The sequence below is a fragment of the Xyrauchen texanus genome, chromosome 19 (genome assembly GCF_025860055.1).
Source record: "Xyrauchen texanus isolate HMW12.3.18 chromosome 19, RBS_HiC_50CHRs, whole genome shotgun sequence".
Lineage (NCBI taxonomy): Eukaryota > Metazoa > Chordata > Actinopteri > Cypriniformes > Catostomidae > Xyrauchen > Xyrauchen texanus.
Genome location: NC_068294.1, coordinates 655,907 through 727,995, shown reverse-complemented (window position 1 = coordinate 727,995; position 72,089 = coordinate 655,907). Strand labels below are relative to the sequence as shown.

General features: G+C 42.8%; 1 protein-coding gene across 2 annotated transcripts; it reads left to right on the top strand.

Moving 5' to 3' along the window:
* Positions 1-27,011: 27,011 nt before the first annotated feature.
* msnb (moesin b) lies at positions 27,012-60,470 on the top strand. 2 transcript variants are annotated; one of them, XM_052150021.1, is made up of 13 exons: positions 27,012-27,023; positions 31,086-31,169; positions 31,294-31,389; positions 31,482-31,756; positions 31,847-31,930; positions 32,395-32,541; positions 32,655-32,751; positions 32,973-33,136; positions 44,044-44,174; positions 44,260-44,420; positions 46,874-46,966; positions 48,001-48,231; positions 60,150-60,470. In XM_052150021.1, exons 1-13 carry the CDS (start codon positions 27,012-27,014, stop codon positions 60,312-60,314), a joined length of 1,740 nt encoding a protein of 579 aa, XP_052005981.1. In that variant the 3' UTR covers positions 60,315-60,470. The 2 variants fall into 2 exon arrangements, with proteins under 2 accessions (XP_052005981.1, XP_052005982.1); XM_052150022.1 differs by lacking the exons at positions 27,012-27,023; positions 31,294-31,389; positions 31,482-31,756 and having other exon boundaries at positions 31,111-31,169.
* The last annotated feature ends 11,619 nt before the right edge of the window (positions 60,471-72,089 follow it).

Genomic DNA, 72,089 nt, shown 5'->3' with positions numbered 1-72,089 from the left:
TAAATATTATATATAATATGATATAAAAATAATATGAATGTTTAGATTATATTTTATCTAGTGTTTATAATTTTTGGTTTGTGTGCCCTTATGATCCTGAGGGCTGTGTTGTCTGGAGCCATGTGCTCCTGGTAGGGCCTCTCAAGGCAAAGTGGTCTCAGGTGAGGGGCCAGACTAAGAATGGTTCACAAAGGCTCTATGGAAAAACGGAAAGAGGAGGAGTTACCCTGCCTGGAGGAAGCCCGGAGCCCCTGTCTGGAGCCAGGCCCAGATGGAGGGCTCGTCGGCGAGCGCCTGGTGACCGGGCTTGTCACGGAGCCCGGCCGGGCACAGCCCAAAGAAGCTCACTCACAAGCCCCCGGCTGAGCGCCACTATGTTGGAGTTTACCCCGGTGGACGAGAGGGTCGCCTCCCTACCCCTACGGGTTGGGGTGAAAACTCTGACTGTTGTCTGTGCATATGCACCGAACAAGCAGTTCAGAGTATTCTGCCTTCTTGGAGACCCTGAATGGAGTCCTGAATAGGGCCCCAGTAGGGGACTCCATAGTGATGCTGGGTGACTTCAACGCACACGTGGGAAATGACAGGGACACCTGGAAAGGCGTGATTGGGAGGAACGGCCTCCCCGATCTGAACTCAAGTGGATGTTTCTTATTAGACTTATGTGCTAGTCATGGATTATCTATAACAAACACCATGTTCGACATAAGGATGCTCATAAGTGTACGTGGTACCAGAGCACCCTAGGCCGAAGGTCGATTTTGTAATCGTGTCGTCGGATCTTAGGCCATATGTTTTGGACACTCGGGTGAAGAGAGGGGCAGAGCTGTCAACTGATCACCATGTGGTGGTGAGTTGGGTCAGGGGGTGGGGAAAGACTCTGGACAGACCTGGGAAGCCCAAGCGAGTAGTGCGGGTGAACTGGGAACGTTTGGAGGAGGTCCCTGTCCACGAGATCTTCAACTCACACCTCCGGCGGAGCTTTTCAGGCATCCCTGCGGAGGTTGGGGACATTGAACCGGAGTGGGCAATGTTCAAAGCTTCCATCGCCGAAGCCGCGGTGGAGAGCTGCGGCCTCAAGGTTTTAGGTGCCGCAAGGGGTAGTAACCCTGGAACACCGTGGTGGACACTGGTGGTCAGGGAAGCCGTCCGACTGAAGAAAGAGGCCTTCCGGGATTTGTTGTCCCGGAGGTCTCCGGAGGCAGTTGCAAGGTACCGACAGGCCTGAAGGGCTGCTGCCTCGGTCGTGAGGGAGGCAAAGCAGTGGGTGTGGGAAAAGTTCGGAGAAGCCATGGAGAAGGACGTTTGGTCCACACCAAAGTGCTTCTGGAAAACCGTCCGCCACCTTAGGAGGGGGAAACGGGGAACCATCCAAGCTGTATACAGCAAAGATGGGACGCTGTTGACCTCAATCGAGGAGGTTATTGGGCAGTGGAAGGAACACTTTGAAGAACTCCTAAATCCCAACATGCCCTCTATGCTAGAGGCAGAGCCGGAGGCGGATGGGGGATCAAATTCTATTTCCCTGGGGGAGGTCACTGAGGTAGTCAAACAACTCCGCAGTGGCAAAGCCCCAGGGATTGATGAGATCCGACCAGAAATACTGAAAGCTTTGGATGTGGAGGGGGTGTCATGGATGACACGCCTCTTCAACATTGCGTGGAAATCTGGGACAGTGCCTAAGGAGTGGCAGAACGGGGTGGTGGTTCCCCTCTTCAAAAAGGGGAGTGTGTGCCAACTACAGGGGTATCACACTTCTCAGCCTCCCTGGTAAAGTTTACTCCAAGGTGCTGGAGAGGAGGGTTCAGCCGATTGTCGAACCTCGGATAGAAGAGGAACAATGCGGTTTTTGTCCTGGCCGTGGAACGATGGACCAGATCTTTACTCTCGCAAGGATCCTGGAGGGGGCTGGGAGTATGCCCATCCGGTCTACATGTGTTTTGTGGATCTGGAGAAGGCGTATGACCGGGTCTCCCGGGAGAGACTGTGGGAGGTGCTGCGGGAGTATGGGGTGGGGGGGTCCCTTGTTAGGGCGATCCGATCCCTGTACGTCCAAAGCGAGAACTGTGTCCGGGTCCTCGGCACGAAGGTCGAGATATCACGAAAATATCCTGTTTGTGATATTCATTCATATTCACAGGATATCGAGGCGTAGTCGGGGTGGGGAAGGTGTGCGGTTCGGCGGGCTGGGGATCTCATCGCTGCTTTTTGCAGATGATGTTGTCTTCATGTCATCATCGGTCCGTAACCTTCAGCTCTCACTGGATCGCTTGGCAGTCGAGTGTGAAGCAGCTGGGATGAGGATTAGCACCTCTAAATCTAAAGCCATGGTTCTCAGCAGGAAACCGATGGAGTGCGTACACCAGGTAGGGAAGGAGGTATTGCCCCAAGTGAAGGAGTTCAAGTACCTCGGGGTCTTGTTCATGAGTGAGGGGACAATGGAGCGGGAGGTTGGCCAGAGAATCGGGGCAGTGGGGGCGGTATTGCACTCGCTCTATCGCACCGTTGTCACGAAAAGAGAGCTAAGCCGAAACGCAAAGCTCTCGATCTACCGGTCAATTTTTGTTCCTACCCTCACCTATGGTCCCAGTAATGCATTACAATAATCTAGTCTTGAGGTCATGAACGCATTAATTTGTTTTTCTGCATCAGCAAAAGAGAGCATGTGCCTTAATTTAGCAATATTTCTTAGGTGGAAGAATGCTGTTCTACAAATATTGGTAATTTGATTTTCAAAGGACAGATTGGTATCAAATATAACACCAAAGTTCTTCGCTGTTGAAGATGATGTAACAGTACATCCATCGAGAGTCAAATTATATTGTAGTGGCTTATTTTTAGAGTTTTTTGGTCCAATAATTAGTACCTCTGTTTTGTCAGAATTGAGTAGAAGGAAATTTCTGGCCATCCAATCTTTTATTTCATTGATACACTCTGCTAATTTTGAGATTGTGAACTCTCATCAGGTTTTGAAGAAATATAAAGTTGTGTATCGTCGGCACAGCAGTGGAAACTTATTCCACAATTCCTGATAATATCTCCCAGGGGAAGCATATACAAGGAGAAAAGCAGAGGCCCTAAATCTGATCCCTGTGGCAATCCATATTTTACTTTTGTTTGGTTTGACAATTGCTCATTTACATAGACAAAGTGGTAGCAGTCTGCTAAATATGACCTAAACCATGCTAATGCAACTCCACATATGCCAACATAATTCTCTAGCCTATTCAAGAGAATGTTGTGATCTATCGTGTCGAATGCAGGACTAAGATCTAAAAGCACTAGAAGAGAAATGCAGCCAAGATCAGATGATAAGAGCAAGTCATTTGTAACTCTGATAAGTGCAGTCTCTGTACTGAGGCCTAAATCCTGACTGACATTCTTCGTATATACTATTTCTCTGTATAAATGAACATATTTGGGAGGATACTACCTTTTCTAGTATTTTTGACATAAAAGGGTGATTTGAAATCAGTCTATAATTAGCCAGTTCTCCAGGATCAAGTTGTGGCTTCTTAATAAGCTTGATAACTGCCATTTGAAAGTTTCTAGGGACATGTCCTAAGCATAGCGAGGAGTTAATATTATTAAGAAGAGGTTCTGAAATTACAGGAGATACCGATTTTAAGAGCTTAGTTGGTATAGGATCTAACAAACATGTTGTGGCTTTTGATGTTTCAATAAGTTTTTTAGCTCTTCATGACCTATGACAGAGAAGGATTGATGTTGCACGTGAGGAAAATTATTAGACTCTGTTTTCTTATGTGCTATGATAGATAATTGCATAATTCCAATTTTATTTCTGATTATTTCAATTTCATCTGTAAAGAAATTCATGAAGTCATTACTCTTGTGCTGCAACATAATATCTGGTTCTGTTGAGGCTTTATAACCTAACCGATCTAGCCAAAGTACTGAATAAACATCTAGGATTGTTGTGGTTATTATCTATGAGTTTACTAAAATATGCTGACCTGGCAGCTTTAAGTGCCTGTCTGTAGCTACAAACACTATCCTTCCATGCACCTCAAAATACTTCTAATTTTGTATTTTTCCACATGTGCTCCATTTTCCGAGCTACTCTCAAGGATCCCTTGATGAAGGTCCCTCCAGCCGAGATGAAGAAGGGTTTCTACAGCCCTTACTTCATCGTACCAAAAACAGGCGTTGGGTTGCAGCCAATCTCGGACTTGCGAGTTCTCAACCAGGCTTTGCACAAACTCTCGTTCAAAATGCTCACGCAGAGACAGATTCTAACCTGTGTTCTGCATCAAGATCGGTTTGCGCCGGTAGACCTGAAGGACGTGTACTTCCATGTCTCCATCTTGTGCTGTCATGACAGGTTTCACCCATCAGAGAGTGGAGGCTCCACCCCCAGGTGGTCCAGCTGATTTGGGGCCGATTCTGCATGCCAGAGGTAGATCTCTTTGCCTCCCAGGACAACACTTACTGCTCACTCTATTACTCCCTGACAGAAGCCCCTCTCAGGACAGATGCGTTGGCACACAGCTGGCCCCAGGGGCTGTGCAAGTACACGTTTCCCCCAGTGAGCCTTCTTGCACTGGTGCTGTGCAAGATCAGGGAGGACGAGGAACAAGTCACCTTAGGGGCTCCTTACTGGCCCACTTGGACTTGGTTCTCGGATCTCACGCTCCTCGGGACAGCACCTCCCTGGCAAATTCCCCTGAGGAAGGATCTTCTTTCTCAAGGACAGGCACCCTCAGGCATCCGCGCCCAGACCTCTGGAACCTCCACGGAAGATCTGAGTGACCTACCACTTGCAGTCGTAGACACGATCAACCAAGCCAGAGCTCCCTCCCCCAGCCAACTTTACACCCTGAGGTGGCGCTTGTTCGCAAATTGGTGTTCTTCCCGATCTGAAGACCCACAGAGTCTCATTCTCAGTGCTCTCATTCCTGCAAAAGAGGCTGGAGGGGAGGCTGTTGTAGGATTACATATAAGGATAGAGGCAGACTGCAAGAGTGTCTGCATTCTCACCATAATATGTAAGGTCTATGAACTAAGTAAAACTGTCCTTATTCTACATTATTATGTAATGAAATATGTAATGGAATTAGTCGCGTTTGACAACCATTATAAATTAGATAAATGACAAATAACTAGGTAATATATCGATTTCAAATAATAAGTCTAGTTTTATCCACTCACACTTTCTATTGTAAGGAAGTAGCTTGAATCAGGGAATTATGATTAATTCACTTGTTGGAGTAATATTATTCTCATGGCTTAATGAATGTTACCACAGTTCAAAGGGATTTCCATTATTATCTAGCAAGGATAGATTAAGATTAATTGTTTTAGAGTTGTGCAAATTTGAAGGTACTTGTAACCTTACAAAAGAGAAGTCTATAAACTTACACTGTCCCCCTCCACCTATTGCGGCCCACCACGACGCAGTGGATGGCAAGTCCTTGGGTAAGCATGACTTGATTATCAGGTTCCTTAGAGGCACCCGGAGACTGAATCCTCCCCGGCCAAGCCTGTTCCCCTCCATCAAGAGGGTAGGGGACCTGCAAGCGTTTTCTGTCAGCGACACTTGCCTGGAGTTCGGTCCAGCAAATACTTACGTCATCCTGAGAACGTGACCGGGATACGTGCCCAAGGTTCTTACGACCCCCTTCAGGGATCAGGTTGTGAACCTGTGAGTGCAGCCCCGGGAGGAGGCAGACTCAGCCTTTTTGTTGCTGTGTCCGGTACATGCTTTGCGGATCTATTTGGACTGCATGCAGAGCTTTAGATGTTCTGAGCAGCACTTTGTCTGCTTTGGCGGATGGCGGAAATGGAATGGCGTCTCCAAACAGAGGTTAGCTCACTGGGCTGTTGACACCATCTCTCTGGCCTACCAGACACAGGCCGTGCCCGCCCACTTGCGGGTTCGAGCACACTCAATGAGATGTGTGGCATCCTCGTTTGCACTTGCCAACTGCACCTCCCTAGCAGACATCTGCAGAGCAGCGGGCTGGGCAACACTCAGAACTCAGTAATACGGAACAGCCGACCTGGTGTTCCGCTTGCACCTAGCGCCCTTCACCAAGTTGATCCAGTGCGCTTTCTCTCCCAGGTTAGCCACTAAGCTTTGCTTCCTCCCTAGCATTCTGGCCTGCAAATTCAGCGTAGCAATTTGCAACCAGACCCAATATGAGCCACAGGTCTTCTGTAATGGGGTAAGGCTCCACAGGCTTAATTCCCTCTTCAGACAACTCCCTGTAATCTATTTTCTGTGGTACTGTTCCTCTGTCAGCGGACATGCGTCTCCCTTGGGCAGTGCCACTGCCCCCGGTCACTGTGTATGTAGAGCTCCTCCCTCATCAGGTAGGACTAACCAGTGCACCACTCCCACGTTTGGCTTGACAACCCACGTGGTGTATTAGCCACATATCACCTCCCCCTTGTCTGGGCAGGATGTGGCCTCCGCAGGGTCTTTTCCCCCTGAAAGAATAGGATCGGGGAAGACCACCTTCCCCGACCAATTTCATAGCGTTAAGATGTTGTAAAGCCACTTTACAATCTATGCGAGAGACATCGAGAGAGAAAAGGATGCAGCTGACTGGCTTGCTCCCATGCTGGACATGTAGCACCTGTTCCCCCCTCAGGGGTGCTGGGAACCTAAGGTCTGTATATAACACTTTTTCTGGGGGTGCTGGGGAGGGTTATGTGTGGCCGATGCAGTTGCTTCTAGCACACAGCAGCCTGCTTGCACCTGTGTCAGCAGTTCATGTAGCATGGTCAAGTGCATGGCGCTTTTGAACGGGACCCCTGTTGTCACTACATTCAACACAACATCGAATAAGTCACTGAATTTTTCCTCATAGTTTTAATGTCATAAAGAACAAATGCAGTTTAACCATGGCATTTAATGTAAACAGAATACCTTTAACATAGTCTCAATATAAAACTTATTGCACATAAACTCATTTCTCCAGTAAGCTCATTGCACTTTAAGCTCATTACAGATTGGTACTAAAATAGCTTAAAATTTCATTGTACAAAAAATAAATTAAACAAAAAGATCTCATACAGAATGTTTATGTATGCATTCCATGTTTATTAAAACTTGCTTTTTTCAACTAGAAAAATATGTTTATGTTTAGGGTTAGGGTCAGTTTTAAAATGTTTATTAAAATAAGTATAAAGAGTTCAGACATTTTCTCTTATTTACCTCTTTATTTGTTTAGATATACTATGGTATATGTACATAGTTATATTGTTTAAATTATAAAGTGTAATTTAAGCTGTGAAAATGTATGCAACACGTCAATGAAAATTGACTGGAATATATAGCCTCTGCCGATGTAATCATTGGACGCACATGGCGCAGTGACTATAAATAGATGCGTCACCGGTGCATCATCAGATATTTAGTCTGAAGAGCAGTCCCGGAGCATCTCAGTGTGGCAGAAAAGTGCAGCATCTCGTTCCATTTTTTTCAGGGAACAAGGGTTACATATGTAACCCGAGATGTTCCCTTTACAAAAAGCTTCACTATGATGTTGCACTGAAGAGTGCTTTGGGAACAAGAATACCCACGCCGCCGCACTGTGGCTGTCCGGAACCCTACGGTTGTGTAGTGTGCTCATAAGAGCGTGAGAGGCCTCAGACATGAGCTTGAGATGTCGACTCAAGGACATAAGAGCCCGGAGTGGCAAGAACATCCAAACTATAAAAATCTAATGAATGTGTGCGGAGAGGACCAACCCGCCACATCACAAACTTGCTGCAGATGGAGACCTCTAGCCAAGGCTTTAGAGGAGCCGAGCCCTCTGGTAGAGTGAGCCCTGACACTTGACAGCGCGCCATGAAGGTCAGAGCAGTAGCATCCCTCACCAAGGCAACATAGTCTGCTTGGAGGTGGCCGCTCTTGTGGCTCCCATGGCAAGGAGCTATTGCCCTGACTTATGCCACTGGCTAGGGCGGTGGACATAAGTCTGAGGGGCACAGACTGGGCACAGTCTGGGAAGCCTTTGCTGCGTTGCAAATGGCGGGGAGCAGAAGGCTTAGAGAGTGACCTGATGTAGGGTCGCGAAAGGCACCTTAGGCAGGTAGTCAGGATGAGGGGGCAAAATTGCTTTGGTCATTCCTGGGGCAAACTCTAAACAGGCTGGCAAAACAGACAGAGCCTGTAGGTCTCCAATTCTCTCTAGAGATAATCACCATAAGAAAAACCATCTTGAGAGTCAGAAGTCTGTCAGACGCTGACTCTAGAGGTTCAAAGGAGGTCTCAACCAGACCCTCAAGGACTTTTGCCAAGTCCTATGACGAGGTCATGGTCCAAGCAGGAGGCCACAGTCGCATGGCTCCTTGAATGAAGCGAGCAAGTAGAGCCTCTGAAGGGCACTCCATCCATCAAGGCATGGCAAGCCGAAGTGGCGGCCACATAGACCCTGAGAGTGACGGGGTATAATCCTGCTGGCTGTTCTTCCTGCAGAATGTCCAGAACTGAAGCGATCTGGCAGTTAACTGGTTCTGCAATATGAACTTTTAATAAAGGGAAACGCATACAGGCGCATTCTGGGCCATTTATGCGCCACCGTGTTCAGCCCCAGAGGGGGGAACTGGGTGACTCGGGGAGAAGTAGAGGAGACATTGTGCTGTTCATAGAGGCGAAGAGGTCCTCTTCTGCCCTGTAAAATCTACCCAGATTGAGAGGCAAGCCATCGAGGGGAGAATTTAGCTCCGAGAACCATACCCTGTTCGGCCAGCGCGGCGCTATCAGTAGGATGCAAGAGCCTTCTGGCGAACCTTGGCGAAGACTCCTGGGAGCATAAAAACCGGGGAAAGAAACGCATACAGACGCATTCCGGGTCATGTATGTGCCTTTACGTCCAGACCCAAGGGGAGACATTGCGCTGTTCATAGAGGGAAAGAGGTCCTCTTCTGCCCGGGAAAAATCTCACCCACTACCTCAGGATGATGTTTCCACTCCCCCATCGGTATTTTCTGTCTGGACAGTAAATCTGCTCGCATATACGGGCATCCAGGGATATAAATCACCCTGAGTGACAGGAGCTGCCCTGAGCCCCAAGAAATTCAGCTGACATGAACGTGGATCTCCCTGATGGTTTATGTAAGAGACTACCGCTGTATTGCCCACCCGCACCAAGACATGGTAGCCTCCAGAGGAAGTATTTCAGGGCCAGAAATACAGCCATCATACAGCCAAGAAACCCCCCTGGCTTTGAGCCACAACAAAAACGGTCTCATAAGCAGAAGGTCCAGAGAGATCACCATGGACACAGATGACCTGAGACCTAGTATTCGTTGATACTGACAAGCAGTGCAACCTTGACCTAGCCTGACTTAACTCAGGGTGTTCTGTATGGAAATGATTCGAGCGGGAGACAAATGAGCCCGCATCGTGATCAAATTCCATGTAACTCCCAGATAGGTAATTCCCTGGGTGGGAGAGAGAACGCTCTTTTGATGTTGAGTCTCAGACCCAGAGAAACCAGATGAGCTAAGATGATATCCCTGTGCTGAACTGCCAGTTCTTGGAACTGCACAAGGATCAGCCGGTTGTTTATTTAATTCAGAATGCGGATACCCCAGAGTCACAAAGAAGCCAGTGCTGTATACATGCATTTCGTGAATGTGCGGGGTAAATAGGGCTATGCCGAATGGAAGAACCCGATACTGGAAGGCTTTGCCCCCGAAAGCAAACCTCAGGAACTTCCTGTGCTGTGGCAGAATTTCTATAAGAAAATATGCATCCATGAGATCCATCGTGACCAGCCAAAATGTGATGTTGGGCTTGTGACGTGACCGTCTTGATAGCATCTTGAACTTGAACGCCCTGACTGAGCGGTTCAGGCCTCGAGGATCTAAGATCGGATGCAACCCCCCACCCTTTTTGGGGACCAGGAAGTATTTGCTTTAATTGCCTGACTCTTTCTCTGGAAGGGGAAGGGGAACACGTTCTATTGCCCCTTAGATTAAGAGACTTTGAATCCTTTCCACAGTAGACATGCCTGCTCCGGTTTCACGGAAGTGGCGACCACGCAGTTGAAGCGTGGAGGATGGCGAGAGAATTTAATTCTGTAGCCTCTTTCTACTGTTCTTAGAGCCCACATAGAAATACCGGGCAGAAGTTTCCACGCTGTCAGGTTTTCTGAAATGGATACTAATTTTGACACTTCCTGTTGAGGGGATGTCGGGTGTTCTGCATCCTGGAATAAGGCAGGAAACAGCGGTACACCCAACTTTTAGTTGGAAGCCTTCCTCATGGCTTTTTGCCTCCCTGGAACCTGGAGATAACCGTAGTCATGGCATCTCCAAAAAGTCCAGAAGGTGAAATTGGGGCATCAAGGAGAAAAGTTTTTTCTTTGTCCTTGATGCCCGATAGGTTGAGCCACAGGTGTCTTTCCGTGCTGACCAAAGCGGACATAGACCAGCCAATAGCACCATAGCAGTCATGACAGTGACGAGACATATACCAGTATGTGGGTCCTGATGCTGCGATACCGCCTGCCTGATGGTAACAGTGAGAACAGACCATGACTCGGGTGGCTGGAGTCTCTGATGATCCTCTGAGCTTTTTTCACACACCGCCTGGCATATATGTCCTGGAGGGAGGGAAGCTCACCTCCGATGATGTTTCTGGCAGTTCGCACCACCCTTCGCAGGGCTTTGCAGTTGTGGGCGGTGCTATTGCCGTACCAAGCGGTGATGCAGCCAGTCAGGATGCTCTCTACAGTACTAGTGTAGAACCGTGTGAGGATGTGGTGGTTCATCCATCTGCACCCGCGGCTTTACGGATGTTCACCCGTCGGAAGGATCGGGTTACATCCACAACAGAGACGGAGAGTGAACCAACCTCCACGAGTGCTCTCTCCGCGAGGGCGGTGTTATTGTCCTCGAAACGAGCATAAAATGTATTAAGTTCGTCAAGGAGAGATGCAGCGGTGTTCACGGCGGAGTCTTTATTCCGTTTGTAGTCTATAATGGTGTTAATTCCCTGCCACATACTTCTAGAGTCGGTGGTGTTGAACTGACCTTCAAGTTTGTGCCTGTACTGGCGTTTGGCTACACTGATAGTGTTACAGAGGGCATAACTGGCTTGTTTACGCTCCTCTGTGTTAGAAGAATTAAAAGCGGAGGTCCGTGCATTGAGTGCCGCGCGAACATCGCCGTTAACCCATGGTTTCTGGTTGGGGTATATCCATATTGTTTTGGTCGGAACAATGTCCTCTACGTACTTCCTGATGAAACACATTACGCTGTCAGCGTAAACCTCGATGTCGTCATCAGAGGCAAAACCGGAACATCTCCCTGTCCGTGTGATCAAAACAGTCTTGTAGCGCAGAGTCTGATTGGTCCGACCAGCACTGGATCGTTCTGAGGGTGGGTGCCTCCCGTTTCAGTTTCTGCCTGTAAGCGGGCAGAAGCAGAACGGAAGAGTGGTCCGATTTGCCAAATGGGGGGCGGGGGAGGGATTTGTAGCCATCCCGGAAAGGAAAGTAACAATGATTTCAAACCCGGTCCCCTCGTGTGTTGAAGTTTATGTGTTGGTGGTAATTTGGAGCGATTGTTTTAAAATTGGCTTTGTTAAAGTCCCCGGTAACAATGAACGCGACCTCAGGGTGCACGGTTTCCTGCTCACTTATGCTCCCATACATTTCCTTGAGTGCCCGGTCTGTGTCGGCTTGTGGGGGGGATGTACACAGCTGTGATGATGACCGCTGTGAATTCCCTCGGTAGCCAGAATGGTCGACACAGAAGCATGAGATATTCCAGATCAGGAGAGCAGAAAGACTTGATGAAATGTACGTTCCTCTGATCACACCATGATTTGTTGATCATAAAACATACAACACCACCTCTGCTTTTACCTGAGAGGTCTTTCGCTCTGTCCGCTCAGTGCACGGAGAAGCTGTGATTTTGATGGCCGAGTCTGGAATCTCCGCAGACATCCAGGTTTCTGTAAGACAGATAACACAGCAAGCTCTCGTCTCTCGTTGGAAAGAGATCTGCGCTCTCAGCTTGCAGAGCTTGTGTCCATAGACTGAACATTTGCCGTTAGTATACTGGGTAGCGGGGGTCGATTTGCACGACGTCTTACTCTGATGAGAACGCCGGCTCTTTTTCCCCTTTTCCTTCTGCGTTTCCGCGGCTGAGCAGCCCAGACAAAGGGCTCCGCCGGCGTGTTTGTAAACAGCAGGTCGGCATTGAGGAATTTGAAGTCCAGTTTTCGATGTGTAATTGTAGAACCAATGTCCAAAAGCGTTTGTCTGTCATAAACAATAAGGCAGACAACATCCAAGACAAAAAAACAAAGAACTGTAAACAAAACAAACAATAAACCGCAGTGTTGTATTGGAGCTCGCAACGCAGCAGCCATACTCAGCGCCATCTTGAGTTTTATAGGTCCTAAAGCAGATCAGCCTGGTATGCCTGCAACACCGCCATGGTGTGCAGAGCAGCACCAGCCTGACCTGCCGCTTGATATGCCTTCCCCACTAGCGTGGAGGTGGTCCTGCATGGCTTTGTGGGGAGGGAGGGCTTTTTAAAAGACGATGCCGAACCCAGCGAGAGATAGCCTGCAAGCGTCTCTTCGACCGGCGGCATCATTGAATACTCCCGTGTCTCAGAACCCACGATAGTCGAGTATAAAGACGTCGAGGGTACGTGGACACGGGAAGTATATGGGTTCCTCCATGAGCGAGAAAGCTTGTCATGGAGGTCATCAAAGAAAGGAAGGGACTAATATAGCGTTCCCTTCCTGTCTTACAGTTTGGAGCGTTTGCAGATCACAATGCTAGCACCCGCCCCGCTCCAACACGAGAGCAGCATGCTCTTCCCCCAAACAAACAAAGCAAAACCGATGCATGTCCCTCTCATCAATAGAGTGTAAACAAGGGAACACGCATCGTTTGCTCTGATTCTCAGTCATTCTCTCTCTATTTATATATATATTTATAGAACACAGAGAAAGGAGAAAAGGTTCACTGCGCACTGCCTAACAGAATCTAACTCCTAACAGAGGAAAGAAAGTTTGACAGCTTCGTGATAGCACACAGCACAGAATGGCTCTGAAAACGAAAAATCTGATGATGCACCGTTGACGCATCTATTTATAGCCACTGCGCCAGGTGTGTCCAATGATTACATTGGCAGAGGCTATAAATTCCAGTCAATGTTCATTGACGTGTTGCACACATATTCACAGCTGGTCACAACTGAGACGTGTTTCCAAAGCGCTCTTCAGCGCAGCATCATAGTGAAGCTTTTTGTAAAGGGAACTGATTATTTCATGTTTACAGACACATACTATTTGTAATTTGTTTTATAACTTTTATACTTGTTGCGGAACCTGCAAAAGGAGCGCCACGCCACTACAAAGTCTGCGGAAATAATCCCCAAACCTGTACCATTCGTTTATACTACGTTTGTGCTGATTTTTGCCGCAAAAACAAACGTTTACCAAATAAATTCAATTAATGAAGATTAATTAATCTAATGTCAAGGACTGACAAATGTATGTAAACATCACAAGGACTGACAAATGTAAATGTATAATCAGTTAATACAGGTTAATAAACTAAAAGGGTCATTTAAAATAGCATTTGGCTTCCCTGAATAATATTTCGTAAGCACAGCAGCAACAATACTTTATCCAGAAAATCTCCAGCAACAATTTGCGCATCAACCCCCAACTTTCAATTCTTTGGTTTGCTGAACTATCACCAGTAATGCAGCTGTGGGCCCCTGCCCGCTCATCAACATCATTTCGTTTGAAGAATATCTGGATGTCACGCATTATCACATTCTCTGTTCCCAGGTCGCATCTTATATTCCGTGGTCATCCCCAGTTTGCAGCACACACTCAATGAAGTAACCAGAGCAGATGCTGTTCAGACCTTTTTTTTTTCTTTTTTTTGACGCTGTTCAGACCTACCTGCTAGTTAGATAAGTTATTTAACTTGTTGATTTTCCCATGTAATAAAAATAAATGGTAGATATATTTCTATAATTTAGCATACAGCCTTACCCATCCATCACACAGACATGATTTTAGATTGTGTGCATCTTCCTGCTCAGCACCCTCAAGAGGAGGCTGCTGATGAGCTTGGGTTCATAGCAGAGGAAGACATGGCATGAGGGCATGAGCACACAGGAGGAAGATCTGCTGGACCAGGAACTACTGCAGGAAGTCCCCAGCTCTTATGGTTAAGTTGTTAGAAATAGGAACTAATGCCTGTGGGACTTGCAGCATGAATTATAAACTGTTTCCCGCAGAATTTAAAGACATAAAAATATGGGAACGAAAGACAGCTCGTGGGGATATGAGGTGGTGTAGGATTGAGAGGAATATACTTGTAATTCAGTGAAAGGACACGTGTGCAGTTGCATGCTTCTACAATTTACACAATGCAAATGGCTCAAATGAAATTGCTAGGTTTATAACAAATTATAGTGACTGGACAAAATAAGTAGCCCACCAGCCCACTCTCATCAGCGATTATTACTAAAACATGGGCGGTGTTGACAGGTCAAACCAAATGATAAAATCTTACGACATCCTACAAAAAACTCAGACTCTGACTCTTTTAAGACTCTTTTTTTTTCCCACTTCATAGACATTGCCGTCATCAGTAGTTTAATATTGTTTAAGGAATGGCAACACATTCATGCGGCACCAGGGGATGAGCATAGACCAGTGAATAGAGATTCTAGATAGATTAGAAAACCTGGCTCGTCAGCTGGGAGGTATCGATATTCACGCAAGTTTCCCTTAGCATACACTAAAGCATGTAGTCCCTTCTTCGTCATTACTCCACACAGACAATGTCCCTAAATTTAAAGAGTCCTCTAAGAGATGTTGGCTATTCTATTGGAAAAGCTTGTTGCACACTGGAATGTAATGGGAAAAGACTTGGTTCTCGATAGGAACTGTTTTCAGTCTCGACACTCAGCTGAGTGTGACCAGTTTCGCAAAGAGGCCTAGGTTGGGCTGTGTTTACTGGTGTTCTCCTAATCCCCTATTTTCTTCCTCTCTTCAATCCACAGGTATTGCAGTTGTTGAGTATTTATGAATTTATATATATTCTTTTCCTCACACAGAAATATATTTACTGTACATTTATTTAAGGTTGATTTTGAATGTTTTGCTGTGTAATGCGTGTGTAATTCTAATGTTCAAATTCAATAATGTGTGTATTTTATTGAACACATAAAATATGTATTTCAGTGTTTGTGTCCTTTAATTTCAGATGCAATCTCCAGTTATTATTACAGGAGCTCAAAAGTAGTATTTGAGGAGTGGTCATGTGAAATGTATCTTAACATTCTAAATGTATGTTTTATTCAGTTTTCCCACTAATCACTAGAATGGTCATAACTTTTAAACAATAGATTAGATTTATAATCTGTCTGCTATTCTACATTGCCAACAAATTATTTATATTTCATACACTTTAAGTTTCCCTCTAGCTTGTAAATAAAATGGTTGAAATTGCAGTTGTCTGATGAAGTATGGTGGCCAGAGAAGATTTTTGTAAAAATTGCTGTGTGAAATCTTATTTATAAAGGATTATTACCCTTACGTAATCATACATATATTTATATAATTTGAAAGCCCTAGTTCTTCTCTTCAATATGGTATATAAAGTTCAGGTGTGTGATGTAATATTTAAATGAATATAATACAAATTTGTATATGAATATCATATTCTGGCACAGAATGGAATATTTGTACTCTGCCATGAAAGGCAGAGCCGTGGGAGGCTCGAGGGGTAAAGCCATGGAAGGCAGAGCTGTGGGAGGCTCACGGGGTGAAGCCATAGCAGGCAGAGCCGTGTGAGTCTCGAGGGTAAGAGCCCTGGATGACAGGGAAATTACCTCCATGTTCATGAGCCTGGGCAGAGACTTGGGAAAGACCTCTGTGGTCGTGAACACTAACAGAGACTTGGGAACGACCTACATGGTCGTGAACACTGGCAGAGACTCCGGAACGACCTCCGTGGTCGAGAACACTGGCAGAGACTCGGGAACGACCTCTGTGGTCGGCAACATGGGCAAAGACTTGGGAATGACCTCCATGGTCGTGAACACTGAATGAGACTCTTGAACGACCTCAGTGGTCGTGAGTACAGGCTGAAAACTGGAGAATGACCTCCATGGTCGTGAACACAGGCTGAGACTGGGGAACGACCTCCGTGGTTGTGGTCCTTTGTCATTTTACTGTGTGTTTCGGGTTTTCCCCCTTTTCTACTGTTTCATCTATGTGTATTATACCTGCTGGTGCCTTGCTCAAGCCTGCTAGCTTTTTTAGCATTGCTTATATATATGTTTTCAGCTTTTAATCCTTAACATCTGCCATTTTTTACCATGCATCGGTTTTCCTCCACATTATTACCCCATCACGAGTCAACTGCATGCATTTTTCAAGTGCATCCGCTTTCTATTTCTATCTTGATTAAACACCCATTTTTCTCCTCTGTGTTATACGAATTACTGCAGCGATCTCAAAGCACCACTTATCAAGAACAACCAACAACAACAAACAACTGCGATAAGTAATGGCATCCGCTCATGTTATTTCTTCCTGCATTGCATGTCACATGTTTACAATAGCCTCTTCCTTCAACAGTGAGGGATTCATATGTGATAAATGTAAAGAATTTGTCAGGCTGATGGAGAAGGTTAATGAGTTAGAGACAAGCATCTGAAGTGGAGGTCAGTGAGAAAGAGAAGCTAGTAGATACTGTTTCGGATGCGGGCAGTACAGAGAGCAACATGCACACTTTGGTTAAAATTGTTATTCATGTTGGCACGAACGATGTCCGGCTTCACCAGTCGGAAATAACTAGAGATAATGTTAAAGAGGTGTGTGAATTTGCAAAAATTATGTCAGACACAAATATGCTCTGGCCCCTACCTACTCGTTGTGGTGACGAGGTTTATAGTAGATTAGTCTCACTGAATGGCTGGATGTCTGAGTGGTATCTGGAGAATAGCATAGACTTTATAGACAATTGGAAGAGTTTTTGAGGTAGACCTGACCTGCTAAAGAGAGAAGGTGATGCTCTCCTCTCTAGTAATTTGGTTCATAGTCTTAATAATGATAGTATTTGACTAACTGGGGCCCAGGTCAGGAAGCAGACAAACTGGTTAATCCGAACGTCTGCTAGCTGCCTTGAGACGTCACACAGGTTATGTAAACTACAACACATAGAGACTGTATCACCTAGATTTCACATAGAGACTGTGTCTGTTCCCCGAACTACCAAACACAAAACCCTCACTAAATAATTTAGAAAAATTTGATTAACCATCTGGGGTCGACGGATGCGCCGGCTCGTCCTGCTGGATATTTTCGTCATTACAGCGGAAACAACTTAAAATACTCTGTCATTTTTGGGCATACAGATAAGTGTAAGACAGGGGTGGGGAACCCTGCTCCTGGAGGGCCTCTGTCCTGCAGAGTTTAGCTCCAACCCTAATCAGACAAACCTGGGGACAATTATCATGGTCTTGATTACTTTAAAAATGTACGGGCAGGTGTGTTTGATTAGGGTTGGACCTAAACTCTGCAGGACAGTGGCCCTCCAGGAGCAGGGTTCCCCACCCATGGTGGAAGACATCATTAAAGACTATAAAGGGTCTAATATTATTTGTGTACACTAACAATAACAACAAAACCATGTGCTTTTGTAAAATAAAGAAAATAAAAAGGGTGAGCTTTCAGCTGTCTCTGTGTTCACGGGCATATTTCTGAAAACAGTCACAAAAATGAACTGAAACTCCGCGAATACTTATCACACAAACATGAAACATATGTTTAAAGAAAGCTTAAGATTTCTACTTTTAAATAAAACAATTCAAATTTAAAACAAATATTCTCCTGCAATGTAATCTGTATGAAACAAAGCAATGTACAGTTCTTACCGGTTCATCTAATTATAGATAATGTGATCACTCCCACCAGCAGAGCATGCCATTCATACGCTAATGTGCTGAGACGATCAAATCAAATGGGAAACGCCCCTGACAGTGTTCAGAGGTTTGATGTAAACAATTCATTCACTTTACTTCTCGTTTGTAACGATACACAGGCGATGAAACTCCTGGATAGTAAGGAAGAGTTAACATTTTCCTCAGAAAAAGAGCAGAACTCAGATGAACGTTTGTATTTTGAGGAGAGACTTGATCCAGCCGAGGATACAATTTTGGACGAGTAAGTCATTTAGTTTTCTTTAGTTGACATGCTATTTTATATAAACGTACATATTTTACCAGTGGGACTGTTTCCAGACTTGCCAGCCAGGATTCAGGGTACTGACATTTGAAATAAGTCCTAATAAGCAAGTTTTAGTTACATTTAAATGCTGTTTAGGCTGGATAAAGCATTGTTGCTGCTGTGCTTACGAAATATTATTAGGCTAAAGCAGGCATTTAAATTGTATGCTGTATGATATAAATCTGATATAAAAATAATATGAATGTTTAGATTATATTTTAACTAGTGTTTCTGCTACCTCATTATCATCAACAAAGCTTGTGATTGCAAATATGTGTTCAGGTGTAAATTAGTAAAATGCACTTTAAATATGCCCATATTAGAAAATCAGCATCTTATAATGATTTCTGAAGGATCATGTAACACTGAAGACTGCAGTAATGATGATGAAAATTCCGCTTTGATCACAAATTGAATTTTACAATATATATTCAATTCAAATAGAAAACTATTCTTTCAAATTGTAAAAATAGTTCAAAATATCACTGTTTTTACTGTATTTTGGATCAAATAAATGCAGTCTTGGTGGGCAGAAGAGACTTCTTTCAAAAACCACGCATAAACATTATTTTCTCTTAAAAGTACAAACCTGTACATACATGTTGCTCACATATTATTGTAGCCCAGTGTGTGCTGAATACAGTGTTATCAGACTTTAGCCATTAATATGTTTTTAAGCAACTGAAAAAAGCACAAATGTCAAGGCATGTCAAAACTTCTCCAGGGCCCAAAACACCCTCAGACCACAGAGGGTTAAGGTCAAACTTGAACAAAACAAACAAATTCAAGATAAACATCATATAAAGATAGGGCTACTAAACATTAGATCTCTTTCTGCCAAAGCAGTAATTGTAAATTAAATGATTACATATCATAGTTTGGATGTGCTCTGTTTGACTGAAACCCGCATTAAACCAGATTAATATATTAGTTTAAATGAATCTACTCCCCCAGGTTATTGTTATAAACATGAGCCTCATCTGAAGGGTCGAGGAGGAGGTGTTGCTACAATTTACAGTTAATTTTAGGTGTTACTCTGAGGACAGGATATAAATTTAAGTCTTTTGAACTAATAATACTTAATGTGACACAGTCAGATATAAATAAAAAAACTCTGTCATCTTTTACCTTTGCTACATTATATAGATCACCTGGGCCTTATTCTGATTTCCTTGGTGAATTTGCTAATTTTTTATCAGATCTTGTAGTTACTGTACATAGAGCTTGAATTGTTGGTGACTTCAACATTCACATAGATAATGAAAATCGATATTCTCAACTCTCTTGGAGTCAGACAAAATGTAATAGGACCAACTCATCGCCATAATCATACGCTAGATTTAATTATTTCATATGGAGTTGATGTTGATTGTATAGAAATTCTGCCACAGAGCGGTGACATCTTGGATCATTACGTCGTCTCTTGTATGCTGCGATCAGCTAATGTTACTCGATCTACGCTATCATTCAGGTAGAACTATTCTTTCGACCACTAAAGATAGCTTCACTAATAATCTTCCAGATCCATTTCATACACTCAGTAAACCCCAAAGCCTAGAAGAACTTGATGAATTAACAGAAAATATAAATATGGTCTTCTCTAGCACTCTTGACAGTGTAGCCCCCCCTTCGATTAAAGAAAATTAAAGAAATGCCCTGCACCATGCTACAATGATCACACTCATGCTCTCTAGAGAGCAGCACGGAAAATGGAGCGCAAGTGGAAGATTACAAAATTAGAGGTATTTTGCGGTGCATGGAAGTATAGTGTCTGTAGCTACAGCATATTTTAGTAAACTCATAGAAAATACAACAATACTAGATGTTTATTCAGTACTGTGGATAAATTGGTTAGGAATGAAGCCTCAACAGAACCAGATATTATGTCACAGCACAATAGTAATGACTTCATTCATTTCTTAACTGAAAAAATTGAAATAATCTGAAATCAAATTGAAATTATGCAAACATCTATCATAGCACCTCAGAAAACAGTGTCTAATAATTTTCATGCAACTTCAATCTTTCTCTGTCATAGATCATGAAGAGCTAACAAAACGTATCGAAACATCAAAAGCCACAACATGTTTGTTAGATCAAATACCAACCAAACCCTTAAAATAATTATTCACTGTAATCTCAAAACCTCTTCTTAATATTATTAACTCTTTGCTATCCTTAGAACATGTCTCAAGAAACTTTAAAATGGCAGTTAACAAACCGCTTATTAAGCCACAACTTGATTCTGGAGAACTGGCTAATTATACACTGATTTCAAATCTCCCGTTTATGTCAAAAATACCAGAAAAGGTAGTATCCTCACAAATATGTTAATTTCTCCAAAGAAATAGTATATATTAACAATTTCAGACATTTCAGGATTAAGGCGTCAACACACTACAGAGACTGCACTTATCAGAGTTACAATTGACTTGCTCTTATCATCTGATCGCAGCTGCATTTCGCTTCTAGTGCTTTTAGATCTTAGTGCTGCATTCGACATGATAGATCACGACTAGTGTTGTCAAAAATACCGGTACTCCGGTACCAAGTCGGTACTGAAACAAAATCTTTTTTACGATACCAGAATTTCTGAAGGTACTGGAGTACCCATGCAGGAGACCCATGCAGAGTTGGGAACTTTTGAACACTCACAACAAGCAAAAGATGACGACAAGCAAAGTAGCTGCTGCTGCTGCGGAGTCTCAACTTAATCTTGTCGAAAAGAAAAGTGGAAAATGCCAGGTTTTAAATTCTTTGTATTTGAGGATTTCGCAATTTTCTGACTAAAGGAGGAAACACGTCAAACTTAATAAAGCACCTGAAAGACAGACACCAGGATTAATTCAAGCAACCAAAGCAGGTTAGTTTAAAAGCATAAGCTGCGCAGCACAGCAGTTCACGCCTGATGGAGGAGAGGAATAATTACACAGATCACAGTCCAGATGCACTCTAAACTTTCACCGCTTCATTTTATGTAGATCCCAATGTATTAGGGAATTATAAAAAAAATAAAAAAGGAAATTAAGAAGCAGTCTCATTGTGGAATAAGCGGAGCCGGAGCTCTTTAAAGGAAACATCAAAGCATTACAAATGCAGTTCTATTTAATGTGTTATAGGTTTATTAAAGTTAAAATAATACAGGAGCAGCTCAAGTTAATAACTATATACTCAGAAACTGGCATTTCTATGTGTGGTAAGCGCCTCTTCAATAAGTTGTGTGAATGTCCCGATCTAAGGGGGAGAGATTGAAACTGCACCTGGCTGAGAGAGACTCTGCCTCGGGGACACTCATCCCTCGACCACGGACACTTGCTGCAGCTAGATTAGAACGCGATGGCTCGTGACTTATTTAATCATAATATATGTCACTGTGTATTTCTTGTCGTGAAGAAAAATGGCAATATGCAGCTTTATTAATACGAGAGCACTTTGCACATTAGTTTGGAAATTGTTTTTTATTCATTCAATTGTATGCTTGTTTATTTCGTTTTTTTTTTTAGTACTTGGTAAAAACTTAAAGTAAAAGTTGCAAAAGTTGAAGCAAATTTGATATAAGTGTTAAGCATATATTGTATAGTTTTGTTATAATTCAAAAATAATATATTTAAATTAAAGTGTTGCTCAATGGCATATTTCTGTTCTTAGTTCTGCTGCTAATGTTTTGTTAACTTTGTTAATAAAAGAGTGTTGTTTGGTAACCTGTTTTTGCTTTCTTACCGAAAATGGTATCGAGTACCGTTGAATTTCAATGGTATTTGGTACCGACTACTGAAATTTTGGTACCGTGACAATCACGACATTCTCATAAATAGGCTCAAGAATTATGTTGGAATTTGTGGAGTTGCATTAGCATGGTTTAGGTCCTATTTAGCAGCTCACTACCACTTTGTCTATGTAAATGAGGAACTGTTAAACCAAACAAAAGTGAAGTATGGAGTTCCACAGTGATCAGTTTTAGCACCTCTGCTTTTCACCTTTTATATGCTTCCCTTGGGAGATATTATCAGGAATCGTGGAATAAGTTTCCACTGCTATGCTGATGATACACAACTTTATATTACTTCAAAATCTGATGAGATTTCACAATTCTCCAAATCAGCAGAGCGTATCAATGAAATAAAAGATTGGATGGCCAGAAATGTCCTTCTACTCAATTCCGACAAAACAGAGGTACTAATTATTGGACCAAAAACCCCCCAAAAATAAGCCGCTAAAATATAATTTGTTTGGTAACGGCCATCCACGCATTTGCGAGAGAGACGAGTTCCGGCCTATGATGAATGCGTAGCATAGGCTTAGGTGAGAAGGATAGAGGAAGCCACTGAATGCATGGATGGCCATTACTGGTAGCCAGTGATTATAGTTTATATAGTTATAAATATGGAAATTTTTCTTACTGAAATGCATCGCTTCAGAAGGCCTTTATTAACCCCCTGGAACTGTATGGATGACTTTTTTGATGGATGGATGAGCTTTTTTGGGCTTCAAAATCTAAGGTACCATTCATTCCGATTATAAAGCTCGGAAGAGCCAGGATATCTTTTAATATAACTTAGATTATGTTATGGGATAATTTTAACTAACCTTTCAAGTGACCTTCTACCATCTATATTCCATCAAGTTCATTACGATCGCAAAATTCTGGCCTGTTAATTGTTCATAGAATATCAAAATCCACAAAAGGAGGTAGATCCTTTTCATATTTGGCTCCTAAACTATGGAATAGTCTCCCTAACACTGTTTGAGATGCAGACACATTCACTCAACCAGAAACAGTGATCATGATCTATAACTCTTCAATATATTGAATGGCATCTATGCTTATATTATTTTATTTGTTTCCCTGTCTCAACCTTGGGACTCCTATCCTGAGGCCACCAGAACTGGCTGGGTTCAGCTTCATTCCTGCTTCGTGTTGCTACGTGTCGCTGTGTGATGATGACTAATAGCAGCCTGTGCCAGCCAATCATAATTTTAAACCATGACTAGCACTATACATTAGTAATATTGGCATTATATTCATGATGTTAACCAGAGGGGAACTGGCCCCCACAGTGAGTCTGGTTTCTCCCAAGGTTATTTTTCTCCATTAACCAACATCTTCTGGAGTTTTGTGTTCCTTGCCTTCTGCTTGCTCACTGGGGTTATAAATACAATTAGTATTTAATGACTTATAATTCACAGTCGTATTTTATCAAACTACACAAAGATGACTATGGTGGATCCAAAATGGTGCTATCTTTGTCACTTAGCCCGACTTTTACGGCACATGGACATCAGAGCAACCGGTGTTCATGTCTACCTTCGCCAGACACTGTTAAAATATAAGATTCATGCAACAACCAAGCTGCATGATGATCTGCAGGAGTTGCTACGCACACTCTGTTTGCTGCGGAGACCAGGCCTCCAGTCCTTGGTGTCGCCTGATGCTGGTGCACGGGGGAGGGGATGTCATAAGCGGTGTGCAAGGAAGCAAAAGTGTGGCAGGAGGGCGGGGTTCCATGCTAGTCCTTGCATAAGCATGCCGGCTCTCCCGTCTATCCTGCTCTCAAATGTTTAAGCCCTGGACAATAAACTAGACTACATCCGACTCCAGCAGACTACGCAGCGTGAGCTTAGAGACTGCTGCATCTTTGTTTTCATGGAGACATGGCTCAGCGACAGAGTTCCGGATGCCGCCATTCAGCTAGAAGGGCTCGCCTCGTTTCGTGCCGACAGAAATGCAGCTCTGTGCGGTAAGACTCGCGGTGGTGGCTTGTGTGTTTACATCAACACGGAATGGTACAATAACTCTATGCTAGTCTCTAGTTCTGCTCATCGCTGGTGGAGCTTTTTTATTTACCACGGGAATTCACCACTGTTATCATAGTTCACATTCCCCCAGCACTAACGCTAAGGAAGCGCTCTGTGAACTGTATGGGCCTATGAGCGAACTGCAGAACAGTCACCCTGAGGGACAGTTTATTGTTGCCGGAGATTTCAACCATGCGAATCTCAAGACAGTGCTCCCTAAATTCCATCAGTATGTGGACTTTGCAACGAGCGGGGTGAACATGCTTGATCATGTTTACACAAACATTCCATGCTTGTACTGGGTGGAGCCCCGCCCCCACCTCGGCTACTCAGACCACATCTCTGTTATGCTAATTCCAGCATACAGACTGGACAAAAACCACTCCAGAAGCAGGTGAAAACCTGGCCAGCAGGAGCCATCTCTGCTCTTCAGGACTGTTTTGAGTGTACTGACTTGCACTTGTTCAGGGAGGCTGCAACATATGGCGACTCTACCAAATTTGAGGAATACACAGCATCAGTGACCAGCTACATCAGCAAGTGCATTGAAGATGTCACCTTCTCCAAGACCATCACCACATGCTCCAACCAGAAGCCGTGTATGACTGCGGAGGTGCGTGCGTTGCTGAGGACCCAAGACTCCGCCTTCAGAGCAGGCGACAAGGCTGCCCTAAGAACAGCGAGGTCCAAACTGTCCCGGGCCATCAGAGAGGCAAAGCGCGCACACGCCCAGAGAATCCATAGTCCCTTCCAGGACAGCGGCGACACACGGCGCATGTGGCAGGGCATCCAGGCCATCACCAACTACAGGACAACATCAGTTGCCTGTGACAAAGATGCCTCCCTTCCAGATGCGCTGAATGACTTCCATGCTAGGTTTGAAGCACAAAACAACGTAGTGGCAAGGAAGACCACCCCTCCACCCAACGACCAGGTGCTCTGTCTTACCACGGCTGATGTGAGGAAAACTCTACGTAGAGTCAACCCACAGAAGGCTGCTGGGCCAGACAACATTCCTGGCAGAGTGCTCAGAGGATGTGCAGACCAGCTGGCAGATGTTCTTACCGACATCTTCTACTGTCCCGTCGCACTCACACCCATCATCATGAAGTGCTTCGAGATGCTCGTCATGAGGCACATTAAGACCCAGCTGCCCCCCTCACTAGACCCACTGCAGTTCGCGTATCGTTCAAACCGTTCAACACATGATGCCATCGCCACCACCCTCCATCTGGCAAAGATGAAAAGATAAAAATATTCATACTTTCGAATGCTGTTCATAAACTTCAGCTCAGCATTCAACACAATAATTCCTCAGCACCTGATTGGAAAGCTGAACCTGCTGGGCCTGGACACCTCCCTCTGCAACTGGATGCTGGACTTCCTGACTGGGAGACATCAGTCAGTCCGGATCGGTAACAGATTCTCCACCACCACCACAATGAGCACTGGGACCCCTCAGGGCTGTGTGCTCAGTCCACTGCTGTTCACTCTGCTGACTCACGACTGTGCAGCAATGCACAGCTCGAACCACATCATTAAGTTCGCCAATGACATGACCATGGTGGGTCTCATCAGCAAGAACGACGAGTCAGCATACAGAGAGGAGGTGCAGCGGCTAACAGACTGGTGTAGAGCTTGACAACCTGTCTCTGAATGTGGACAAAACAAAAGAGATGGTTGTTGACTTTAGGAGAGCACAGAGTGACCACTCTCTGCTGAACATCGACGGCTCCTCTGTGGAGATTGTCAAAAGCACCAAATTCCTTGGTGTTCATCTGGTGGAGAACCTCACCTGGTCCCTCAACACCAGCTGTATTACCAAGATAGCCCAGCAGTGTCTCTACTTTCTTTGATGTCTGAGGAAAGCACATCTCCCACCCCCCATCCTCACTACATTCTATAGAGGGACTATTGAGAGCATCCTGAGCAGCTGCATCACTGCCTGGTTTGGGACTTGTACTGTTTCGGAACGCAAAGCCCTGCAGAGGATAGTGAGGACAGCTAAGAAGATCATCGGGGTCTCTCTTCCCTCCATCAAAGACATTTACAAATGTCAAATGCTGCATCCGCAAAGCAACCAGCATTGTGTATGACCCCACACACCCCTCACACAAACTCTTCACCCTCCTGCTGTCTGGCAAGAGGTACTGAAGCATACGGGTCCTCACGGTGTAACAGCTTCTTCCCCAAACCATCAGACTCCTCAATACTCAGAGACTGGACTGACACACACACACGTGTCCTGAGTTGCACTTTAATTATTGTCACTTTATAACTGGCTGCTACCTCAATAACTGCTATGTGCATAGAACACTATCTCATAGTATGTTATGTTTACATTTGGCATTTTTAGAAATTGTCATCTTTTTGCACTACTGTGTACTGGTCTGCGCTGCACTGTTTCTCACTGTGCCTATTGTCCTGTTAATGTTTTTAAATTTATTGTACTGTTCCATACTTTTTGCACACGTTTGCACGTGCACTTTATATAGGCACCATGGTCCTGGAGGAACGTTGTCTTGTTTCACTGTGTACTGTACTAACTGTATATGGTTGAACGACAATAAAAACCACTTTACTTGACTCTAAGACATTATAGAGTTTACAGTTTTGTCTTCTGTTAATGCCTGATCTTATGTAAAGCTGCTTTGAAACGATGTGTGTTGTGAATGGTGCTATACAAATAAAAATAACTTGACTTGGCTTAGAAGACATATGTGAGTAATGTGACTCTGCAGTTTAAAACTTAAATAGGCCAAAATAAAGAATTAAAATATGGTTAACAAAGAAGATTTGGGTGAGAGTGTGCAATGAGCTATTCACTCTCTCTATTCTTCCTCCTCCTCTTCTTCCTCCCTCCAATGGATGATTTCAGTAGTCCTAGTCTGTTTACATGGCAGTTGCAATTTGCACGCCCAGTTGTGATTTTGCGGGCTGATTCTGAGCGCTATGGAGGATGCCAGAGACCGCATTTGACACACCCTGACCGAGACTGTACATCTTCACTGTGATTCAGACACCTAAATCATCTCTTAAACATGCAGAAAAAGTGTTCTTGACTACACATGGCATCTGGATACAATGCTCTTCTCCATTATTTGATCAGTTTTTGATGAATTACTGCTGAAATGATTGGTTGAAAATGTTCACAAATTTCTCTTTTAAATATAATAAAGTTTACTACATTCTACTTTTATTTGTGGCAATAGCATGATCTAAACTGTGCCACAGCGTCAGGCAATTTTTGTGAATGAAGCACAATATATAGTGAGCATAATTTACATAGAAAGGAGGCGTCTTTGCACAGAAAGATATTACAATGGCTAGGTTTCCCGATAACGTTGCAACTTACCGTTTACGATCATCTTATCGAATGTTGCTTGTTATTTTAAGATGGCGTAATGTCTGTCTCCCAAAACAGCAGGTAGATCCCTTGTTGTAATGTAGAAGATCAAGTGATTATTTACAGGAGTTTTGTCTTCTCAAAATGAAAATAACGTGGAAATACCGACAAATAGGGAAGGTGTCTGTAATCTTTTCGAGGCACTGAAATGTATGAGCTATTACAAAATTTAAATACAGAAATAATGATGGCTTTAGTAAGACAGGGTTTCAAATGTATTCTCAACTTCATAGAGATGACAAAAGTGACAAAAAAATGCATGTAACATGAATATATGCGATGTGCATCATAAAGGGCTCTCACATAGCCTAAAGTTTTGTTTCTTTGGCTGGGACCTGAACAGATGCACAAAGAACAGGATTAAAATGATGGACATCAGTTGGCTGAACTTCAGACACAAAGACGTGTGGCTTGAAGAAACACACTTAAGTATATTTTGAAGAACAGATGACAGAAAAGCCATCGATGCGCATCTCTGATGCACTGTTTGTTCAGAGGAGGGCAGCGGGAGCGTGTCTCCCGGAACTCGCATAAAGTGGCAGATTGATGATGTAATCAGATATGCTGATATGGTTTTCAGAAATATCATGAATATATTTATTTCATATCTCCCAGCCCTGCTGTGCACTTATAGCATGACTGCTATTATGAAGCATGCAATTTGTGCCATGTAAACAGACTAGGACTAGAACTAGGATTTTAATCATCCATTGGAGGGAAAAGAAGGTAGAGGGAGAATGAATCACACACAGCACACTCAGTTTCATTTGTTAACCATATTTGAATGACTTATTTTTGACTATTTAAGTTTTAAACTGCAGAGTCACATTACTCACATATGTCTTCTAAGCAAATCTGTTCAATTAGAACACATATTTATTTTGCCATTACAATTGTGCTTCTCAAAGAAGCCTTTATTGCGCTTCTTTGATAAGCGTATAAGGTTATACTGTATAATATGTCATCTAAATTTTGATCTATCTTTAGACCTAATTTACACCTGTCACATGGTGTGCACAGACTGCAGAAACTGGCAATTGATTTCAGTGCGATTTTTTTCAACACTATTTTATCCTCTGTAACTTTCTAATGATCAAAATATATTAATTTAATTAATTAAATGTCCCTTTGTATCTGATAAACTATGAAAGATGCGAGAACAATACGTGTAGTAATTTATGGTTCTAAAAGCGGTTCCTAGCACTAGTTAATTTACGAGCATTTGAATTGCTACTTAGATAATGATGCTGTGACAGCGCTGATTATAGTGGTCGTGATTATACACACCCGGTTCCTTATCAGGCTAATTAAGCCTCTGAGAGGGATTAAGGCCAACTGGTGCGACGAGAGAGAGATCGGAGGGTGGTGCGACGAGAGAGAGATCGTTTACGGTCAGCTGACCGCCATGTGTGTGTTTGTGTCTTTTTGTTCAGTTTATATTAAAACCATTATTTATATTGTCAAGCTGGTTCTGGCCTCCTCCTTTCCATTAATCCCTTTACAGATGCTTTTAGGAAACATGCAGTAGTATGGACAATTTAAGTGCTAATAATGTTAAACTTAAAGCTTCGGGGAACCCAGCCCAAGCATCACCTACGCCAAGTGGGACTCGAATATCTGTTCTTTCTCCTGAATCAATTCAGTTCATAACTGCTGCAGTGTCTGGATCCCAATAATACATTTGTTCTGATGTGACAAAAGATTCAACTTCTCATTTAGGAAAATTGCCAGAGCAACATTTACCTGCATTTTCAAAAGGGTTGTGTTCACACATTACCTCTCACCTGCAAATTGGAGTACATTTTCTGGTAAAGGCTGAATGTGTGAAAGAATGATCGATGGCTCCAAATCAATTGTGAAAGATCTAATCTGCCGAGCAATACATAAATACATTCTATAATATCTACACAAACCATCTATGTGTCACGAACCCCGCTCCTCTGCCCCATCTCCGCTCCCGCGAGCACGCACACATGCACTCCGCGAGCGTGCTCGCTTCCCACTCCCTCGCTCCGCCCCCTTGAGCTCGTACGCTCTTTTTCCTCCCTCGGGCTTCCACGCCGGTTTGCTATTACTGAGCTCTCGCTCAGTAAACTATCTCCCCCCTCTGACTCATGCTCGCTTCTCATGTGCTTCAGCCAGAACATTATGACCACCTGCACTCACGCGCTTCCAATCCCCACACATTGTATACACCTGCACTCGTCCCTATCACCTGTCATTGTTTACACCTGCACTCGCCCCTATAAATACACTATCCTTCCGTTTGTATCCCATTGGTTATTGTATTTAGTTCCCCGTATCTTTGCCCCGCTAGTCTCGTCTAGTTTTGCCCCCCAGCTAGTCTCGTCTAGTTTTGACCTCCCTACTATTCTTCCTCTTAGCTTGCCAGCTCCCCTAGTTCCCCTGTCTTTGCTCCCACTTGTTATACATCCTGTTTACCCCGGCTTTGACCCTCGCTACCCTCGACTACTCTCCCGGATTTGCCCCCTTTACTTTCCTTGAATCCCCGGCTTTCGACTCTACGCTTTCCCTGACCATTCTTCACTGGATTTGCCCTGTTTTTGTACTGTTGCCTGCTCTTATACTAATAAAAGCAGTTTTTCTCCGACATTGTGACTGCCTCATCTTGTGTGTTTGTGTGCGGGTTACACTATGTCATCATGTTTTTCAAGTGTTGGAGTTCCAATATTTAACAGAACATCCAGAAACAGCCGATGTCTGGATGATAAGCAGACACTTTGATGTCTCACAATATAATAAAAATATAATATTTTTATAGAAAAAATATAAAAAAAAGAATTTTTTTTTTACAATATGTCAAATACATTTCTAATGTTTTCTCTTTTTTTTTTTCTCGTCATTGTAAACTCCTGCTCAGGGCTTTAATCTGAGGGGAGAGATTCTAGGGCTGCTATTGGATTAGAAGTACAATGGTCACATTAATGACTGGTAATCCTGGGAAATATTGCAAGTCCTTTCATATGACTCTTATGAGAGCACAACAGGAACAGAAGTGCTGAGTGATCAGGAGCTTTACAAATATATCTAAATGTCTGTAAGTACTGATTTTATAAATGTTGCTGGCATAGTAAGACATTTTTGCCTAAATTCTAAAAGTTTTGATCTCATGTGCTTATAATGACGATATATTGTATGTAGTACTTCTCATACTTTTTTCATATTTGGACAAAGCATTTATCTGTCCACCACTTTGAAATCTGAGTAATATTGATGTTATTGCAAAATTCTTTGTCAAACTATTTCAATACAAATAAATGTTATTGTGATAATGTACTATTTTTGGGACATTTTAACCTAAATTATAAATGTTTTCATGTTCCCTATAAAGATTATCACACATTACAGGACTCCATTGCAAGAACATGAAACTTCTCCTTTCATTATTAGTCTTCTTTAATTGATCATAGATTTGTATTGTTATTGTGTTTAAAATCTTGCACTTTGACTGACAGGCCTTTATTTATTAGACAGTTTAGAAGCTTATTATTTTTGTGGTTATTCATATTCCTCAAGATATTTGAGTGTATATTTGATTGTTTCAAAAGCAGCTGTCCACACCAAGGGGTTCAATAACAATATGTTTGATCCATTTGATCTTCTTAGATAAATGTGCGTGTCACTACAATGGATGCTGAGCTGGAGTTTGCCATTCAGCCCAGTACAACCGGCAAACAACTCTTTGACCAAGTATGTGTCTCACATGCTATTTAGACATATATCAACAGCCAATAAATGCAACATCAACATGTAGACTTTATGAGTGAACATTCAGTAAAGGAAGGGTTTCATTTTTACATTTGTCCTTTTGAAGATTGTTAAAACCATTGGACTGAGAGAGATCTGGTTCTTTGGACTTCAGTATCAGGACAGCAAAGGCTTCTCTACATGGCTGAAACTTAATAAAAGGGTTTCTTTATTTCCTTTGCTTCAGTGTTATTGGAACTTCATTATAGGAACTTATCCAAACATCTAACACATAGATCTGTTACCATATGTTAGGTGACTGCCCAAGATGTTCGGAAGGAAAATCCACTGCTGATTAAATTCAGGGCAAAGTTCTATCCCGAGGACGTAGCTGAAGAGTTGATTCAGGAAGCTACACAACGGCTGTTCTTTCTTCAGGTGAAAGAGGGAATTCTCAATGACGATATCTACTGTCCACCTGAAACAGCTGTTCTTCTCGCCTCCTATGCCATGCAGATGAAATATGGTGACTACAATAACGAATATCACGTGCTTGGATATTTGTGCAGAGAAAAACTGCTGCCACAGAGGTGCTTCACTGCTACACTTTTAAATGAACAAACACCATCAAAGATTGCTTATTAGGGTTGTGCAATTAAAGTGACAATGTCTTCTTCTAGGGTTTTAGAACAACACAAATTGACTAAAGAACAATGGGAGGAAAGAATTCAAGTGTGGCATGATCAACACAAAGGCATGCTGAGGTACAACATGAGATGTTCTCTTGTCTTATTTAATATATTAGGGTTGTTGTCATAAATTAATTTCGGGATGTGGATAAGTCCTGCGGTGTGACAAGCTATATTCTGTCTAAAACATTTAAAATTGTATTTTGCTAATTATTTTTGTATTATTGTGCTCACATAAGCTCATATTAATTGGGAGATTAAATAGAATATTTGCAATTGTAGTTTGTACTAAAAAATAATTTGTTACACTGCAGGATCATTTAAAAGGAACTTTTTTAAAAAGGCAAAAATTTGTTTAAAAATGGTGAAAAACTTTAAAGAAATGTTAATCTTAAAGAAAATGACCTACTGTCAAATATACCCAATTCCTTGGCTTCCTAGATTCCAAGATTCTTAAAATCTTGATGATGTTTCTTATATTGTTATTAACCTTAACCTGGTTTTATGATTTCACTGTCAATAAAGCTGTGTCTTCACAGAGAAGATGCGATGATCGAGTACCTAAAGATCGCTCAGGATCTGGAGATGTATGGAGTGAATTACTTCAGCATTAAAAATAAGAAAGGATCAGAGCTGTGGTTGGGTGTTGATGCTTTAGGACTCAATATATATGAACGTTCAGACAAGTACGCTTTTAGCTATTTTGTTTATAGTTATTTCTCTCTCTCTCACTCTCTTGGAACAGTTAAGATTTGTGATTTGCTATAAACAGTGTAGTGTTATTCTTGTTTTTCAACAGGTTGACACCAAAGATCGGATTTCCATGGAGTGAGATACGGAATATTTCTTTCAATGACAAGAAGTTTGTCATTAAGCCCATAGACAAAAAGTCGCCGGTATCTAAATATAATAATTTATTTTTTACATTTAATTTATGAATGCATTTATGTATTTATTAGTTCATTAATTTTTAAATACTTATTCATGAATTTTGTAATTTTTTATATTATCTCACGTTGGTCTTTATGCAATGTCATCAGTTTAGTTTATAGATTAAAATGGAATGAAACGATGACCTATCTGTAAAGTAATGATGTGTCTTCTGCTTTAACCACAGGACTTTGTATTCTATGCACCTCGTCTGCGCATTAACAAGCGCATTCTGGCTCTGTGCATGGGAAATCATGATCTGTACATGCGACGCCGCAAGCCTGACACCATCGAGGTGCAGCAGATGAAAGCACAAGCCAGGGAGGAGAAAAGACTGAGACAACAAGAGAGGTGACCAAATTCTTAACAGACAGAGCTCACACCACATAGAAAGCACAGAGGTGTCAATGCTCAAAGGTTGCTCTTTCAAAGCTAACTTAATTTTTTTTTTATTTATGCATCAACTTTTTCTCAATATATCCCCTAAAATTATTTGTAAATATGTAGATACAAAAACCATCATATTACCATCAAATCATATTATTTGTATAGCGCTTTCATTATGCACATCATTTAAAAGCAGCTTAATGGAAAATCCTACTGTAATGTCAGCAATATATTAATTGTCTTAAAGTCCCCAGTAAACAGCTTCATTGAAAATCTTCATTGAAAATCATGCCTTAATGTTTTTGTCTTTAGGCCCCCTGTAGGTGACTGTGGCAAGGAACAAAAACTCCATAAGATGATAGTTAGTGGAAAGAAACTCTGCTGGGGGCGCTATTTCTCCTCTTGCTATTAGAGGCTAACGGACACAAATTAGTAATTGTTCACATACAGTAATAGAGTTGCTCCGATACCAAAAATGTTGGCTTCGGTACGATACTAACTTGATACTTAGGCAATAAACTCTTATTTTATGAAATTACACAGGAAATTATTGACAAAAAGTACTGCACTAAGTCTTATAGATAAAAATTATGCTTTTCTGTTTTAATTATTCCAGATTCCATGTCAAATGTTTTAATTAAATGTTATGATCAAATTGTGTTTAATCAAATACATACCATAAAAAACTAAAAGATGCACAACAGAGTTTTACAGTATTAATGAAAACATTAAATAAAAACTGATCTGATTACCTGAGGCAGCCATGGCTAAATCACAACATGGTGATATTCCATACTGGTATTCAGCTTTTGTGGTATTGCTTACAGATAATAATACTAATAATATAACCAATATTAATATTATATTATTGTTATTATGAGTACTATCGCTATTACTTTGAATATTACAATTTAGACATAAGTAATATTTTTCAGTAATAATGTCTACAATTTCTGGAATCTAGTTAAATAAAGCTTTTATTTTGAAAGACCTTTGAAGTTCTTCCTGTTTTTGAAGGGTTCATTATATCAAACTTCCTGCAACTCATGAGCTGAAATCTTGAGTGAAAAGGATCATTTGAGAGTTCACAGCCATTTAAACGCACTTCTCTGCGGCTCTGCAGATGAATAATATTGGACACACTGGATGAAAATCAAGCAGTAGTATTGTGTTGCGTGCGTGCATGTGTGCGTGCGTGCCTGTGTGTGTGTGTGTATGCCTGCGTACCTGTTTGTGTGAAGATGACAGAGCAGAGCGGGGCCTCTCATTCATTCTGTTGTGCAGCACATGTGACTATATATTATTTAATGAAATTACATCCATCTGCTGTTTAATGATTACACTTGGCCATTTAGAAGCTTTTTTATTATTTTCAAATGGTCTTTGATTTAATCACAAAACTCTCACATTACATAACATTTTTCTAATGACCACACACTTCAATATGGTACAGAAATTATAAAGATAATATTGTACTGTTTAAAATGTTTTGGTTTTGCAATATTTCGTTAGTACCAGTATACTGAACAACCCTATACAGTAAGAGTGTAGAGCTATAAACTAAATTTAGCATAGCTAAGAAATTTGGTCTCGAAGAATTTGAGAAATATTTTAGTTAATATTGACATTTCTTGCTTTTTTTCTTCAATTAATATTTTTATTGATCATAGACTTAACGCAAAGAAAAAACCACAACATATATATCAATATTTATATTCATCCAGAAGTTCTCGGCAGTGAAGGAACAGACAGAGGCGATACAGCACATCTTTCCCTGGTGTGGCACAAGAGTGGGTACCCCGTCTACTCACCGAGGGCATCCCCCTGCAGCGATGCAAGCCCAGCCAGCTCCACCCCAGCCCGAGGCGAGTCCTCGGCTCCAGCATAGAGCCTCCCCACAGGATATTGATGCCCCCGCCTCACGGCCTGGCGCTAAGCCCCCAAGAAGACTCCTAAGCGCCCCTGAGACAGATGACACAAGGAAGAAGATGTCTCCCAGACCACTCCATCCCCTGGTGGAGGGCCGGGAGGGGAATCTTTTGTTCCCTTTTGTTTTGTGTTCACGACACCCGGATGGGCTGCGGTATCCACATTGTCAAAAAAAGAGCAGTTTCCTCTCTCATTGGGTCACGGAGACGGAACGCAGTCCCCCCACCTTCATGTGTCCGGCTGCATCACATAAATCACACCACCGGCTGGCTGGTTGTGTCGAGTCTCGAGTATGGCCCAAAAGGCCTTTCTCCTCAGTTGTTTACCTGCCCTATATTCGGTATGGGGAGCAAGGTAAGTGCTTTGAGGTTCCCCTTAGCGCATCCAACTCGGGATGAAGCGACGCTCCTCGACGTGACGTTTCCTGCTCCCCCTGCTGTGAGGCATCACCCCCCAGATAGAAGAAGGTGGTGGGTTGTGGCCAAGCCTTGCACAGACTCCTCCTGTTCAAGATGCTGATGCAGAAAGGCATTTTGGCATGCGACCGGCATTAAGATTGGTTCGTGCTGGTAGACCTGAAGGATGGGTAATTTCACATCTCGGTTCTACCTCAACACAGACCCTTCCCATGGTTTTCTTTTGACGGCTGGGCATATCAGTACAAGGTCCTTCTCTTCTGCCTGTCCCTGTCCCCTCGCGTCTTCACGAAAGTTGCAGAGGCAGCACTTGCCCCGTTAAGGGAAGCATCCACATACTCAGCTAAATCGATGACTGACTCATTCTAGCTCACTCGCAAGAGTTGCTGTATGCACACAGGGACCTGCTGCTCACGCACCTTAGCCTTCTAGGGCTTCAGGTCAGCTGGGATAAGAGAAAGCTCTCCCCGGTCCAGAGCGTCTCTTTTCTCGTCTTGGAGTTAGACTCAGTCTCAATGATAGTGTCTCGCAACCGCCATCTCCTCCTCTGGAGTCAGCAGCAGCTAATGTTGCTGCGAGCCACTTACATCCCTGGCAGCCTCAACGGACACAGCGGACGCGCCGTCATGGCAGGTGATGTTCAGGGGAGAGTGGAGACTCCACCCCCAGGTGGTCCAGCTAATTTGGAGTCGATTCGATTCGGGTGCACCATTTGGCACCCTTGCCCAGACCTCTTCATATCTGGTCCCTTGATGGGTTGCGGAAGACCTAATTGGTCTATTGCCCGCTGTGGTAAACACGATCACTCAGGCCAGAACACCCTCCACGAGGCAGCTCTATGCCTGGATGTGCCGTGAGTTCGCGAGTTGGTGTTCTTCCCGAGGCGAAGACCCTCAGAGATGCGCAGTCGGGTCAGTGCTTTCCTTCCTGCAGGCGGCTGTCCCCCTCCACCTTGAAGGTGTATGTAGATAATATTTCAGCACATAACGATGCAGTAGATGGTAAGTATTTAGGGAAGCACAACTTTATCATCAGGTTCCTGAGAGGAGCCAGGAAGTTGAACCCTCCTAGGCCCTGCCTCTTTCCCTCATGGGACCTCTCCGTGGTCCTTCTGGACATTTGGAGAGCTTCGTTTGAGCCCCTAGAATCAGTCGAGTTGAAGGCTGTCTCATTGAAGACCACACTCCTGACCGCACTCACTTCCATCAAGAGGGTCATGAACCTGCAGGCGTTCTCTGTCAGTGATACTTGCCTGGATTTCGGTCCAGAAGACTCACGTATTCCTGAGACCCCGACTGGGCTATGTGCACAAGTTTCCCACAACCCCCTTCAGGGATCAGGTGATTAGCCTGCAAGCGCTGCCCCGGGAGGGGGCAGACCCAGCCTTGTCATTGCTGTGTCCGGTGCGTGCTTTGTGCATCTACTTGGACCGCACGCTGAGCTTTAGGCGCTCTGAGCAGCTCTTTGTCTGTTTTAGTGAGCGGAGTGGACAGCGGAAAGGGAATCCTGGACAGCGGAAACCAGGATGTGGTCTCTGCGGGGTCTTTTCCCCCTGAAAGAATAGGAAAGGAAAAGAACACCTTCCCTGATGCATATAATGTGTGTTAAAAGGCCCCAGCTGTAAAAAGTACTCTGTGGAGAGAAAACATAGAGAGAAAAGGTTGCGGCTGGCGCGGCCTGCTCCCATATTAGATATGTCTCTTCCCCCCAGGGATGTGGGGAACTATACAATGTTTTTTGGGGTGTTGGGGTAGGCTACATGCAGTCAGACTGTATCTGCTATTATGCACGCAGTATGCTTGCACCTGCATTGGCAGTCCATGTAACACAGTTCAGCTTTTGTGGCATTTTGTATAGGGTACCCTAGTGTCACTACATCGACACAACATCAAGTGAGTGACAGATAGGGAACATCTCGGTTACTGTCGTAACATCAGGGAACGAGACATTGTGTCCCCCATGCCACAATGCTGTACTACCTGCTGAAATGTCCAAGACCCTGTCTCGGCTACTCAGCACAAAACCTGAATGAGTGGTTGCGAGCCAGCTCCTTTTATACCCGTATGTCCTGGGGAGTGGCATGCAAATTCCACTCACCAATTCTCATTGGTTTGGGGTTCCCAAGAGTGACCCCTAGTGTCACTATAACGACACAACGTCTTGTTCCCTCCATCAGGGAACGGAGGTTCCCTTTACAAAAGGCTTCACTACGATGTTGCGCTGCTAAGTGCTACAGGGAACAACTCTAACTGTGAACCGAGCTGAAATAGTGTGTGTAACACGTCAATGAACATTGACTGGAATTTATAGCCTCGGTTGATGTAATCATTAGATGCACCTGTGGCCAGGCTATAAATGGATACGTCACCAGGTGTCGTCAGAAACTCTTTTTTCCAGAGTGATTATGTTTCTATGTGTTTCACAAACCCTGTCAAAACTTTCTTTCCTCTGTTAGAAGTTAGAATCAGTTAGGCAGTGTGCAGTGAACGTTGTTCTTTTTGTTCTCTTTTTTTCTTCTCTCTTCTGTTTAGAAAATATTATATATATATATATATATATATATATATATATATATATATATATATATATTTCTAAAAAAGAAAGAAAAAAAGAGAGAATGACTGAAAGTCATAAACGGTGCGTGTTCCCTCTTCTTGCTCTATAGCTGAAGATGACACACGTCAGTTTTTGCTCTGTTTGTTTGGGGGTAAGAGCACGCTGCTCTCGCGTTGCAGCAGGGCGGTGCGAGCACTGCGATTTGCTTTAACAGGCAGAGTGCTTGTGCTCGCCTCGCTTGCTTCCGGAGTCAGCACTCACGAAAAAGAAATATATATAAAGATCGTTTGTGGGGCTCTTGCATGGATTTGGCTGAGGAGCAAGACACGGGTTGATCCCTTTCTCACTCTCTCCCCAAACCCAGCTGGTCCTTCACATGATCTCGGCTGCTCCGACGCTTCTTCGGATCATGAGGAGGATCGCGATTCTCTTCCCGCCTCCGAGCTTTCCGTCAGCGATAAAAAAAATCTACGGAGGAATTGCTCGATGTTGTTACTCAAGCGGTTGCCAGATTGGGCTGGCCACGCGAAAAAGAGACACCAAACCCTCCAAATTAGGGGATCGATTTTATCTTCCAGTCTAAGGAAGGGAACGCCTCATGAGTCCCTTCCCTTCTTTGATAACCTCCATGAAGAGCTTTTTCGCTCATGGAGGAACCCCTAAAAAAATTAAAAATACATAAATACATAAATAAATAAAATATATATTTTCTTCCCGTGTTCACATACCCTCGACGTCATTATATTTGACCATCGTGGGTGCTGAGGCACGGGGGTATTCAGTGATGCCGCCGGTCGAAGAGACGCTTGCGGGCTATCTCTCGCCGGGCTCGGCATCGTCACTTTAGAAGCCCTCTCTCCCCTCAAAGCCTTGTAGGACAACCTCCACTTTAGTGGGAAGGGCTTATCAAGCAGCAGGTCAGGCTGGTGCTGCTCTGCACACCATGCTGTTTTACAGGCGTACCAGAATGACCTCCCGGACGACCTGAGTGTGGGTTCTGCGCTTGACGAGCAAGCCTCAGACCCACCTCAGTCCTGTCTGAACGGAGGCTCAAAAGCAAAGCGTGGCGAGTCGTGCTCCTCCTCCCAGGGATTGAGGACATTCTCGCCTCCCTCGCCAGCCCCCGAAGCAAGACCTCAGGGCTATCATTTCTAGTAAGAGAAAACCCTGATGGTCTTGCGCCTAGATTAGGGGTAGCTCCCTCGGGACGGGCGCGTGCTTCACTTCACCCCTCCCGGTACCCCCTCGAAGCCCCTCCATTCCCGCCACCTCTTGGTGTTTCGGGTTGCAGAGGCTTCCGTCAGAATTGGGTGTTTTCGCTGTTCCTGCATTTTATTCAGGACGCGAAACACCCGACAACCCCTCAACAGGAAGTGTTAAAATATAATACCCATCTCAGAGATCCTGGCAGCGTGGAAACTTCTGCCGGATATATTCTTTTCTGTGGGTCTTATAAGGGCGTCAGGATTTAATTCACTCACCGCTTTTCCGTGTTTCAACGGCGTGTTCTCACTACCGTAAACCGGATTTCTTTTTTTGTAAAAACAAAAAAACTCAATCTCCTGGTTAAAGGGGCCATGGTATGTGTTCCCCTTCCAGAGAGAGAGTTAGGTTATTACACTAAATACTTCCCGTTTCCCATGGAGGGTGAGGGGTGGCGTCTGGCTTAGATCTTAAAGCTTGAACTACCCGTGGGTGTTCAAGTCCAAGATGATGCCTGTCAAGACGGTCGTGTCTCAAGCCCTACAACTCGTTTGGCTGGTCACCATCGATCTTATGACGTACTTCTATACTTCATTTAGAAGTTCTGCCACAACATGGAAAGTTCCTGAGGTTCACTTCCGGGGGCGAAGTCTTCCAGGGTCAGGTTCTTTCACTCAGCCTAGCCCTTTTTACCCGCACATTCACAATGCACGATGTAGCACTGGCTCCTTGCGACTCCGGGGCATCTGCATTCTGAATTATGTAGACGACTGGCTGATCCTAGCGCAGTTCCAGGAACTGGCAGTTCAGCACAGGGACATCGTCTTACTCATCTGTTTCTCTGGGGTTGAGGCTGAACGCCAAGAAAAGCGTCCTCTCTCCCACTCAGAACACTGTCTATCGGGGCATCGTATGGAGTTCAATCGCTTCATTCCCTTTCTATATGGTTCAGACCCCGGTTTTCTGCCTTGGGTCCCACTCTAGGTGCGTCTTGTTGTCGCAGGATGCTAACGACAGACGCCTCCCTGATGGGCGGGGTAGCGGCCTTAAGTGGTCGTCCAGCTTAAGGGGATAGGAGGGTCGTCAGCTCGGTTGTCACAGTCACTGTCTCGGGTTGATGGCTGTATTTCTGGCCCTGAAATACCTCCTCCTGAGGCTGCCATGTCTTGGTGCGGGTGGACAATACAGCGGTAGCCTCTTACATAAATCATCAAGGAGACCCACGTTCTTGTCAGCTGTATTTCTGACATGTTGGGTTCTCCTTAGGGCCCAGGGCAAGCTCCTGTCACTCAGGTCAGTTATATCCCTGGATGCCCGTATATGGGAGCAGATTTATGGTCCAGACAGAAAATACCAACGGGGGAGTTAAGAACTCCACCCTAAGGTAGTAGTTGCCCAGAGTTCGCCAGCAAGGGTTTTTTTGCCTCTTACTGATAGCACTGCGCTGGCCGAACAGGGCTTGGTTCTTGGAGCTAATCTCTTCCCTCGACGGCTCGCCTTGGGCGATTCCGAAGAGGAAGGATCTTCTATCTCAGGCACAGGGCAATATTTCATCCCTGCCCCAAATTGTGGAAACTTTCATGTTTGGCCCCTAAGGGTACCAACTGAAGGACACAGGGCTCTCTCCTGAGGTTATCGAGACCTTTTTAAATGCCAGGATTTTTCCACTTGGAACAAGTTTGGGTAAGATCTTAGGGCAGAAGAGGACCTCTTCACCTCTATGAATAGCGCAGTGTCTCCTCTACTTCTCCCTGAAATCACCCAGCCCCCTTGGGTCTGGACGTTAAGACACATACATGACCCAGAATGCGTCTGTATGCATTTCTTTCCCCGGTTTCTCTGCTCCCGGGAGTCTTGGCGATGTTCACCAGCAAGGGTCTTGCCTCCTATTAATGGCGCTGCGCTGGCCGAACAGGATATGTTTCTCGGAGCTAATTGGCCGAACAGGATATGTTTCTCGGAGCTAATTCCTCTCCTTGACGGCTCGCCTTGGGCGATTCCGAACAGGGAGGACCTTCACATCCTTGGCCCGAATTGTGAAACCGTTCATGTCTGGCCCCTAAGGGTACCAAATGAGGTTCACAGGGTTTTCTCTTGAGATTATCGAGACCATTTCAAGTGCTAGGGCTCCCTCCACTTAGAACTGATCTGGGTAGATTTTACAGGGCAGAAGAGGACCTCTTCGCCTCTGTTGATAGCGCAATGTCTCCTCTACTTCTCCCCGAGGCGCCCAGTTCCCCCCCCCCTCCCCCTCGGGAGGGGCTGAAAGTAGTAGCGCAAATGCGCCTGCATGCGTTTCCTTCTACTAAAGTTCTTATTACAGAACCAGCTAACTGCCAGTTTGCTTCAGTTCTGGATTTTCTGTAGAAAGAACCGTCAGCGGGCACTTGCCTCGCCACTGCCAGGTTCTATGTGGCCACTGTGGTTTGCCACGGCTTGGTGGGTGGGGTGCCCTCAAAGTGGCATCCTCATAATTGCCCGGGCCTACGAGGTGCACGGTCAAGCTTCGCCAGTAGGTTTCAGGGCGCACTCTACCAGAGGGCTCTCCTCCTCTAAAACCTAGAGGGCTAGAGGTCTCCCTCTGCAGCAAGTTTGTGATGCGGCAGGTTGTCCTTTCCGCACACATTCATTGGACTTTATTAGTTTGGATGTTCTGCACTCCGGGCTCTTATGCCCTTGAGTCGACATCTCAAGCTCATGTCTGGACAAATTTGTGATGCGGCAGGCTGGTCCTCTCCGCTCACATTCATCAGTTTTTATGACAAGTTTGTGTTGCGATAGGGTTCTCTTCGCACACATTCATCGAACTTTATGGGTTAGATGATTTGCTACTCCGGGCTCTTTTGCCCTTGAGTCGACATCTCAGCTCATGCCTGAACAAGTTTGTGATGCGGCAGGCTGGTCCTCTCCGCTCACATTCATCAGTTTTTATGACAAGTTTGTGTTGCAATCGGGTTCTCTTCGCACACATTCATCGAACTTTATGGGTTAGATGCTTTGCTACTCCAGGCTCTTATGCCCTTGAGTCAACATCTCAGCTCATGCCTGAACAAGTTTGTGATGTGGCAGGCTGGTCCTCTCCGCACACATTCATCAAAATTGAATGGTTTAGATGTTTATGCTACTCCGGGCTCTTATGCCCTTGAGTCAACATCTCAAGCTCATGTCTGAGACCTCTCGCATTTTTGTGAGTACACTGCACAACCGTAGGGGTCCGGACAGCCCCAAGTGCGGCGGCGTGGGTATTGCGTTCCCCGTAGCGCTTAGCAGCGCAACATCGTAGTGAAGCCTTTTGTAAAGGGAACGTCTCGGGTTACATGTGTAACCCTTGTTCCCTGAAAAAGGTGGAACGAGATGTTGCGCTGCTTTGCCGCACTGGGACGTCCCAGGACTGTTCTTCAAAAAGAAGTATCTGACGACACCTGGTGACACATCCATTTATAGCCTGGCCACAGGTGCATCTAATGATTACATCAACCGAGGCTATAAATTCCAGTCAATGTTCATTGACGTGTTACACACACTATTTCAGCTCGGTTCACAGTTAGAGTTGTTCCCCGTAGCGCTTAGCAGCGCAACATCTCGTTGGTTAACAAGGGTTACACATGTAACCCGAGACGTTATGACAGTAACCAAGACGTTTTTTTGTTTCCTGTTTCCTTGTTTCTTTCAAACAACTAAACAGCATGTGAAAGTTTTGTGAAAACCTAAATATTTAATGAAGTTAACACTGAGGCAGTTTATAATTGTCTGTTTCTCAACAACTTTTTAAACCAATGTGATATTAGAATTTTACACTGTATACCTGGCACTGCAATGTGGGGTTAATCCTGTAAAATTGGTGCTAGTCCTGCTCCCGAGGTTTCTTAACCCAGGGTTAAAGGTGCACTCAGTAACATTTGTTTTTGTGTCATCTTGCACTTGGACACTGACACCTAGTGGCATGGATGCAGCAGCATTTAAAATAATTTGTTTTCAGTTTCAGATGCCATTGTAGAAATGTAGTATTCACAGTCAGCCATAATTAATGAGTGAAAGTGTCAAATAAGAGATTAAGCGAGTAGTATTTGGCTGGTCATGTGATTCTAACATGGCAGCCCTAATGTGCAGACCCTCTCCATGTAGAATAAAACAGCTTTTATAAGTTACTGATATGACTGGAGTCTTCAATGTGAGTGCTCATGATTTCAAACAAAATTAAATTCATGTCTCTACTTTTTTTATTAAGAAATTACTGAGTGTACCTTTAAAAGCTATGCTAACCCCCTTTTAAACTGTAAAGCATTGTTAAGGCCAAAAGTGGCCTTAACCCAGGCTTTAAAAAGATGATAAACGCAGTATGAAAAGCCCTAAAGAATTTCCTAAAATGAACAAATAAGTTATTAAACATCATTCAGATTTCATTTATGATTTTTTCATCCTATAGGAGGACTTGTAACACTATTTAAATGATTGCAGTGGCATTCACACTTTGATTAATCCATGCTCAAAACTCACTTATTTGCTGAATGTTATAACTCTTAAGTTGTACTGTTTTTTTTTTTGTTTTTTTTTTTTTCCCGCTGGGTGCTGTCCCATCTACCTAACCTTCTCATTTTCTGTACCTTCACTGTTATCTACCTGCTGTTGTTTTGTCTGCTGTCTTTGTCCTCTGCCTTTATTGTTGTTTGTCTATTGTAAAGCGTCCTTGAGCTCTGGAAAGGCGCTATATAAATAAAACTTATTATTATTATTATTAGTGATTTATGTTTTTTGTTGTTTTTTTAGGGCGCTTCTGGAAAATGAGAAAAAAAGAAGAGAAAATGCAGAGAAAGAGACTGAGAAGATTGCAAGAGAGACGATGGAGCTCATGGAAAGGCTGCGACAAATTGAAGAGCAAACCAAAAAAGCACAAGAGGGTCAGAGACCTTTAATAGTTTATGAGTTTTAAACATCTGAATCCCATTTTCCTTTCAGAAATTATTTATTTATTTATTTTTCCAGAGCTTGAAGAGCAGACCAAGAGAGCGCTGGAGTTGGAGCGGGAGAGGAAGGCTGCTCAGGAAGAAGCTGAGAGACTGGAGAAAGACCGCAAGATGGCAGAGGAGGCGAAGACAGCGTTACTGCAGCAATCTGAGAACCAGATCAAGAGCCAGGAGAACCTGGTATTAAGGCATAAGTGCTCAAAAAAGCCTTAGAATTCATCTAAAATTTTAAAATGATGTAATTGTTTACTCACATTTACATCACTTCAATCCCATATGACTTTCTTTCTTCCATAGAACAAATAAGGAGAATTTTAAAGTGTGTCGTGCTGCTCTTTTCAAAACAAAGAAAAAAGAATGTGAAAAGATGATGCCAAGACTTAAAAGGGACAAAAAAACTAAGTAGTTTAAGTTGTTACTCACTGAAAATCTTCTCTTCGGCGGAGTCTGTCAAAACTCTTTTAAATTCATGCATTCAAATATGGTCCTATAAGACTTTTTTTCAGTGACATCTGACACAGATCGGATATTGATGCACACATAAAATGCATGAGATTGGAGTTTTCCACATACTATATTAGCCACTTCCAAATGTGGTTCTAAATAGGATACATATGGCTCAAATCGGATGGCTGCAGACTTCTCCTCACTTTGTAGTCTCTGTTTATTGTGAGCATCTCAGAAATCTGAGCTTGTCAAGAGTAACTTTACCTAAAATACTATATCATACTAATTTTCCACTTTTTTAAATGTTAACATTTCACACGATACACATGTAAGAAATCACACGCATGCATTCATTAATTGGGGTGGTTGTGGCTCAGGTGGTAGAGCGGGTTGTCCACTAATTGCAGGGTTGGCGGTTGATTCCTGGCTCACATGACTCCGCATGCCAAAGTGTCCTTGGGCAAGACACTGAACACCAAGTTGCTCCCAATGTCAGGTTAGCGCCTTGCATGGCAGATCTACCGTCATTGGTGTGTGAATGTGTGTGTGAATGGGTGAATGAGACGCAGTGTAAAGTGCTTTGAATACCGCTAAGGTTAAAAAGGTGCAATATAAGTGTAGACCATTTACCATTTATCTCATAACTTTGATCACATTTTAAAGTAGAGATTATGGTCATTATCGGGTTAAGTCTGTATATATAAAAAAAAAAAAAAGTTAAATCTCTGTAGAGTGTGTAGAACTGTGCCAAAGTCTTATGCAAATAAGATTTTGTTTAACAAGTCTTAACCATCTTGTCTTAAGATGGTTAATTACAGTATATCTGCAGCTATAGTGTGTCAAAGGAAATATACATTTTAGAATCCCAATCATAGCACAGAATAGAATTGAAGAACATGGAGTCCTGCAACAGATGGCATGGCCCAACAGATCCCCCCACAGTACATACAGTCTGGGATCACATGAAGAGACAGAAGCAATTGAGTCAACCTAAATAGATAGAAGAGCTGTGGCGAATACTCCAACAAGCTTGGAACATCTTATCTGCCAACAACCAAGAAAAACAGAGTGCAGGTGTACTTCTAGGTGAATTTGTTCTGTTTTGAAGCAAAGGTGATCACACCACATATTTATTTAGCTATTTTAGGTCTACTGGACTTTGTGTGATGTTAATTGTTAAGTGAAAATTATTTATGGCATTATTTTTGAAGACATCCTCACAATGCAACATTTTTTACAAGTGTGTAAACCTTTTTGCATAGTACAGTACATCTATTCAGAATATTCCACTATATGTTGTTAAGAAAAAATACAAATACGCTCATACTTTTCTATTCTCTTCTAGAAATAATAGAGAGGCTCACTCTTGCAATTTAATTCAACGTATTAATGTAACGCAAAACTTTTTGATAGAATTACTTTGCTTTCACCTGTTTGGATATTGATTTATTCTAATTTTTTTATGTTTGTAAAAAAATTTCTCCTTCCTGCAAAATATGTGCTTGACATTTCACAATTGCTTGACAATCTGATCTCATGCATTTCTCTGTTTACATGCATGCATCAAGATCCGATCTGTGTCAAATGAAGGTTTGTGTGTAAATTCAGACAATAATCACACCACATCAAATGAAATATTTTTTGTACTATTTTTTTAGCTCTTTTTGCTGTTGCTTAACAATATGGATTAAGAGGGAGAGCAATTCACTTTTAACAACAGATATTTAGCTTCATCTGGTAAGAAATAAATTAAATACTACTAATACTACTACTAATAATAACAATAATAGTAATTCCTTTTATGAATTATACAAGGCAGATGTGATATATTGAATTTATGATTGTAATAGAGTTTCACTTATAAATAGGCATCTCATTTGTGTTGTCACTTTTCCAGTTTAGGCCCCACCCACATCCGGTTATATCTGAATACATATACAGATCATTTTGCCAAAGAAAAACATGTTGCTTTTTGTCTTTTTTGGAGCTTGAACAGCCCCTGATCATGCTCTACTTTTTGAGCAGCATGGATATTCTGCCTTTGTGTTCCACTGAAGAAATAAATGTATATGGCTTTGGAACAACATGAGTACTGAGAGTTTAGAGAGAGTTTTCTTTTTTGGGTGAGCCATGCTTTTTGTTTGACATAAGATTTAAAATTAATGGTCTTCATTATGTCTTTTAAGGCAACAGAGCTGGCCGATTTGACATCTAAGATCACTCTACTGGAAGATGCCAAGAAGAAGAAAGAAGATGAAGCCAGGAAGTGGCAGAGAAGGGTGAGAGTGTCTGTTTAAGTTTGTCAGCCTCAAAGCCTCAGACAAACACACTAGCAAAAAGAACCAGCTTTTTCTCTACACTAAATAACTAACTAACTAACTAACATCTAATGGGGTTTTTCTCTTGCCTCAGTCACCTTTGGCTTGCTCACTACTGACTGCTGATATGTATGGCTTTCTTCTGCTGAACACGAACTAAGATTTTTAGAAGAATATCTCAGCTCTTTAGGTCCATACAATGCAAGTGAATGGTGATCAGGCCTTTGAAGCTGAAAAAAGGAGAAGTCAGCAAAAAGTAATCCATCATACTCCAGTGGTTTAATCAATGACTTCTGAAGCGATCCAGTTGCTTTTGGGTGAGAACAGATACAAAAATAACTTGTTTTTCTGTATACATCTTGACAGCAGTCTCCTTGGTGATCATGATTTCAAGCTCGATTACACTTCCTATAGCACCATCTAGCGCTCTGTACATGCGATGGGAGAAAGTTGCCTCTGGTTGTTCCTATGATTAGGATTAGGGTGGGGTCAGGGTTAGGGCATCTGCTGCCTCCCAGGAACAAATTAGGCCCCTTTGTACAATGGGACTCTGTGCTTCAAGCACTAGGAAGTGTAATTGAGAGTGAAATCATTCTCGTGCCTAGTGACTGCAATGACAAGATGTACAGTGAAAAAGGAGTTCGATTTTGGTCGGTTCTCACCCAATACCAACTGGATCGCTTCAGAAGGCAATGATAAAAGCACTGGAAACCATTCATTTGCATTGTGAGGCCTACAGAGCTGAAATATTCTTCTAAAAATCTTTGTATGTGTTCAGCAGGATAAAGAAAGTCATATACATACGGGATGGCATGAGGACTCGAGAGAATTTTCAGGGGAACTATCCCTTTAAGCATGATTTCTTATAAATGTATTCACTGGGAGCTTTAAGACAATAAATCATGCTAAGTACGTGTATTGTGAAAAGTGCTATACAAATAAAAATGACTACCATCATGCTAGTTCAATGCATTTCTTTGAATGAGTGTCTGCAGGCTGTTCTGGTGGAGGTAGACCTGGAGAAGACTAAAGAGGAGTTGAAGAGTAAGCTGATCGGGGTTCACATTCAGGCAACATCTCAGACGGAGAATGACCATGATGAGAATGATGAGAGCAGTGCAGAGGCCAGTGCTGAACTCACCTCTGCTGGAACGTATCAAGACCGCAGCGAAGAGCAGCGAATTACAGAGACAGAGAAGAACGAACGGCTACAGGAACGCCTACAGGTGAGTAAAAGGGGAAAGAACCCCTTACCCCAACATGTTTTGTGTGAAAGAGATGTCAGTGCCTCAATCTAGTGGCTAGTTCATGCCTCAGTAGACATGGGGGATTTGTGTGGGTAACACAACACAGAACAGTGCATGTTTTTTTTTGTTACTGTATGTTTATTAGACACACCCCATAGTAGTGATAGACTAATATCAGCCAGGCATATTAATTGGCAGATATCTGTCCATTTATGAGATTATCAGGATCGGATAATAATTTTGGCCTCTTGGCCAATAAACAATAGTTGTAATTTCGCCTAGTGTCATTTACAAAATCTACAGACAACCTTGTCACTGTATAGTGAACATTATTTATTTTCACACTTCAGTGAATTTTAGAAAATATTGCATGAAAGAAAAAAGTAAAATATTTTTTTTTGTAAGAAAAAAAGTAAGGTTGTTTACTTAAGAGTTCACCCCTGATTCCAGCCTGATCACATGAAAATTATATAACATATTTGCAAAATTATATTACAATCATTAGATGTATCGTGGCAGTTCTGAGGTGAAATGTCCACAGTGGAACTAAACGCTATGTAAATGTTCTCTCAATCAGATGAGCTTATTAAATTAATGCTCCATCAAATTTGAAATCAACAAAACTGACCTCCCTACCCTAAACATTAAACCTACAGTGGGTAGTCAACCAAAGTAAGCTTTCTACTTCCGGGATCACTGTGTGAATGAGTCATTAGCAGCTCTAAACCGCTAAGAGGCGCTATAAACATTAGGGGTGTGTAGCATATCTGTATTTGTATTTGTATTTGTATCTGTTTTTGTTTTCGGATTGAAACGGAAGTGGGCTTGACTTAATCTGAAAGTGTCTCAAAACTCATTTTAAAATGTAACTCTCTTACATTTATAGTTTCTGTATATAAAGAATGCCTCAGATAGGCCTATTTATTAGGGCCCAAGCACTGAAGGTGTGAGAGGATCTTCTAAGTATTCTTCTTATTATTATTATTCCGTTTTTCAAGGTTTTGGGTACTTTTGGGGTGCATAACATGCTCTTAAAAGTTTTCACACACATCACAGTTGTTGGACATTAGGGCTTGGTAAAGTTGCAGGGAGGGCTCCGTAGCACATGTTAGAACATGGGCATGTTCGGGGGGCTCTGTAGCACATCCCATTTGACCCCACAGTCACCAAACTTTGTACACATTTAGATCTCATCAAGCCGGACAACTTTCACACTGACAGTCAAAAACTTCCCAAAAGGAAGTTGCTCATTCTGGATTGTTTATAAAAATGCATGCTCTGGAATTTGAAATACTCCTTCCAGTGATTTCATGTTACAGGTACCAAATGTGGGCAACATCATGCCAAGACACTGATGATGTTAAATTGTGCAAGGAGTTTTGATATATTGAACGGTGTTGCCAAGGCGATGCGATAAATTAACACCAAATAATTTTAATAAGGAAATATCTCATATCTTCTGCTTGCAATGTGAGATTTACAACAAAATTGAGCCAAATGTTTGTCCTTGCAGGCTGATCACATTGATGTGGCTATTGTGGGTCTCGGTTGTAGCGCCACTAAATGGCGGAAGGAAGTGTGTCACGTTTAATAAACATTGAAATATCCCTATTATGTTAACCTGAATTGCTTCAAAATAATTTAGAATAATGTCAAGAAAGTTCAGATTTAAAATTATGAAGGGATTCTTGATATCTTAAATGTCATCATTAATTTGTGTATTTTCACATGTTTTGAGGTATTTGGCATGCTTGAATTTTCCTGTTTATTGTTAATATATGAACTTTTTAAATTTATTTCTTATTTTTTATATAAATAAAATATTGTAAAAATATCAACTGAAATTTAAAAATACTAGAAAACCAAGCCAAGTGTCTAACCCAGACCTGAGTGGCAATTAAAAAAATGTCCAGTAGAGGGCAGCCATGCTCCATGAATGATTCCCAAAATAACAGATGATTTTTAGATTAGATAGATTAGATTCAACTTTATTGTCATTGTGCAGAGTACAAGTACAAAGACAATGAAATACAGTTTGCATCCAACCAGAAGTGCAAAAAAGGTGCAATGTGATATTCACTGTAGACAGGTGGTGCAAAGGCAGGACAAGAAATATATTGCAGTGTTATAAGAGCAGAATAAATATGGCTATGTAATATGAACAGTGTATGAACAACATGTACAGATATGTGCAACGTAGTAGCAGTGACATTAAAAGTAGTAAGAATAATATAGATATATGCAGTGTATTAGCAGAATATGTAGTATGAAAAACAGAGTAAATATGAATAAGTATGAACCATATAGACAGATATGTACAGTATGTACAGCTATGTGCAGTGTGGTAACATAATAATAAATAAATAGAACAGAACAGAATGGGTGGGATAGGGTAGTGCAAATTGTCCAGGGGGAGGGGTCAATTGTCACCGGGATGAAGAGCTAGAGTTCAGTAGGGTGACAGCCGCAGGAAAGAAGCTTCCTCTGAACCTGCTGGTTCGGGTGTGGAGGGACCTGAAAAGTCTCCCAGAGGGGAGTGGGGTGAACAGTCTGTGGTTGGGGTGGGAACAGTCTTTGATGATGCTGCGCGCCTTACGCAAGCATCGTTTGCTCTGGATGGCCTCGATGGAGGGGAGTGAGGAACTGGTGATGCGTTGGGCAGTTTTCACCACCCTCTGCTGTGCTTTCCGGTCATGGGCAGAGCAGTTGCTATACCAAACTGTGACACAGTTGGTGAGGATGCTCTCAATGGTGCAGCGGTAGAAGTTCACCACGATCTGAGGAGACAGGTGGACCTTCTTGAGTCTCCTCAGAAAGAAGAGACGCTGGTGAGCCTTCTTGGTCAGGGTAGAGGTGTTGAGGGTCCAAGAGAGGTCCTCAGAGATGTGGATGCCCAGAAACTTGAAGCTGGTGACACGCTGCACCTCAGTCCCGTTGATGATAATGGGTGTGTGTGTGTGTGCCAGCTTTAGACTTCCTGAATTCCACAATGAGCTCTTTGGTCTTCTTAGTGTTGAGAGCCAGGTTGTTGTCAGTGCACCACAATGATAGGTGCTGGACCTCCTCCCTGTAGGCCATCTCATCGTTGTTGCTGATGAGACCAATCACCGTAGTGTCGTCTGCAGATTTTGTGTCGTGTCAGAAGGGATCCCTCTTTGTATGTTATGTATATGAAGCACATGCAACTATGTTCTTCAGTTAACTATATTTGTCACATCATGTGTTGAACATCTTCAGTTCCTAAGTTGGAGTTTCTGTTTCATCTGATCTGTGTATGATTTGATTGACGATCCGGTGCTGCAATGTGTTATTTTGAATTAATGTTAAATGTAGTTTAGAGTCAGCAGTTTTTTCTGCAGCTTACGCTCTTTTCTAGGAAAAGAAAAGATAAATATGTCCCCCATTGTGATTGCCTTCTCTGGTGTATTGTTTGTGTGTGTGTTTTGACTTTCTCTCTCTCTCTCTAAATTACTCTGAGGTGTGGGGAAACCACGCACGCAGTGTGTTTCCTTCCTATATAAACTGAGTGTGTCATGGCTGGGTTGTGTGATGGGTGTTCATGAGCTGTGCCACCTTGGTCACCTCTTGTGCAAATTCCCACTGCTGGAGTTCAGAGTTTGTGTTCATCACTGTCTGAACTTCGGAGTTTGCTGTTTTTTTTTTTTATAAAAAAAATAATTAAATATAGAACGGTCAATAAATGTGTCTGTGTTTACGCTACTGTCGTCTCCCCGGATCTTTTATTGCATTTTATTTTTAAAGTGTAACACCCATCCACTGACATATAGATGCAGTCTTGGTTTATTACAATAACACTTTATATTTGGTTGAATTAGAAATCAGAACCACCAAAAACTATATGCAAAAATTAACCACTAGATCAATCAGTCATGTTCTTAATTAAATGGCTGATCTATGTGTTCATCTACTGACCAACAAAATCCCAAGACAGATGTAGAGATGAAATTACCATATAATGTGAATTATCTATTTGAGTTATTGAGAGGTCATTAAGAACGACTGTTTATCAAAATAGGTGATTTAAAATAATCACTTATTGTGTTAAATAAATAATTAATATTTGTTTAAATATGATCAAGTTTTGCAGCACTACCACCCAAGGTACAGTTTTCCTAGAGTTTATTTTTATTTAGAACTAACTTTGTGTTAATGTTCCCTTTCAAATGGCTTATTCCAGCTGTTACAAAGTTGATGCATGCACTCTCCATTGATTCGTACACTTAAAAACAACAACAAATTGTCCTGCATAATGTGAAGTTTATTCCAGATTGCCAGTTTTATGTCAAGCTAAGGAACATTTAGAATTTGTTGATGTGTTTAATAGATAATGTTTTGGTACTCTGGAGTTTTTTTATGTTGGCAAATCAGTAGCAAAATTGTTACTATGTGTTTCCTGTGCAAATGCAGATTGATTCATTGATATTTATAATTTGATTGTAACTCCAATCAATGAACTAGTACTTGTTGCAATGAAGCTTGGTACCTTAATCCATAAAATCTACACATGGGCGCTTGCTTTGGTGTTGCCACCCCTCATAGTATATAGTACATAGTACAAATATATGATCTCTAATTGTATTTGTTCGAATATGGCCATATACCAGATTTAAATATCAGAAAATGTAAATATTGCAGATGTATGTTATAGTTTACAGATTTATTGTACACCTATTTTAACCTTAGATATGCTTTCTTGCATTACCTAACTGAACCATAATTTGATGACCAAACTTTTGTTGTGGCAGTGTATTTGATTACGTTGTGACAACCGGAAAAGGGAATTTCCTATATTCATAGACCCAATGTAACTTTGGACCGGTGCAGTCCATCATTACGACATTGTGGCAACATTGACAAACAATAGTTCAAAGTATGTGTAACTATGTTTTTCAGTTAACGTCTAGGTTACGTATGTAACCTCCGTTCCCCGAAGGAGGGAACGAGACATTGTGTCAGAGAAGCGACTCTAGAGGTCTCTCTTGAGCGCCGATATATGCCTCTGATCTATGAAAAAAGGCCAATGAGAAGTTGGCAGACAGTAGTTGCATACCCCACCCCCGGACATACGGGTATTTAAGCGGGAAAATACGGGAGTGCATTCAGGATTTTTCTGCTCAGCGACATGGCGGGGAAGACACAACATCTCGTTCCCTGCATCGGGGAACGGAGGTTACATATGTAACCTAGACGTTCCCCTTCTGTTGCTCTCTCCACATTGTGTCTGAGAAATGACACTAGGGGTCCCACTTAAATCATGCCATGCACTGGGCCGTGTACGTGAACTGTTGATACAGAAGCGGGCAGGTATTCTTATGTGCAAAACGTGACCAGCTGTATCAGGCTGCACGTACCCTTCCCCAATGCCCCATTAAAGTCATCAGAATCCTTCTGGTTACCCTAGTGAGGGGAACAAGGTGATGCTTGCCAACCTGGAAATGGGCCAAGCCTGGCTGGGCCTCTTTTCTCTCTATTTTTCTCGCATAGAGTAATAGCGGCCAGGGCCCTTACCTTGCTCCGCACACCCGGCAGGGTGTGGGTTAGTGACTGAGGAGGAGGTCCAGTGTCTGTGTCTTCTAGACTCGTCAGAACAGCCGTGGCTTGGCTGTTGGCAGAGGGTCCATGTCCAGAGGACTGTCTGGAGGTCTGGCAGCAGAGTGCCATGAGAACGAATTGAGAATGTGGGTGGCAAATGAAATAAATTAAAATAAAGATTCTCCTCCAGGCCCTCCACCAGGGGACGGAGTGGTTTGCTTACCAACTCCGGAGCGAACGTCTCAGTCTCTGGGTCGATTTCAGGAGCCTTCCGTGTCCTCGAGGGGGTCCGTGAGACGGGGGCCGTGCACTTCCTGCGGGGTGCTCGACGCTGGGGCTGAGAGCTGGGCCTGGTTTGAGGCAGAGCATGTTTTCTTGCCACAGGGGGATGCCCTCGGTGAGCAGACGGGGCTTGGCCCGTGGCGGCAGGGTTGCGGTGGGGCAGGATGTGTGAGATGGCCTCCGTCTACTATTTCACTGTGGAGAACTGCTGGGCGAAGTCCTCGATGGTGTTGCCAAAGACTGGGAGACAGGGGCGTCGAGGAAGCATGTCTTGTCTGTCTCGCGCATCTCGACCAAGTTCAGCCACAGATGACGTTCCTGAACCAGACTACCCTCGTGCAGATCTTTAAGTGCCTTGGCCTGGTGGACTTGCAGAAGGGCCATGGTATGCAGGGCAGAAGCAGCCTGTCCGGTGGCGCTGTAGGCTTTAGCGGTCAATGATGACGTCATCCTACAGGCCTTGGAGGGGAGTACAGGGCGACCCCGCCAGGTGGCGGAATTCTCGGGGCACAGGTGGATCAGTTAGATCAGTGCTTTTGTTCCTACAGGAGAGGCTGGAGGGGAGGCTATCCCCCTCCACCCTCAAGGTGTATGTCGCCGCCATCGTGGCTCACTACGATACAGTAGACGACTTAATTATCAGGTTCCTATGAGGCGCCCGGAGGCCAAATCCCTCCCGGCCAAGCCTGTTCCCCTCCTGGGATATCTCAGTGGTCCTCACGGGCATCCACAGACCCCCCCTTCAAGCCGCTAGACTCAGCTGGACTCAGGGCCCTCTCTCTCAAAACGGCCCTGCTGATCGTGCTCGCCTCCATCAAGAGGGTCTGGGACCTGCAAGTGTTCTCTGTCAGCAACACTTGCCTGGAGTTCTGTCCGGCAGACACATAAGTGATCCTAAGACCATGACTGGGCTACGTGCCCAAGGTTCCTACCTTACCATTCAGAGATCAGGTAGTGAACCTGCAAGCGCTGCCCTGGGAGGAGGCAGAACCAGCCCTTTCGTTGTGGTGTCCGGTACATACTTTGCACAGCAGAAAGGGAACGCTGTCTCCAAACAGAGGCTCGCCCACTGGGTTGTCGATGCCATTTCATTGGCTTATCACACAGGCTGTGCCCCCCCTTGCGGGTTCGAGCGCACTCAACCAGAAGTGTTGCGTTCTCGTGGGCACTGGCCAGGGGCACCTCGCTAGCAGACATCTGTAGAGCAGCAGGGTGGGCAACACCTAATACCGTTGCGAGATTTTACAATCTCCGGGTTGAGTCGGTATCGTCTCGTGTTCTCTCAGGTCCGAGCCCTTAGAACTCGGTAACACGCTGACAAACTGGCCGGGTGAATCGCTTGCGCCTAGCGCCCTTTCCCTCAGCCGAGGTAAAATAGTGCGCCTAGTTTCCCAGGAGACCCCATCTCTCGGATCCCTGGATGACTCCTCCCTAGCCCTCATGGGTCCGCAGTTCAGCGGAGGAACTCGCCGACCCAATCCACTACGGGTACTTAATCTACCCTGTACTGGAATAGGTGCTCCACAGGTTAAAGGCCTCCTACGCGGACTCCCCCTTTGTGTAATCTCCGCGGTACTGTCCCCTCACGAGTGGACTCCCGTGTCTCGCTTAGGCAGTTCCCGCTGCCTCAGTCGCCGTGCTGTAGCAACTCCCCCCTCTACGAGGCTGGATCTACCACTGCGCCAACTTTCCCACATAGGACCTAAGCGGCCATGTGATGTATTCGCCACCTTTACCTCCCCTGCAGGGTAGGTGTGGTCTCCGCAGGGTCTTCTCCCTCTGAAAGAATAGGAAACTGGGTAAGACCCCCTTCCCTTAAGGTAGGTAAGTGCTTTGAGACTTTTCTCAGCACCAGAGCCTCGGGACGCACTTTCGCCTCCCGACGCCATACTACCTGCTCCGCCCCGCTGCGAAGCCCCACCGAGTATGTCAAAAATAATCGTCCCTTTAATGCCCCTCGCACGGAGCTTGGATGTGTGGCTTTCACTTCCCTGCGTGCGGAAATCGTGACCCTTTTGCTCAAAGACGCGATAGAGCCTGTCCCTCCAACCGAGATGAAGAAGGGTCTTTACAGCCCTTACTTCATCGTACCCAAGAAAGACAGTGGTTTACGACCAATGTTTGACTTAAGAGTTTTCAACCGGGCCTTACACAAACTCCCGTTCAAAATGCTCACGCAAAAACATATTTTAACTTGTATCTCCTGCATCTAGATTGGTTCACAGCGGTAGACCTGAAGGACGCGTACTTCCACGTCTCAATACTTCCTCGACATCAACTAATACCTTTGCGAGATTCTACAATCTCAGGGTAGAGTCAGTCTCATCCCATGTTTTCTCAGGTCTGAGCCAGTAGAACTCAGTAACACTCGGTAAACTTGGGTGAATCGCTTGCACCTAACGCCTTTTCCCTCGGCTGAGGTAATACCATGAGCTTTTTTCTCCCAGGAGAGCCCACTCACTTGGCTCCCTGGATGACTCCTCCCTAGCCCTGTGGGTCGGAGGAATTCGCCGACCCAATCCACCGCGGGTACTTAAATCTACCCTGGACTGGAATAGGTGCTCTGCAGGTTAGGGCTCCTATGTGAACGTTCCACCTGTGTGTATTTTCCGTGGTACAGTCTCCTTACGAGTTGTCCCGCGTCTCCCTTGGGCAGTTCCCGCTGTCCCCCAGTCACCGTGTCTGTAGCACGGTCTCCTCCCTCCGAAGAGGCGGGATCTACCGGGAGGACACAACGTCTCGTTCCCTCCATCAGGGAACGGAGGTTACATCCGTAACCTAGACATTTTTGTGATAAAGTAGATTTTTTGGGTAATGAAGCTTTGTGCAATTATTTAAAATGCATCTCATCACTCTGCACAATAACCTAGAAACAATGTGAATCAACACCACAACAACTGAAGCAGAAAACTTTGCGAAACACAAAATGTTGGCCACGGCTGTATATATTAGCTAATTTTAATAACTCCTATTAATAACTCCTCCACATGAACTGGGCACAGAACTGGTGAGGGTGACTGCAAACAGGAAGGTAACCACACCTCTACAGAGGGGCAACCAACAGAAACATGAGCATGCTCCAACCACACAAGAGAGCACAGTTAACATGACAGTGAACAATAAACGGGCAAATAACAAGGTGACATAACATAAGTAGGGAGTGCAATCAGAGTGACGCAGATGATAACGGGCAAGAAAATCATTGCTGTGCTCAGCATCTCCCAGAGATCGATCACCATTCCCTTAGAAATGCTGACTGTGAGCCGGCTCCACCTGTGAGACACAAGGGAGAGAGAAAAACAAACCACAGTATGAGCTGGCACAAATGCTGGAACCAATGCAAATAGTTGTTTGTCGGTAACCAGTTTGTAATTTATGCTTTGAATAATTATTCTATGGGCGAACATGTAGTATTACTAGTATTAATAATTTATGTCCTTATTTGCCCAACATTAATTTTGAGTCTGCATTCATTATTTATAAGCACAACTGTTTAAATAGCCTTCTAAATTAATGCACTTCATTTATTTTGAAAGTGAACAGAGAAATAATGCAACAACAGCATTACATGGAAATTACAAGCTTTAATTTAAAGCCTTTTAATGGATAAATAAAAATGGTAAATAACTTCATTAAAATATAATCTTTAGATCTACATATTTATTTCAATAAATAATTATATTAAATTAGAGTAAAAATGTCTAATTAATCAGTTAGCAATTTTTTTTAAATTACAATAAATAATTGATAGATGGATAAACAGACAGACAGACAGATAGATTAGACACATAGACAACATTATGCCAAGACATCGAAGATGCTAAATTGCGAACAGATTTTCAAATATCGAATGGTGTTGCTATGGCAATTCACTAAATTAATGGCAAAAATAGGCAAACAGGAATTGTCTCATATCTTCTACATGCATTGCGTGAATTAGATAAAAATGTAGTTGTCTGTTTTTTCTTGTGGGCTAATCGCATAGAGGTGGCTGCGTTCATGGTCATAGCCCCACCAACTGGCAGCAGGAAGTATGGCACTTACAATAGACTGGAAAAGTTATCTTACATTTACCCAAATCGCTTAAATTGTTTAGACTGCTGATGGAAAACATTGTGAAGTTGCAGTCAAACTGGAATGATGGCATATATCGATTACTCATTGTATGATGAGGGTCCAAGTTTACATTAATGTTGAGTTGTTGCTGTGTCCACCTTGCATTGTTTTTCAAATGCCAACGGGTGGAAATGGACCCATGGTGCTTGGGCCCATCATTGCTGCTAGCAGCTATATTATTATTATTATTATCATTATTACAGCCTAATAATAATTATAACAATTTAATTATGTTATTGATATATTATAGCTGGATATGTAGGCTACAATAACTATAAAATGTGTTTTTAAATTTGGTTTCTCCTGGTATTTCTGACATATATCTGCTGAAACTGAATTTCTGTTTAGCCTATTTATGTGCAGTATGCAAGTATAACAATGTTATTGTTACAATAACAATAATGTATTGTACAAATACAATAATGTTTCACAATAACAATTGTGAAAGGTCAAACACACATTTTGCAGTGAATAATAAATAGCTTACGAATACAAACATTAAAAGAAATGAGAAAAAAATGATTAAGCCTATGAACAGGTGAAAGCACCATAAATCTATATCAGAAAGTTTTATGAAAGGCTTGAGGATTATTTTGTGTGCACATATTTTAACATAATGTGGAGGACATCATTATTTAGTTAAATTACATATGCAGAATTAGCTATATGCAGTGGAATAAATAGCAAGAGCGAGCCTCTATACATTTCTAGAGGAGAAAAGCGGAAAAAAGCATGTTTTTGTTTCTCCGCAATCCTCCATGTGCAGGAATATTCTGAATAGATTTACAAGTATTTAAACCTCTTTAGGGCATTTTAATTGTTTAGAGATAAAGCCTAAACCTTGCAATTACCTTCATTGGCAATATGGATGTAAATGTGGTCAGCTTTAAGAGATGGACAGACGAGCTCTGTTATAAAATCACTTCTCAGGTCAAGAATTCAACATCACGCTCAGGTTCATTTATGGATCCTTACGTGTGAAATGTGTGCAACATTTGGTGTTAATGTGTTCACAAGTGGAAAAGAAGTGGAAATATGTATGATATAGTATCTTAGTTAATGTTACTCTTGACAACATTAGCTTTCTGAGATGCGCACAATTAATGGAGGCTGAAATGAAGTCAAGACCACAGCTATCCGATGAACTTTAAATCACACCATGCACATTTTCATTCATAAGGTTTACACTGTAGTAATAGTGGCTTTGCTGATTCATCGTTTTGTAATTTTCTATGTTTATTTAAAATATCACTTTATACCTGTGCTCTTTGGATGATCAGTCTCCCGAATATTTTTTTCTATTATTCAGATGAATTAGTTTTGAAGTCATTATTTGTGCCTATCCGAATAAGGTATTCAGCTTCGGGCACATCCCTAACAACCATATAATTTCAATAGGCCAGAGCTGAATTCCTCAAACCAACCGCCATAAAAGAGAAGAACTGCCATAAAAGAGAAGAAAAATTGGAGTAAGAAGAAGAACCAAAAACTTAACAACACCACAACATTTATTTACTGGCTAAACTTTGCAATGGAGACACATGATAAAGATATTACTGCAGCATTCAGCGTTTACAAGGACGTTTGTTTGCATTTATTCATTTACATTGCGTTAGAGAGAATTATCCTTTGTGAGTATTTTTATACATATGCACAGACATTATGATCCACATATCCAAAGATTTGTGACCTTCCCTTTTAAGTGTATCAACCTTTGCTTTCTTTTCATGTGCCTATGTCATGTGTATTCTGTTTTGTTCTTGTTTTCATGTCTTTTATTTTGAAAATCTAGTTCCTGTTGTCCTGTCATGTGATTTGCTGTTCCCTCGTGTGATGTTGTCATGTGTTTCCCTGTTCACGTGTCTTGTTTTCATTGGTCCATTGTTTGATTACTTAGTTTACATTTACATTTACATTTACATATTTGTTTTGAAATATCTTTGCAGGCTCTGTGCTCGGAGCTGGCATATGCTCGTGATGAGAGTAAGAAGACAATGAATGATTTGATTCATGCTGAGAACATGAGGTTGGGAAGAGACAAATACAAAACCTTACGACAAATCCGGCAGGGAAACACTAAACAGCGAATTGATGAGTTTGAGTCCATGTGATTTCCCAAAGTTTGTTTGTCTGTTAATGTATAATGATAATCAAATGCACATGGCGGTGTGGACTGGAGTGTTTGTGTGTAAATCATAGCCAGTTATGCTCAAGTGCTCTTAGTCTTTTGATGTAGATGTGTGCAACAAAGCTAATAAAAAATGTAATGCCGAATTTCAGGAATGAGTGTTTCTTTATTAAAATCGAATTAATTGATCAATTTCCGATTTTTTTTTACTGTATTCATGATTTTAATAGTATGATATTTAACTAATAATAATATGTACTTATTGTCACCATGATGTCCATTGTCTTCATAGAGGTGATTCATTAAGCAATATCACATGAGCAATCATACTGCTGTACTGAATATGATTTCCTGTGACTTTGTGACTAGTAGCCCAATCACAGTAGTGCTGATATTTAGTAGATCGGCATTATTTTGTATTTAAAACAGTGTTACAATGTTTAATTTTCTCCCTGATTTGGTTAACTTTCATGAGGCAACATTTAAAAACAGACCAATTTTTTTTAATGTAAGTCACATGTGAGCAAATTGTCCCCTCATAGCTTGGAATGTTTGGTTTAGGTCATAGCAGCATATGGTTGGGCATACTGATTAAAACGATATATTTTAATTATTTTCAATCAGAGATTGTGCTACAAATAAACATTATCAATCACTTGTCACTTAGGAGTTGTACAATTTCTGTCATGGTTATTTAATTTGTGATTAGTTTTTCATAACTTTTGTATTAAAAGTGAAATTTTTGATGGTCACTTTCAGTATGCACAAACAATGAAAGAGAGAGGTATAGTTAAACCTCATAAAGATGGTTAAAATAAAAACTGATGCATTCATTTTATTTATGTATTATATAAATATTTGGAATTATGTTTTATCACATAAAATGTTTTTGGAACATGATGAAAACAATTTGTAATTCAATTGGTCCCAATAACTTTACTCTTAGAAAGAAAATGAGCAAGAACTTGCTAATAAAATGTTCCGTCCTCCATGGTGTGGAACTGACACTCCACTGAAACCCCGTTCCTGTTGTAAATTGTCTAGCTTTCGTACCTGTGCCTGTTCTGTCACTATCCAACACAGGAAGAAAAGCAATTATTATACTCAATGTAAAACAATTTAGGAATGTTTTTATTACATTATATACATAATTTACATTTAGGTAGTAGTTCACCTCAAAACATAATTTCCTCACACTCGTGCCATCCCAGACGTGTATCACTTTCTTTCTTAAGCAGAACACAAAGAAATATATTTTTTTAGAAGAATTTCTCAGCTCTGTAGGTCCATACAATGCAAGTCATCAGGGTCCAAAACTTTGAAGCTCCAAAAAGACAAAGTAGTGATTTTTCATGTTTTCAAATTAATCTTTTAAGAGAACAAATAATTCTCGTTAGGGGTGTGCAGCGAAGCCATTATCTGTATTTGTATATGTTACTATGAAAAAAGCTTCTGTATCTGTCTCTGTTTTCGGATAGAACTGGAAATGGGCGGAAGATTGGAGGGAACAATACGTTGTGTCAAATGTAGTGACACAAGGGGTCTTTCCTGAGAGCCTCTCGTACCTCTGAACTTGAGAAAAGCCAATGAGAAATTGGCAGACAGAATTTGCATGTCCCGCCCCCAGACATAAGGGTATAAAGGGAAGCAGGCCTCCGTCTGTCAGTCAGGTTTTTGCACTGAGGAGCTGAGAATATGGCCAATCACAGTGGTAGGTCTAGTGTCATGCCAAAGGGGACACAATGTCTCGTTCCCTCCATCAGGGAATGGAGGTTACAACAGTAACCATGATGTTCCCCTTTCTGTCACTCACTCGACATTGTGTCGAATGTAGTGACACAAGGTGTCCCATTTCAAAGCACCATGCACTAGACCGTGTTATGTGAACTGCTGACATAGGTGCAAGGAGGCTACTGCGTGCTAGAAGCAACTGTATCGGCCGCACGTAACCCTCCCCAACGCCCCAGAGAAAGGTGTCATATACAGACCATATGTTCCCAGCACCCCTAAGGGGGGAACAGGCACTACATGACCATCATGAGAGCAAGCCAGCCAGCCATGGCCTTTTCTCTCTATGTTTCTCGTATAGAGCATAAAGCAGCTGGGGCTATCTTATACACCACATGGGTTGTCAAGCCACACGTGGGAGTGGCACGATAGCAGGTCGTGCCACTCTTGACCCCTTGTGTCACTACATTCGACACAATAAAACAATTTAATTTTAAAATGTAACTAGTTTCTATATATAAAATATGACTCATATAGGCCTATCTAGTTATTATTATTAATAATTATAATAATAATAATAATTATTATTATTTAATTATATTAGTGATATATATCTTAATTTTTTTATCACCAAAAGGAAGCTGGATATTTTGGCTACATTAACAGTGGAATGTGTTTATAGCTTTGGTTTCTCAATATCAAAAAATCACTGTCATTTTATGGAAGGCTACACTTGAGGCTTATTTTGTGTGCACGTATTTAAACACAATGTGGAGGACATAATTATGTAGTTTAAGTACATATGCAGAATTAGCCAAATGCAGTGGAATAAATAGCAAGAGCGATACCTCTATACATTTCTAGAGGAGAAACGCGGAAAAAAGCATGTTTTTGTTTCTCCGCAATCCTCCATGTGCAGGAATATTCTGTATAGATTTACAAGTATTTAAACCTCTTTATAGAATTTTAATTGTTTGGGGATAAAGTCTAAACCTTGCAATTACCATCATTGGCAATATGGATGTAAATGTGGTCAGCTTTATGAGATGGACAGACGAGCTCTGTTATAAAATCATCTTCTCAGGTCAAGAATTCAACACCACGCTCAGGTTGGTTTTAAGATCCTTACATGTGAATTGTGTGCAACATTTGGTATTAATGTGTTCACAAGTGGAAAATAAGTGGAAAATATTTATGATATAGTATCTTAGTTAATGTTACTCTTGACAAGATTAGATTTCTGAGATGTGCACAATTAATGGAGGCTGAAATGGAGTCGAGACCACAGCCATCCAATGAACTAAAAAACATCATCTGCATTTTTTACACTGGTTTACACTGTAGTAATATTGGCTTCACAGACTCATTGTTGCTTTGTAATTGTATATGTTTATTTAAAATATCGCTTTATACCTGTGCTCTTTGGATGATCAGTGTTCAGAATATTTTATTTATTATTCGGATGAATTCGTTATTCATTTTAAGTCATTAAGATCTGCACGTTTGTATCCTTCATGCGGTGTAGCCACTGCAGAGGGGCGTGATCGGAGCAGAGGGTGAAGGCCCGCCCCAGCAGGTAGTAGCGGAGCGTTAGAACAGCCCACTTAATTGCAAGACAATCCTTCTCGATGGTGCTATATTTTGTCTCCCTGAAGGAGAGCTTGCGACTAATAAAAACTACTGGCCGTTCTTCCCCTCCGACCTCCTGCGAGAGCACTGCGCCCAGCCCCCTGTCAGATGCATCAGTCTGCAAAATAAAGGGGAGAGAGAAATCAGGTGCATGTAAAAGTGGCCCCCCACACAGTGCGGATTTTACCTTAAGGAAGGCCTGTTGGCACGACTCTATCCACTGGACCGGAACGGGAGCCCCCTTTTTACGTAAGGTCAGTCAGCGGGCTTGTGACATCAGAATAACTAGGCACAAACCTTCGGTAGTAGCCAGCCAGCCCCAAAAACTGCCTTACCCCCTTTCTGGTCTTGGGTGCCAGGCAGGCTGCGATCGCTGCGGTTTTGTCAAACTGTGGACGCACCTGCCCGTGACCCAAGTGGAACCCCAGTTTTTTCTCAGGACATTGGAGTTAAAGGGATCTGCCAATACCCCTTTGTTAAGTCCAGCGTCGGGTAAAATTCACTGCATTGGAAAACCCGGGGTGGTCTCGATATGGTGTTCTATGAGGTTAGTGCGACCGGGCAGGGGAGAAAATTCGCAGTCTCGCAACATCTGTCAGCTGCGACAGTGAGAGGTGGTCTCCGCAAGGGACCGGGGTGAATTAATTTGATTTGGGAGATACCTCCGGCCCGAGTTCTGCCCTCTCCGGAACCGCCGTCGCCAAGGCTACAGGTACTGCCTCCCTCCAGGGTTTGAGAAGGTTGAGGTGGTATGTTTGACGTGACCCTCTCCTATCCGTTTGCTTAACCTCATAATCGAGACCTCCAACTCGACCCCTCAAAGGATCCTTGCCATTTTGCAAGTAATTTGTAGCTCGAGGTGGGCAGCAATACAAGCACTTTATCTCCCTGTGCGAATTCCCGTAGTCGAGTGCCCCTGTCATGCAGTCGGCATTGGTGTTCTTGTGGTTGGAGCAAATTCTCCTGTGTTACCCGTCGTAATGTATTGAATTTTATTTTTACTATCCGAAGGTCCTTCCTCCCAAGCTTCCCGTATGATGTCAAGCACGACCCGTGGCAGGCGCCCATACAGTAACTCAAATGGGGAAAAGCCGATGGAGGCTTGCGGGACCTCTCGTACTGCAAACAGCAGGGGTTCGAGCCACTTATCCCAGTTTTTAGCATCTTTGTGTACAAACTTACGAATCATGTTTTTTAAGTCGTTCGACCAGTCCATCGGTTTGCGGGTGGTAGACGCTGGCACGAATCGACTTAATGCCTGATAATTCATATAGTTCGCTGAAAATCAGTCAATGGAAAGGAGGAGGAGAGAACCGGCTTGATAATATAAACAACATTTTTATTATAAACTTAAAAGAAAGCAACACACATATGACGGACAAGTCTGTAAACTATCTCGAGGGCGTGCCTGAAGCCCCGTCTACCGGCAGGTCATCCCCATTCACCTGGATGAGGGAGGCGACAAGGGAAGGGAAACAGAAATAATAAAAATGGGGGGGTACTTCCTGTAACAGTGTAGTACCCCCCCCAAAAAAAAAACACTGTAAAATTTAAACGAGAGGGAAAAGACCAACGCGCTTGGCAGTGAGAGAGAGAGAGAGGAGAGAGAGATGAAAAAAAAACTTACTCGCCAGTTCTCCGATACGCCGTAGCTTGTTGCTCGGCCACTCCTCCACCCTCTAACGGACGACAGCCATGCCTCTCCGGGCAGATTGGAGGCAGTTCTCCAGACCCTGGCGGACGGAACGCCCCACCATGTTCTTGGGGAACAGAAGGGATCTCCCCTGCTCCTGGCAGCGTTTCTCCTGCTCCAGGCGGTCATCAGCGAGCCCCTCCCTGCTCGTGGTCGGTGGTTTCAGAACCCACCTTTCAGCGCCTGGTAGGGGACTCCTCCGCCCCTGGCAGTGGCCCTGACCACTCCAGGTGGTCGGTTAGGAGCCCCTTCTCCCCCTCTCTCCCGCACAATCCTTTGCATTCTGCCTTTATCCCTCTCGGAGGCTTTTTTAGCCTGATAAGGGACTGGGTGTGTAGAATCACGACAATCACGCCCCGCCCTCCGTTCTGCGATGTAGTGCCTTGATCCGTGAGGATCCGTGAGGCACTGGACCCACTCAGACATGCCTCGGGGAAGTTGGGAGACGAACTGCTCCAGTACCATCATGTTGACCACTTCCACAACGTCGCCGGTTCCCCCAACAAACAGCCATTTCCGGCAGGCGTCACGGAAAAGCGAACGGACGGCCGTACTTTCCGAAGCTCAATGAGTGGAATAGCTTACGACTCTGCTCCGGGGTTCCGACCCACCTGGTTGCTGGATGGCCTTTTTGAGGTGATTATAATCCAGGAGGCTGGCGGTGGGGAGTTGTTGTGCCGCCAGCTGCGTCTCCCCGGAAAGCAGGGGCAACAGACGGGCCGCCCACTGATCGGGAGGCCACCTCCATACCTCCACAGTTTTCTCAAACAGGTCGAGGAAGACCTCCGGATCATCACTTGGCCCCATTTTTGCAAGGTCCAGTGGTGGGACGGGCTCCGAGGAGGTCACAGCGCCAGCCCCCTCCCTGGCGATCAGGCCCTGCAGTGCCTACCAGTCCTCCGCTTGCGCCTGGAGCAGGGCTTGGAAGCGTTGTTCTTGCTCCCGGCGAACCTCCAAGAGGGCATGGTGTTGTGCCTGCTGGATGTTGGTGAGGGCGTTGAAGACTTCGGCCAGCGGTGAAGACACCATAGCAGCATTCTCCTCAAACCCGGGTTCTCGGCACCACTGTAACACACTTCGTTCGGGCAAAGGAGGAGTCAGGAGACAGCAAAGCAGGTTTGAGCTCAGTTTTACTTTCTCTTTCATACAAACGACAGTAACATCAATAACTCAAATGACACACATACACAATGTCAGGCTTCAGGATTCTCTCCCCCTCTCTGGGCACTCAGCTTTTATGTCTCGCTCCGCATCACTATAACAAGACACAGGTGTTAGGGTTAATTACAAACCAGGTGACAAGCCTTACTGCTCTCTCTCTCTCCCGCAGACCGACACATGACCACGTCCCCATGCCACAATGGACTTTAACATGAGCCAATAGAATTTGAGTGGGGCAGTAAAGCAGCATATTATTGGTTTCACCCACTGAATGAATACGTCCTTCGCTGAACCTGAGTCCGAACAAGACAAGACTACTTCATGAACAAATTGAATGTATGGTATAATCGTTCGCAAACTAAAATGAATCACTCAGTCAATGATCAAGGATCTGCTAACTGATTAAAAGTTTACAGGTATGCACATAATCCCCAATTTATGTGTGTAAGTGGTGATGGCATAGTGGGCTAAAGCACTGAACTAGTAAGCAGAAGGTTGGTGGTTCAATCACCACAGCCACCACCATTGTGTCCTTGAGCAAGACACTTAACTCCAGGTTGCTCCAGGGGGATTGTCCTTGTAATAAGTGCACTGTAAGTCACTTTGGATAAATGCATAAATGTAAATGTAAATTTATGAATGTGTAAAAAATAAATGAAGACCATAGAGCTAAAATGACATGAAATACAAATGGAAATGTTGCACTTTGGTGCACAGTCAGTGAACGATATTTAGGCTCTTCTTGAACTTGATAAAAATTAAGCTCAGCATTTGACAAAATGGAAAACGGTTATGGTAAGTGTCTTTGTACATTTGTAGACATGCTAATTCCATTAGTGTTGATTTGTTCTGCTTTTAAAGTCTGACCACAGAATGAGCCAATAGTATTTGAGTGTGGGCTGTGAATGAGCATAGCATTGGTTTGACCCTCTGAATGAAAACACCCTTTACAGATTTTTTAATCTGTCATTTGAGTCTTGTCATTTGTGGGGAAACTATGATGATGCTTAAACACTCGGCAGTGCTGAAGTCTCTTAGTTGAATTTTAATAAATGATAATTAAACTAATTTTTATAGTAATGAATGACTGTTCTTTTAGTTCAATAAAAATTACTCATTATAAACGTAAAAGATGGTCATTTGGCATAATTTACTGGCGCAAAGGTGTAATTTGCAGAAATTGTCAATGAACGGATCAGTGAACAAATCTAAACAAATATTTTTTGTGAATGATTCAAAAGACTTGACCACTAGCATAATAATCAAGATTTCTGCTGAAGTACACAGATGGTAGGTCCACTGCAGCCTCAGCTTTCTGTTCTAGGAAGACTGAAGTGGAACCTGATGTGGTCAACTACTGTTGTAGCCCATCCACCTCAAGGTTACATTTTAGATGGTATTCTGCTCAATAAAAATGTACAGAGGTGTTGTCTGAGTTACTGTAGCCTTTCTGTCAGCTCAAACCAGTCTGACCATTCTCTGTTGACCTCTCTCATCAACAAGGCATTTCCTTCCGCAGAGCTGCTGCTCACTGGATGTCCCCTGTCCGTCACTCACTCGACATCGTGTCTATGTAGTGACACTAGGGGTTCACTCTTGAGAGCCCTAATCACCTTTGATTTATTCAGAAAAGGCCAATTAGAATTGGCGAGTGGAATTTGTATGCCACTTCTCCACCCTGGACATACGGGTATAAAAGGAGATGGCGTACACCACTCATTCAGACTTGTTCTTCGGAGTCAAGTACACATGTGTGTTTGTCCTGTCACCAGAAAAAAAAAACGAGTTGCTTCTGGATTTAATCCACACATCAGCAGTCACTCTCGCACAGTCGAGTGTTGTGTTCCTCAGTGCGCTTTAAATTATTAAATGAGTAATTTCCTCTAAAAGAGCTCGCACAAACGATTGCAGTCTTTTTAAAGGGTGTAGCCGTTATCTCTCCCCATCGGATGGCCACGAAATCTGTCATGAGTGCATGGGTCACAGCATGCTGAGGCAGCATTTGTTGCTGGGTCATGTTCTCACTGTGAGAATATGGCCATGAGAATGTTGCGATTGCCGCTCACTTCTTTCTTAATGAAGCAGAGAGCCACTGCGGCTGCTCCCCGGTCCGTCCTGTGTTGAAGCACAGGAAAATGGGGCGGCGAGCACCACAGACCTACCATCACTCAGCACGCTCGTTCTGCCCATTAGAGTTCACGAGCGAGGCAGGCGGTCTGCCTCAGAGCAGATTTAATGTCTTGTTTGGAGCTTGCGATGAGGTTGAGTTGTTGGTCGCAGCATTGGAGGGTGGGCTGCTGCTTTCGGAAGCTGCATTAAAAACAAATGCTTATCAAAATTCATTACACCTGTCATCCTGAAAAGAGCTGTTGCAGTGCCATATAGGCAGAGTATTTATTGTATAATATTCTTTGGGCTGTTTGTAGCCGAAAAGTCATTATCCTAGACTTGATATCCACCAAGCCCAGCCCCCCTTCTTGTACTGGAAGATACAAAGCGGATGATCGAATCCAGAGTTGTACTGACCAGAAAAAGGTCACCAGCCTTGAACCCTTTGAATTAGTCCTGTAGGTGTCTGCAGTACGCTCAGTTTATACCGAAGAGTAGAAGCTACTAGATTATTAGAGACCAAAACTCTTCTCCTGTAGGACAACTTGGGTAGCAACCATTTCCAGCAAGACAATCAGGTACATGCTTTTTCCTCTAAACCTTCCCAATTTAACTTTTGAAATTCACTTAAAGCCAAAATAAATACCTAAAATTTTCAGTCCCTCTTTTTTCCATGTAAGATCTTCTGGCAACTGTGGAAGGTTTTTAAAAGAAACCTGTCCTGCCCAAAAAGCCTCACATTTGTCCCAGTTAACTTTAGCCGATGAAGCTTTTACATACACATTGAGTGCATTAACAAGGGCCTTAATGTCTTTTTCATGATTGACAAAAACTGTCACATCATCAGCATAAGCACTTACAGTGATACTTGAACTCTGAGATAACCCAGGAACAATAAAACCACACAAAGTTTTACGTAAATTAAAAAGAAGATGCTCAATAGCAATGCTATTTAAGGACAACCTTGTCTGATGCCCCTTGAAACTGGGATTGGCTGGCTTAACCCACCTTCCACCTTCACAATGCAAGCAGCACCTGTATACAGCAATTTGACCACGTTTAAAAAAAAAAATCACCAATACCTAACGCATTTAAAACATAAAAAGATAACAATGATCAACCCAATTAAAGGCTTTTTCTTGATCTAAAGAAATTATACCAATTTTCATTTCGAAACCTTTACAAATGTCTAAAATGTCCCAAAATAAAAACTAGTTATCCATGATCGTTATCTCTGGAATACAATAAGTTTAATCTTTTTATAAAATGCAAGACACTTAGACAACATTTTATAATCAGTGGTCAGTAATGCAACAGGTCTCCAATTTTTTAAAAGAGATAAAGCCCCCTTTTTTGGTAACAAAAGATAAAATGGCACATTGATAGGATATAGGCAAATAACAATCTTTGCTGCATTCACAGAAAAACCCATTTAAATCTTCACCAATACAGTTCTAGAATTGCTTGTAAAATTCAGATGGCAACCCATCAATACCAGGAGATCATCCAATACTAAGCTGACCAATTGCAGCAGGAAGTTCTTGAAAAGACAGCTCAGTGTCCAAGGCAGTCTTAGAGTCTGAGTCTATTTGAGGCAAGTCTTGAGTTAGCTGTTCAGCACAATCAGTATCACAATGATCAGTGGTATACAGACTGGAATAAAAAGTCACTGCATGAAGCCACATCTCCGTAATATTACTGGTCACCCTCCCATCAGGAAGGCGAAGACATCCCATTTATTTCTGTTGTGCCACTTTGCACTCTAAATTAAAAAATAAGCACTAGGGGCATCCATGTCATTAACAGAGACAAACAGAGTCCTTACAAGAGCTCCCTTCACCCTCTCTTTCAAAATAAACCCCAATCCCCTTTTTTTCTTGCAGGTTATTAAGCAAATTAGTATCATATCTATTAATTAAATCCACCTCCATATTTGATATATTCTTCTCAATTAACTGAATAGTTTCTCTATTAGTATTAGCATTATGTTGTAAACAAAACAATTTAATATATGTCTTCCTTATTTCCCACCTCTGTTTTACATTTTCAGAAGTGCCTTTACACAATCTCCACTGTTGTCAAAAAGTTTCAAATGTTTTTTATATACTTGGACATACTTATAGTAAGAGAAACCAAATGATGATCTGTGAACCCTACTGGAACGATTAAACAACTGTAACACACTTCGTTTGGGCAAAGGAGGAGTCAGGAGACAGCAAAGCAGGTTTGAGCTCAGTTTTACTTTCTCTTTCATACAAACGACAGTAACATCAATAACTCAAACGACACACATACACAATGTCAGGCTTCAGGATTCTCTCCCCCTCTCTGGGCACTCAGCGTTCCTTTTATGTCTCGCTCCGCATCGCTATAACAAGACACAGGTGTTAGGGTTAATTACAAACCAGGTGACAAGCCTTACTGCTCTCTCTCTCTCCCGCAGACCGACACATGACCACGTCCCCATGCCACAATGGACTTTAACATGAGCTAATAGCATTTGAGTGGGGCAGTAAAGCAGCATATTATTGGTTTCACCCACTGAATGAATATGTCCTTCGCTGAACCTGAGTCCGAACAAGACAAGACTACTTCATGAACAAATTGAATGTATGGTATAATCGTTCGCAAACTAAAAATGAATCATTCAGTCAATGATCAAGGATCTGCTAACTGATTAAAAGTTTATAGGTATGCACATAATCCCCAGTTTATGTGTGTAAGTGGTAATGGCATAGTGGGCTAAAGCACTGAACTAGTAAGCAGAAGGTTGGTGGTTCAATCACCACAGCCACCACCATTGTGTCCTTGAGCAAGACACTTAACTCCAGGTTGCTCCAGGGGGATTGTCCTTGTAATAAGTGCACTGTAAGTCACTTTGGATAAATGCATAAATGTAAATGTAAATTTATGAATGTGTAAAAAATAAATGAAGACCATAGAGCTAAAATGACATGAAATACAAATGGAAATGTTGCACTTTGGTGACCATAGAGCTAAAATGATATGAAATACAAATGGAAATGTTGCACTTTGGTGCACAGTCAGTGAACGATATTTAGGCTCTTCTTGAACTTGATAAAAATTAAGCTCAGCATTTGACAAAATGGAAAACGGTTGTGGTAAGTGTCGTTGTACATTTGTAGACATGCTAATTCCATTAGTGTTGATTTGTTCTGCTTTTAAAGTCTGACCACAGCATGAGCCAATAGTATTTGAGTGTGGGCTGTGAATGAGCATAGCATTGGTTTGACCCGCTGAATGAAAACACCCTTTACAGAATTTTTAATCTGTCATTTGTGGGGAAACTATGATGATGCTTAAACACTCAGCAGTGCTGAAGTCTCTTAGTTGAATGTTAATAAATGATAATTAAACTAAATGTTATAGTAATGAATGACTGTTCTTTTAGTTCTATAAAAATTACTCATTATAAAC

Excerpts from the sequence above, each read along its gene's own strand:
- msnb (XM_052150021.1), top strand. Across the intron at positions 31,390-31,481 it reads GGCTGAAACTTAATAAAAGG|GTGACTGCCCAAGATGTTCG; the intron begins GTTTCTTTATTT and ends ACCATATGTTAG. Across the intron at positions 44,175-44,259 it reads AACCAAAAAAGCACAAGAGG|AGCTTGAAGAGCAGACCAAG; the intron begins GTCAGAGACCTT and ends TTATTTTTCCAG.